We start from the raw sequence: 72089 nt of genomic DNA on the forward strand, positions 1-72089 counted from the left end.
ACTCCAGTATGGACCTCCTTCTCAGAATTTTCACCCTCTCTCTTCACCTTTTCCAAATCACATCCTTTCTCTCCTTTAGTTTCAGCTCAAAACTCGCCTCCTCCTGGAGACATTCCCTGATCAATTGACCAATCAATCATATTACTTGAGAGTTTACTGTGTGCAGAGCACTGTACTAAGCACCTGGGAGAGTACGACACACAATATAATGGACACATTCCCTGTCCATATAGTCTAGAGAGGGAGACAGGCAGTAATATAAATAATTGAATTATGATTATTTATGTAAGTGCTGTGGGATTAGAGGAGGTGGGTGGGTGGTGAATAAAGGGAGCAATTCAGAGTGTTGCAAAAAGGAGTGGGAAAGGAGGAAATGAGGGCTTAGTTAGGGAAGACCTCTTGGAGGAGTTGTGCCTTCTAGAAGTCTTAATGGGGAGAGTAATTGTCTGTCAGATGTGAAAAGGCAGGGTGTTCCAGGCCAGAGGCATGACATGGGTGAGAGGTGGATGATGAGACAGATGAGATCTAGGTACAGTAAATAGGTCGCCCTTAACAAATTCCCACACCCCTCAGGCAGTCCAGCTCTTGTTGTGTATTTATTCATTTGTTTGCTATGGCTTTATTTCTTCATTTATGTCTATTTCTCTTCTCTATTAGCTCTGCTCAGTTCACATACACTGTTTCCCACATTAGACTGGAAGCTCTTCAATGGCAAGGGTTGTGTCATTTACTTTGTATTTTCCCCAAGTGTCTAGTACAGTACTTGGCCTGCTTTCCAATGGCTGGGTTTCTCGCAAGTAAACAATGACCCTTTGCGTGCTCCCTTTGGCCCTCAGGTACTCAATCAATAGGCTTGATACTGATTGATGGACCATATGTTGCCCAGAAAGGAGGGAGAGCAGAGTCACACACGTTGTCCCAGGCTGCACTCTCTCCTTGGTGTGACTGAGAAGCAGTGTGGTCTAGTGGATAGAGCACAGGCCTGGGAGTCAGAAAGACTTGGGTTCTAATCCCAGCTCTGCCACTGGACTGCTGCGTGACCTTGGGCAAGTCACTTCGCTTCTCTGGGCCTCAGTTCCGTCATCTGTAAAATGGATTAAGACTGTGAACCCTATGTTCATTCATTCATTCAATTCAATAGTATTTATTGAGCGCTTACTATGTGCAGAGCACTGTACTAAGCGCTTGGGATGAACAAGTCGGCAACAGATAGAGACAGTCCCTGCCGTTTGACGGGCTTACCGTCTAATCGGGGGAGACGGACAGACGAGAACAATGGCAATAAACAGAGTCGAGGGGAAGAACATCTGGTAAAAACAATGGCAACTAAATAGAATCAAGGCGATGTACAATTCATTAACAAAATAAATAGGGTAATGAAAATATATACAGTTGAGCGGACGAGTACAGTGCTGTGGGGATGCTGTGTCCAACCTGACAAACTAGTACCTTAGCTCGCACTTAGTACAGTGCCTGGCGCCTAGTATGTGTTTAACAAATACCATAAAAGAAAAATGCCTGGAACGGTTCCCCAGAGGGAGTTATAGTGATAGCTAAGAAGTGTTTCTTTGCTCTTCATTTACATCGGCACTTCCTTAATAGTCTGCGAGAAACTCTTAAACACGCAAAGAGGTATGGTCTGGCAGAAAGAGCACCTAAATCTAATTTTGATTTTGCCACTGACTCCTGTGTCACCTGAAGGATCGTGGTCAGTGTCGAACTCTCACCTGCATATTTTTTTCGCAGTGATCTACTGATCACAGTACTCAGTGCTACAGCGCTAGTCTGTGCTTTGTTTTCTGATCTGTAAAAATGAGGATACCATCTGTGACTCTTGCTATCACTGCCTGCTTCTCAGGGATCAGTCCAATCAGTCAATCAATCTTGAGTGCAGTCAGTCTATCAGTGATTTTTATTGAGTGCAGTCAATCAATCAATGATATTTATTGATTACAGTCAATATTATTTCTTGAGTGCAGTCAATGGTATTTATTGAGTGCAGTCAATCAGTGGTATTTATTGAGTGCAGTCAATCAATCAGTGGCATTTATCGCGGGTCTACCGAGTGCAAAACAATAGACTATGTGTTTGGCGGAGTGTATTAGAAGCAAGACACATATGCAGCACTTAGAACAGTGCCAGCACTTAGAACAGTGCTTGACACATAGTAAACGCTTAACAAATTCAGTATTATTATTACTATTATATGCTCTGCCCTCAAGGAGCTTACAGCCTTTTTGGAGTTGCTATGAGCATACACATGAAGCGTATCTAAGTCCATGAAGTCCTTAGGTGGAAGGAGGCTATAGAAATGTCAGGACATGTTATTATTGAGCCTGACTCATTTATCTATGCCTCATGAGGGCAATGATGCAGTAGGTCCGACGGCTAAATCCAGGTTTTCACTCATTTGTGCCATTTGGGGGTTAATTGGCCACGTCATTTTCCACTCACATGTGATGCCATGTGCCACCCATTTCTTCTTGTCCTTGATGTAGCTGTTAAAAACACTGTGATAAAGAGTAGATTCATGAGTTATCCAAGCTCCAGTAGTCAACAGTACTGCCCAGGACACACGCTTCAGGACATAAGATTGCGTGTGGGTGATGACTCACGTTCTTCTTCTGCTTCCATGCACCTTTTAGATTGGGTCAGAGTCTGGCCATGATTCTTCTTTTGCTCCCATGCACCGTTCAGATTGGATCAGAGTCCGGCCATGATATCTACTAAGAAAACCTCCATAACTGTATAGCCTGCTGAATTGGAGTGTTGTTTCCACTCAAGGATCAAGCAGAATATCAGAAGAAGTTCAGAGAAATAAGGAAAATACAGGAAAGGAAATATTTGGGAGAATAGGAGAAGGAAAAGGAAAGTAGGGCCCACAGAATGAAGGAAGGGAAGACAAAAAAGGCATTAGATTTCAAGTACCTCAGGGGTAGGGATTACTTCTTTTTCTCCTTTTGCAAGATCTCCAAATGCCTAGTCCAGTGTTCTGCATGCATAATGGCACTGATGAGTGAGGAGCCAGAGAAAGCAAGGAAAAGATCAGGGAGAGAATGTGTGGATTGGTTAACCCAAGGCATGCTCAGTGGGAGAAAGAGGAGGGCGGTTGGAGTTGGGAGGTAGGAAGATGAGAGAAAGGGAGGATTGGTAATAACGGGTGGGTCACAGTGAGTGGATGGGTAATAGAGGGGAATATCAGTGAATGCAAGAGGGCAGCCTAGGCAGTGAGGTCTAGTGGGAAGAGCACAAGCCTGGGAGTCAGTTGACTGCTGTGTGATCCTGGGCGTATCACTTAACTTGTTTATGCCTCAGTTTCCTCTTCTATAAAATGGGGATTGTTATACTTCAGTTTAGACGCTGAACCCCATGTGGGACAGGGACTGGGTCCGTCCTGGTTATCTTGTATCTATCCCAGCACTTAATACAGAGCTTGGAACATAGTAAGCACATAACAGGTACCATAATTTATTAATATTAGGTGGACCGAGATTTAACCATAAGTGCTAATAACTGAGGAGTTACAACTCTCTCAACTTATGATATTAGCGACACTTGCTCTAGACTGTAAACTCTTTTTGGGAAGGGAATGTGACTACCAGCTCCGTTATATTGTTCTCTCCCAAGTGGTTAGTACAGTGCTCTGCAACCAGCAGCACTTAATTAATATGAACGATTGCTATGATGGAGGAAATGGTTCTTTAAAATCCATGTGAATAAGGGCTGTCCATCTTGAATCCTCACTGTTTTAAATTTCATTTGTACTTTTTTAGAATCTTTCATTCAAAATAATTTGATATTATCCTTTCTCCACCCAGCAGCCTGATTTTGGGGAGGAGAGAGTGCTTGGGAGGTAGGGGAAGAAGGCCAGGGTGTAAGGCCTTGTCTTCCCTAGATCACTCAGAAAGACTCCTTAACCTTGTGAATGGAAGAGCGCTGGGCTGTGGGGCTACCCGATGGGCAGTAGCCATCTCTACCCAACTATACGACGAGGCCCACCGCCTTGGCCTCTGGCAAATCCAAGCCTTTGATTTTTTTCTCAACCCAACTCCATTCGGCAGTAGAGCCATTCGCTATTAATTTTGTTAAGTTACTGGGAAAAATCCGCAGCGCTCCGATCATATTTCTCAGCCTTTTAGTGGGTACCATTGTTTCTTCTCCCGAGGGATTTGGTTTGTAAGGACAAAAGAAGAAAGAAACCTTGAAACAGTCTGCTCCTCTCTCCCGATTTGACCGAGTGTGTTGTCAAACTCTTCCCCAGCCCAGGACAATAGCTCACGGTGTGGGGCCTCAGTTTATTTCCATACAAATGGGATTTTTAAGTCTTTATCTGGGTAACATGGAAAAGAATTGTCTTGCACATACATTTTGGGCAGCCTAGTTAATTCCTTCCTCTCTTGGAACAACTACATTATCAAGATTATGCTCCGATGCCTGTTAAACTCGCTTCTACTGGGAAACAGATGAATTGATTTTGAACCTCTTCTGTGATACGCTTAGTGCTTTGTCAGTAAAATCACTGTAATATCTTATGCCATCTGTCATATTCCCTTCTCTCAGCAGGAGTCATCTTCAACTCTGAGGTTCTGAAACTGAATTTAAATCTTTAAAACGGTTAGTATGCAAGGACTCCTTCCATGCTCACTCCAAATTTGACTAGGGGAGTTAAGTTGCCTGAGTTTCTTATAGATCCTGGGCCAAAACTGAAACTTTCTGAGCAGGGAGTGTTGGTCAGTGGTGACATAGAGAAGCAGTGTTGCTTAGGGGATAGACCCCGGGCCTGGGAGTTAGAAGATCTAGGTTCTAATCCCCCATCTCCCACTTGTCTTCTGTGTGATCCTGGGCAAGTTACTTATCTTCTCTGCACCTCAGTTACCTCATTTGTAAAATGGGGATTAAAACATGTGGGACTGGGGCTGTGATCAAACCAACTTGCTCGTATTCACCCCAGCGCTTAGTACAGTACCTGGCACTAGTAAGCACTTGACAAATACCACAATTACTATTATGCGTGTCGGACACAGTCCCTGTCCCACATAAGGCTCACAGTTTAAGATGGAAAATAGGAATTGAATCCCCATTTTATATTTGAGGGAACTGAAGCAAAGAGAAGTTAAGTTGCCCAAGGTCTCACAGCAGGCAAGTGGCAGAGTCAGGTTTAGAACCCAGGACCTCTGACTCCAAGGTCCATCGTCTTTCCACTAGGTGACACTGCTTCTTTATCGTACCTGTTTTCCCTCCTTCTCAGACTGTGAGCCCTACTGGACTGTGTCCGATTTGTCTTTCATGTAGTTCAGTGCTTAGGACGACGTTTGACACATACTAAGCACTTAATAAAGACCAGAATTAAATTCTATAATTAATGGGGAGGGAATGGGCTTCAAGAATATGATCCACCCATTTTCCAACCTCATATTATTGGAGTGGAACAGAACGGGGAGGGGGATCCCCTCTCATTGCCTTTCTTCTTCCTCTGGAGGCTAGTCAGGTTAAATGATGGGAGATTGTAAGGTCCTTGAGGGTAGGGTACATATGGTATGGGCAGGGATTGTCTCTCTTCATTGCTGAATTGTACTTTCCAAGCGCTTATTACAGTGCTTTGTACACAGGAAACACTCAGTAAATATGATTGAAAGAATATCTTTTGCTTCTGTCATTGTCTCTCAAGCTTCACACGCAATTGGAGCTAATAGTTACCACTGATTGACTGATTGATTTGGAAGAGCAGGACATGATGTTGTCAATGTTTAATTATGGATCCATGGAAGAAGGGAACAAAGAGTGAAACTGAGAAGAACCCAGTACATCTAAGTTCCATTGCTTTACTTAGAGTTGAAAGTATCCAGGTCAAAGACTCTTTGTTTTCTTAGAGGGAAACTTCACAGATTGGGTTGCACTATGGATGAAATTATATTAGACCTCCTCCAAAAAAAAAATGTATTTCCGGAGCCATATCTCAGATCCAGCTTTACTGCTACCGGATGTAGTTGGAAAGGGGCAGAGGATGCTTGAGTGGCTCAGATGAAGGTGTCTTCACATTTGCTGCCCAGCTACATTATCAGTCCACCTTATTTATTTTCTTGTACTCAGTGCTGTTGAATGAGTAATGAAAATAGGAGGATTTATGGTTGGTTTACGGAAGAACTTCCGGATGGAGATGGGAATCCAGTCAAAAGTGCTTCCCTTTGATAAGAACCCTAGAGTCCTTTGGTCTCAAGAGGCATTCTAATCCTCTAAACGATTTCATACAGATGCGAATGGGAAAAGTTGCACGCTGAGCATTTCAGCTTGCCTAGGAGGTGAAAGATTTGTGACTTTTGGGCATTTAATAGTTGCCCCCCACCCCTTTCATCCCCACAGCTCTTATGTTTAAATCTGTAAATCACTTATTAAAAATCAGCAGGGTGACCTCGGTCAAGTCACTTCATTTCTCTGGGTTTCAATTCCCTCATCTGCGAAATGTAGATTCAATTCCTCTTCTGCCTTCTACTTCAACTGTGGGCTCTATGTGTAACCTGATGATTTTGTGTCTCCCCCAGCACTTAGTACAATGTTTGGCACATAATAAGTGCTTAACCAATACAGCAATCATCATTATTATTATTAGACTCTAAGCTCCTTGTGGGTAGGGAACGTATCTATGAACTCTATTACATTATACTCCCCTAAGCACTTAGGACAGTGTTCTGTACTCAGTAAGCTCTCAACAAATACCAATCATGATGATGACTAATGATTAATATAAATGAATAGAATTAAAGAGATGAAGGACGTCTTCAAAGAAACTGCATTCATCCAATCATTCAATCGTATTTATTGAGCACTTACCATGAGCAAAGCGCTGTACTAAGTGCTTGGGAGAGTACATTTAACAACAAGTAGACACATTCCTGTGTACCACGAGCTCACAGTCTAGAGGGGGAGACAGGCATTACTATAAATAGATAAAAAAATGACAGGTATATGCAGACATATACATATGTGCTGTGGGGATGGGAGGGAGGATGAATGAAGGAGCAAGTAAGAGCAGCGCAGAAGGGAGAGGGAGAAGAGGAGAGGAGGAGGCCTAAGTCAGGGAAGGCTTCTTGGAGGAGATGTGCCTTCAGTAAGGCTTTGAAGTCGGGGAGAACAATTACCTGTCCGATAGGAGGAGGGAAGGCTTTCCAAGCCAGAGGTAGGATGTGGGCGAGATGGACGAGATAGAGGTTACAGTGAGAAGATTAGCATTAGAGGAAAGAGTGTACGGGCTGAGTTGTAGTACAGTGCTCTGCACAGAGTAAGTGCAGAGTAAGTGCAGTAAGTAAATACGATTGAATGAATAGTAGGAGAGTAGAGACGTGAGGTAAGAAGGAGCAAGGTGATTAAGTACTGATTAAGCCAATAGTGAGAAGTTTTTGTTTGATGTGGATGTGGATGGGCAACCATGGAGTTTTGTGAGGAGTGGGGAAACGCTGGCTGGACGTTTTTGAAGGAAAATGATTCGGGCAGCAGAAAGGAGTACGGACTGGAGTGGGGAGAGACAGGAGGCAGGGAGGTCAGCAAGGAGGCTGATACAATAATCGAGACAGGATAGGTTAAGTGTTTGCACTAATGTGCTAGCTGTTTGGATGGAGAGGAAGGATTAGCAAGAGGAAGAGTGGCTGAGAACTCCGATTTATTAGGAGCATTAAGATTCAGATAAGACATTATTGGCTGGGACGGCCTCTTCACTTAGCAAATGTAAATTCTTGGTCAACCTAACTGGTTTTAGATGTAGCCATCACAAATGCCCAAGTACCTCCAGCGGTTGCCTATCCATCTCCCTAGCGAACGAAAACCCTTAGCAGGGGCTTTAAAGCACTCAATCACTTTGTCCCCTCCTACCTAACCTCACTGCTTCCCTACTACAACCAGCATACAGACTTTGCTCCTCTAATGCCAACCTCCTCACTGTACCTTAATCTTATCTATCTCGTCGCTGACCTCTTGCCCACATTTGGCACTGGTCTGGAAGCCGTCCCTCTTCATATCCGACAGACAATCATTCTCCCCTCCTTCAAAGCCTTACTGAAGGCACATCTACTCCAAGAGGTCTTGGTTGACTAAACCCTCATCCCATTCCTTTCAACACCACCCTTGCACTCAGATTTGCATCCTTTATTCACCCCTCCCTCAGTCCCAAAGCACTTATGTACGTATCCCTAGTTTATTTATATTAATGTCTGTCTTCCCCTCTAGACAGTAAGTGCAAAGAGGGCAGGGAATGTGCCTACCAATTCTGTTATAGTGTACTCTCCCAAGCGCATAGTACAGTGCTCTCAAGTAAGCACTCAAAAAATGTGACCGATTGATCCTCTTTCTGGGCACATGCCTTCACAGCTTGGCTTTTTAAGAGTGCCAAAGACATTACATAGGGAATGATAGTGTTGTTTCATTGGACTGGGTCTCAGGAGAGACTTGGAATCTCCAGCCTTGGCGATCACCAAGAAAACAATGGGCAGCCATCTGTTCTGAATGGTTTAGATGCTCACCCACCTGGAGGTGGACTGGAACGGATGACTTCTTGACCTCCCTTCTAGCTCTATATTACTGAACTATCAGGATACCGGATAAAGGAAAATCCTGCTTTGCTTTGTGAGGATTTCTGAAACGATTTGCTCTGGATGGGTTTTGTGCCTCCCTGGATCCAGAAGAATGCAAGATCCATGTCTGTGATGCGGTTCAAAAGCAAAATCTCCCTTGGGGAAAATAGTGCAGAGTTTCAAGCTGTCGGGAGGGAAAATGAAACGACGTCGTTTCGGCTGTTGGGGACCGGGGGCGGGGGCTGGGAGGGAGGGGCACTGCCGTTTCACGCAGTGCTTTCTGCATGGCTTCGAGAGGCTCTGCCAACTGAGGCTATTTACATGAGAAGTGGATGGATGTAAATGACGAAGGGCTCGTGGGGGAGCTCTCGCTGAAATAAACAGTATCCCTGCAGCCAGGAAATTAGCCCCTGCAGAATAGAGTGCATATTGATTAGCATCTCATTAGTTCACCAAACCAAAGCAACAAATGCCTGTGGAATTGTTCCACACTGTTCTGAGGGACCAGGTTTATTGAGTATTTATTAGAGTTAGAGAAGCAGTGTGGCCTAGTGGATAGAGTATGGGCCTGGGAGTCAGAAGGACCTGGGTTCTAATCCTGGCTCTACCACTTGTGTGCTGGGTGACTTTTCGTAAGACACAACTTCTTGGTGCTTCAGTTGGGTCATCTGTAAAATGGGGATTAAGACTGTGAGCCCTATGTGGGACAGGGACTGTGTCCAATCTGATCAATTTGTATCTACCTCAGTGCTTAGTACAGGGTCTGCCACATAGTGTTTAAATGCTATAAAAAATCATCCATGTGGGCTCAACTGGGCTCCTCATTTCTTCCTCATTGATTTGAAATTCTCGAACCTCCTCAACTTAAGAGCCCCCAACCCTCCCTGGCCCTGTACAGGGCCAGATGCCAAGAAAGATGATCCCAGATTCATCTTATCTGTCTTCCTGACATTTCCTGATGGGACAAAGGCAGAAGTATTTGCTTATCACAGAAGGGTATTCGAGGAGTAAATTAAACACCACAGACTCACTAGGAGGATTGACATCTCTCAGAATCTCATCTGTTCCACCATGCTTGCTCTGCAGTGCCTCTTCACAGCATCTCCTTCCTTTCAGGCCTTTCGAAAACCTAGAGAAGCAGCTTTACTGGAAAGAGCCCAGGCTTGAGAGTCAGTGGATGTGAATTCTAATCTCCGGTCTGTCACTTGCCCCCGTGTGACTTGGAGAAAGTCACTTCGCTTTTCTGTGCCTCAGTTTCCTCATCTGTAAGATGGGGATTCATTATCCGTTGACCGTGAGCACCATGTGGAACAGGGACGGTGTCGGGCCTGATTACCATGTATCTACCTCAGTACTTAGTAAGGTGCTTGAAACCTAGAAAGCACTTAATGAATACCTGAATTATCATTATTACTACTATCTTACCCTCATTCTACAGATGAAGAAAGTGAGGATCAGAGAGCTTAAATGACATGCCCAAGGTGGTACAGTAGGTCAGAGGACTAGAAACTGTTTCCTCTGACTCCCAATCCTGTACTTTTTCCTCTGGACCCACTTTTCTAAAATCTCACTTTCCCAAAACAGGACTTCCCTAATTCTCAAGGCCCCAAGCTATACAAACTCACCAGCTATTTCTAGCACCTTTATATTTATGTCTATGCTTAGTATTTGGACACCTCCCCAAATAAATGTATATATTTATTTGCATATATTCATTCAATTGAACATTCAATTGTTCGTTCTGATTATCCTAGCTACAAATATTTTTATTTCTACACCCCCATTAGTGTGTGAATTCCTTTTGGGCAAGGCATATGTCACTTCTTCATTTTTGTGCTTCCCAAGAACTTAGGGTAATGCTTTGCATCCACTGGGCACTCGTTAAACTACTAGCAGCGTGGTCTAGTGGATAGAGCATGGGCTTGGGAGATAGAAGTACATGAGTTCTAATTCCAGCTCCACCACTTGTCTTCCGTGTGACTTTGGGCCTCAATTACCTCAACTGGAAAATGAGGATTAAGACCGTGAGCCCCATGTGGGATGGGACTGTGCCCGATCAGACTCGCTTGGGTCCATCCCAGCGCTTAGTACAGTTCATGGTACATAATAGGTGCTTAACAGATACTCCAATTATTATTATTGTTATTATTACTATTACTGGATATTTGTAGCTACCATGGACCTCAGACCAGTAGTCCTCAAAACCTCTTAACCCACCACCCCTAAGGGTGACCATTACTCCTCTCCCCGACCCCACGTCCCTCATTGAGAAGCAGTGTGGTGTAGTGAGAAGCGATGTTGCGTAGTGGATAGATCACGGGTCTGGTAGCAGAAGGACCTGGGTTCTAATCCCAGCTCTGCCACCTGTCTTCTGGGTGACCTTGATCAAGTAACTTCATTTCTCTGTGCCTCCGTTCCCTCATCTGTAAAATGGGGATTAAGACTGTGAGTCCCATGTGCGATGGGAACTGTGCCAACCTGCTAATCTTTTATTTCCCCCAGTGCTTAGTACAGGGCTGAGCACACAATAAGTGCTAAACAAATACCATTATCTTTGTCTTTCAAAAAAACAACAACAAAACAACCACAACGAGGTCGCAGTTTGACCATCTGTTGGGGTCCCAGCCAGTCCAAAAAGCTGGGAGCAGGAGGGAATGTGGATTGCTCCTTTTTGTTATATACTTTGTCAGTGGTTCCTGCAGAGAGGCCCGACGTCCAGTTTGAGCAACCCAGTTCTGATTCAGGGCTTCTATAACTCATATTTCCCATAGACTTATTTTCCTCAAATGTGCATAGGGAAGATGCTAGATTAGTCCATTGATTAACGGATCGTTTGGAGCGCTGTCTTCCCCACACTGCATTTCAAGTTGCAGAGAGACTGTTAAAGGAATATCAATGAGCTCGTTAATGTAGCAATCAGTATCCTCGGGTAGAACCAGAGCTTTAGGAATCAATAAAACATTAAAAAAGGTTAAACACTTTTATTGGAAAAGTCAGTACATATTCTTTAGTTAATGATAGAGCTTTGGGGAAAATGGAGGAGGATGAAAACAAGGTAATAGTTACCCAACAAAAGGAAAACATAAGATAGAGTGCTTGACTGTAACCTCATTGTGGGCAGGCAACATTTCTGCTAATTCTGTTGTACTCTCGCAAGTGCTTAGAACAGTGCTCTGCACTTAGTAAGTGTGCGATAAATATGATAATAATAATAACGTTGGTATTTGTTAAGCGCTTACTACGTGCAGAGCACTGTTCTAAGCGCTGGGGTAGATACAGGGGAATGAGGTTGTCCCACATAAGGCTCGCAGTCTTCATCCCCATTTTACAGATGAGGGAACTGAGGCCCAGAGAAGTGAAGTGACTTGCCCACAGTCACACAGCTGACAAGGGGCAGACCCGGGATCCGAACCCATGACCTCTGACTCCCAAGCCCGGTTCTTGATTGATTGATTAACTGAAATACCGTGATCCATGCCGGAGAGCAAGCAAAGCCAGAAAAGTCTGAACTTTCATTCATTTATTCATTCAATCATATTTATTGAGTGCTTGCTGTGTGCAGAGCATTGTACTTAATGCTCGGGAGAATGCAATATAACAACAAACGGACACATTTCCCACCCACAGCGAGCTTACAGTCTAAAGGGGGAGACAGGAAATATAAATAAATTTCAGATATGTTCATAAATGCTGTGGGGCTGGGAAGGGGGATGAATCGACACCAGCTAGTTGCAAACGTTTAGGACAAAGCAATGTTGAAATGGTGACAGAGGTGGTAACAGGAATTGACATTGAACAACCTAGCAAAGTAGTCCAATTTATGGTAATCCGAAAGGAGGAAAATAGTCATTCAAAAAATGCTTTATATTTTCAACGCATCGTCCGATGATTGCAGTGAGCAAAATGATGCTGGCGAGCCTGAACCGTTCAGGCTTCACTAAGCATATTAAAAGCCACCTTCGAGATTGGAAAGCAAACAGGAAAATGGAACGGGCCTTGAACTTCACCTTTAACAAAGTGAAAAGGGAAGAAAAAGAGGCAGATTAGAGGTAACCCAGTCCGAAGGAGTGAAATCAAATCAACTACAGAGTTGAAATGCTGGAAATCCGCCTGATAATGAAACTGAATGCAGGGGAAAGATGCTTAGAAGTCTCCTGTTATCTCTATCCAATCGCAGAAGAGGCTTTAAGACTGGTAATACGCTGCAGTTTGCGTAAACCTTTTGTTAGGTGCTAAAAGCTAATCCTGGCTGGGTGAAGTACAAGGCAGCACATCCTTTTTCAGTCCCCCTGGCATGCTGAAGCCTGTAAGTGTTTCCTGGGAGTTTTCTTGTGGGTTTTTATCACTGACTCCTTGGCCAAGCTCACAGGCCCATAGGTGTCATGTTGGGGAGAAGAGTCAGAGACCCTCTGACCAACTTCAGACATTTCACTAAGAATCTCCATCTTCTCTTCTCCAACTTTAGCTTCGCTGCTTCCCAACTGCACTCAACATTTCCGCTTCTTTTTCCTGAAGAAGAAGGAGATTTGGTGATAATTCAGCTCACAGACGACAAGACAGAGACCTGCTCCTATGGCCAAGTTAAGTGCATAGCTCTCCCTCCGTCAAGACCTGTACGTAATATAGGGGAGCAGGCTGGATAGGCCGAGATTATTCCAGTCGGTGTCTAGTTCAGATGAGTGATAGAAGCTTGCCGAGCGGGGAGGGATTAGAACTGAAATTTAAAGAACAGAAAGTGAGGAAACAATACGTTCCATGCTTGTAGGGCAGCCAAACGTTAGTGAGAGGAAGGTTTCCAGTGTATTCTACCTTCCAGTGTCTAGACTGCAGCACTTCCAGGCATTGCAGTTGTAATCTCTTTTTTTTTTAACCAGGACAGGTGGGTCGAGTGGATAGAACCTGAACGGCGAAAGTCAAGGGGTTCCTGTGAAGTTGGTATTTAATCACTTGCCTATTTAACGTGAGCACGATGGAATGAGGCAAGGATACAAATGGAGCCCAAGGTGTGTTGTTTTAATAATAAATCAGAGGTGAGTGTTCACAATTCCTTAATTATGTATATTTTTCTCAGGAAAAGTTTAAGAGGCCCAGCAGGTGTCTGCACTCTGCGGCTCATTACTGTTGACAAAGCTTGAATTTATGTATTCAAAACTGCATGTGGCAAAGTGTGTGCATGGATTTTGAGCTTGTTCATATTTTCCCTTGCTATTAAAATGTCACCCAGGGGTAAATAATATGTGTTAACACACCAGACAAATCTCCCCGGCTTGTTTTCTTTACCGAATTTAGAAATGATTTAGTGGTTCGTAACTGCTTCACGACTAGATAAAGTGAGCTATTCGACTTAAAACATTTTTTTCCAAACACTAATTTCATCACAATTAATTCAATTATTAAACTCACAAATTGTTAAAGTGAGAACATCTCATGTCCTCTGTATAGTGATACATTTTTCCCTTCGTCGTCGCGTGGAACGAATTCTTCTATCTTTAGGCGTCCCTGACTCCGTCTTTTCTGCTAATCCTTATCGGCCCAGTGAAGATTGGGAAAGAGGAGCTTGTCTTGATCACCTCCCGTTGTTTTCTGCCTCAGGTTTTTCAGAGTCATCGGCTCTGAGAAGGACTCAGAGGAAAAAACATACTGATCAATAGATCAATAGCATTGAACACTAGCTGTGCGTAGAGCGCTGTACTGAAAGTTTAAAAGAGTAGAGTACAACAGAGTTGTTCAGACAAGTTCCCTGCCCACAAAGAGCTCACAGTCTAGAGGGGGAGAAAAACATTAAAATAAATTATGGCTATGTACCTAAGTGAGGCCAGAGGGAGAAATGGATAAGGGGTTGATGGTGAGATAGACGAGACTGATTTATGAATTTCTAACCAACCATAAATGATGGGTGGTCATTTACCCAGCTTCCTGTTGGTTGTCACCTGTCTGATAATTATACAGTACCAGATGCTATATGCCTGGCATTAGAGAAGCAGCATGCCCTAGATAGAGGCCAGAGCATGGGACTGGGATTCAGAAGGACCCGGGTTCTAATCCCGGCTCCTCCACTTGACTGCTCTGTGAGCTTGGGCAAGCTACTTCACTCCTCTGGGCCTCAGTTTCCTCTTCTGTAAAAGGAGGATTAAGACTATAAGCCCATGTGGGACAGGGACTGTGTCCAACCTGATTTGTTTGTATCCAACTCAGCGATTAATACAGTGCCTAGCATATAATAAGCACTTAAATGCCACAATTATTATTATTATTGTTATCTGTATTTTCAGCACCCAGCTCCCTCCACTTTGGCTCCTGACACGTGGTTCTGTGGCTCAGAGAAGGCGTCTGTGTTCAAGGGGAACTGGGACGAGATTGCCATGACTCTGGAGCAAATGGGGAGGGAGCTGGGGGGTTCCCTAGAGAGATGTGGGGCTCCAACAAAAACTTCATATGATGTCATTCTGTTACCCTATGTGCCTGGCATAATGGTGCAGTAATAATAATAATAATAACGGAAACAAGAATAAGCACTGTGACATTTATTAAGTACTTACTATGTGCCAAGAACTGTACTAACCGCTGAGATGGATACAAGCAAATTGTGTTGAACAAAATCCTTGTCCCGCCTAGGGCTCACGGACTCAGTTCCCATTTTACAGATGATGTAAGCACAGAGAAGTAAAGTCACTTACCCAAAGTCACACAGCGGACAGTCTTGGCCTTGGGTGTCACAAGGGCCATCCATGGCTAGCCTTACTATTAGCCCTGGTCCAAGGCCACCCAAAGCAGGAGAGGGGAATCCCGAACAGTTCCATTTCCTGAAATGTTTGTCCAGATGTTTGGCTTGGACAGCTTTCATTCTTCCTCCATCTTCCACCAGAAAGGCTTTTTCTGACAGGCTCTTGCAGAAAAATTTAATGCTCTCCCAAAACGTTTTGAATCTTAAGTACAAAGTTTGAAAACTCTTTTTTTAGGGACATCTTGGAAGACAATTTGGTCGTTGCTCTCCATGAGGTTGCCCAAGAACTGGAAAAACACAGATAGCCAGAATGTTGCAATTGGAAGCACTGTGGCCTTAGGGAAAGAGCACAGGCCTTGAACTCAGAGGACCTGGGTTCTAATCCCGGATCTGGCGCTTGATGACCTTAGGCAAGTCATTTAACTTCTCTGTGCCTCAGTTGCCTCATTTGCAAAATGGTGATTAAGATTGTGAACCTCACGTGGGATGGGGACTCTATCCAACCCTCATTATCTTGTATTTACCCCACTGCTTAGTGTAGTGACTGGAACGGAGTAAAATTTTAAAAATACCATTAAAAAATGGGCAAAGGGCAGTTTCGACCTTCATCCTTGCCTTTAAAGAAACATTTGCCTTAGTGACGATTTTAAAAAGGACAACTGGGTAGATGTGAGTGGACGCACATTTACTGATCATTCATCAGGGCACTGGAATTATTTCTGACTTTGTTTTTAGTATTCTCACCACACTGCTGCTTCATGCAGTGAGTTATCCACCTTTTTCCGAAATAAGCAGCAGACTATGTAGTGGAAAGAGCATGGGCCTGGGAGTCAGGGGATCTGGGTTCTAATCCCAGCTTTGCCACTTACCACTTGCCGCTTACCTTGGGCAAGCCATGTAACTTCTCTGTGCCTCAGTTTCCTCATCTATAAAATGGAGATGAAGTATTTGTTCTCCTTGTGTCCAACCTGATTATCTTGTGTCTACCCCAGCACTTAGTACAGTGTTTGGCAAATAGAAAGGATTGAATAAATACCACAATTATTATTATAGCCTCTCTCTCTCTCTGTATATATATATATATATATATATATATATATATATATATATCTGTTGCTGTCCTTAGTATTTGAAGATCTCACAAACTGAGACCTACCTCTGTGTATGTGTGTGCGTACGTATGTGTATCCATATAGATCTAGATATGTAGATATTTCTTTCCTAAGTATATGAAGATGCTATTGACAGTTAATTGGTTGTATGAATATAACTGAAAAGACCAATATGGGATCAACACATCCTCCCTCATGCTTACAAGTAAGCTTCTATATTGACAAGTGCCACCATTATAGTAACTATGGTGTTTAAGTGCTTACTAGGTGCCCTGCACTATATTAAACACTAGGGTAGATGCAGGATAATCAGGTTGGACACAGTCCCCTCCCCACAAGGGGCTCATGTCCTTCTGTTATTCCCTTGCATAGATTCACAAACGTGAATGTTTGACCAGGAATTTTGTGTGGGCTCTATTAAAAAGAGCCCTTTTCTTGATTCTCCTCCCCTCCTTTTTGCTTGGCTCCAGTTCTCTCCCCTTTTTCGCTTCTATTTAATCTCTTGGCTACCCAAGACCTGGTGCACTGTCTGATGTTTCCAAGCACTGTGAGACTCCCAAATGACAAACTGTATGTCCCTGAGCTACCACAGGACAGAGCAGTGAGTCTGGCCCTGGGAGAGGGTTGGCTTCTAATAGCAACTCTCCTTCTGTGGACAATGGTCCTGTGACACCTGTCTGTAACGGATTCACTGAGCTGTTTGACTCCAATATTTTGCATCTTCTTTCTTTGGCTTAGGCCTCACAGAAGGAGAAAAAGACTGACTTTCCATTGGAAATTCACCTGAAGAAGCTGTCCATTCTTCAGGATAAAGGTTTTCCCTTTTTCGCTCCTTTTCTCCATCTCCCTTCAGTCCCACAGCGCTATGAACATCTTGTCTTGTCCTATGCTGCCGAGTCAACTCCGACCCATGGTGATGCCGTGAACACATCTTTCCCGGAATGCCCCGACGTCATCTGCGGTCTTTCTGGTATTGTATCCGTAGAATTTGCTCTGCAAAATTATGGAAGTGGTTTACCACTGTCTCCTTCCGCTCAGTAATTGACTCCCTCCCATGCTGCTGCTGTCCAGCACAGGTGATTTTGACCTTTAGCAGATTGCCTTCCATTCTCTAACCACTGCCCAAGCTAGGAATGGAATGGACAGGCCCCCGCTTGACTCTCCCTCGTGTAGTCGAGACTGGTAGAATACTGGAAACTCTCCAGGTGAGACCCTGAGAGGGGCTTATGTACATATCGGTAATTTATTTATCTTAATGTTTGTCTCCCCCTCATTCATTTATTCATTCATTCAATCATATTTATTGAGCTCTTACTGTGTGCAATTCTAAGCACCTGGGAAAGTCCAATTCTAGACTATAAGCTTGCTGTGGGCAGGAAACATGTCTATCAACTCTGTTATATTATACTGTCCCAAGCGCTTAGCACAGTGCTCTGTATGTAGTAAGTGCTCATTAAATATGATTCATGGTCATTGATTGATACCCTCTACAAGCTGGTGTCATTTTTTACCCAAATCTCACGACTTGGTTCCATTAGGCTCTGATTCCTTTTTAAAGGCTTTAATTAGACAATGCCAGGCCCCTGCAATTCCACTTTAGGATGTTAGTTAATTTTCCAGTTATTATTTTCATTCCATCTTAACCTAAATCTCTAATTGCCTCTGGGAAGACAGCAGCCATTGAAGAGCCCACCTGCAGAAACTCTTCTAGTGTTTTTCAGATCCCAAGATTAAAGAAGATATTTCACTAAAGTGGAAATAATTGTGGTTGGAGGTTTTGGGTTTTTTTTTTTTTCCATTCCAAAGAAAGAGGAGAAAAATCTAATGGGAATATTACAACTCTCTGTTAGCAGGAACTCCAGTGTTTGCAGTACTTTAGATGAAGGAGATTTAATTGTACGTCTTCTTGTAACTTAGATATGCTTTCTCCAGGGAAACAGCAGGCATTTTGGAGGAGTTGGGGAGAGGAAGAGAAAGCCTTGTGGTGGCAGATGAGAGCTTTTTGTAATATTATAACACACATCTTTTCCCATAGTGAGACACAGATGGCATTTTTAAGTGTTTACTATGCGCCAGGCACTGTACTAAGTGCTGGGGTAGTCAGGTTGGATTACTAATCAGGTTGGACACAGTTCGTGTCCCACATGGGGCTCACAGTCTTAATCCCCTGGAGGCAGCTGAGGCACAGAGAAGCGACTCGCTCAAGAACCCACAGATGACAAGTGGCGGTTGAATAAACCGAGCAAAGTTAGGTGTAGTTCAGATTGGAAGCAGAGGGATGGACTAGATGACCTCTCACCTTTCAGCGTCTGTGGATGTATAAACTAGTTCTGACCTCAAGAGTCTCAGCTGAACTAGCTTTCCTTCTCCCTTCTGCGTTGTCCTGACTTGCTCCCTTCACTCATCCCCTCTCCCAGCCCCACAGCACTTGTGTACGTATCTGTGATGGATTTATTTATGTAATGTCTGTCTCCATCTCTGAACTGTAAGTTGTGGGTAGGGACTGTGCCTGTTTATTGCTATATTGTACTCTCCCAAGTGCTTAGTACAGTGGACTGCATACGGTAAGCACTCAGGTGATATGATTGACTGGCTGATCAAGGCAACCACCTTGTTGCTTGACTTGTGAGGTGGACACTGCTGCTTTTAGAGAAGCAGCGTGGCTCAGTGGAAAGAGCACGGGCTTGGGAGTCAGAGGTCATGAGTTCAAATCCCAGCTCTGCCACTTGTCAGCTGTGTGACTGTGGGCAAGTCACTTCACTTCTCCGGGCCTCAGTTACCTCATCTGTAAAATGGGGATTAACCGTGAGCCTCACGTGAGACAACCTGATTACCCTGTATCTACCCCAGCACTTAGAACAGTGCTCTGCACATAGTAAGTGCTTAAATACCAACATTATTATTATGCATTTCTGGGACTTAAAGTCTAAGAGGTAATGATCCACTAGTAATGATCCATTTCCTCAAGTCCTAGGAAAACAATAACCCCTTCACGCTTTGCATCAGGGTCTTCACCTCCTCTGTGACAGTCCTGTCCTGTCAGAATAACATCCTAGAGGGTCTTGAGGCCATCTTATTTAGCCCCTTGTCTTCAGGGAAGTGAATAGCCGAGATGTCCAAGACCCTTAGCTGGCTGCTTCTGATTCAGTGCTCCTGCCTTTCTCCTTCACACATCCCCTTCTGATGGGCTACCTCCTCCAGGAGGCATTTTCTGACTCATCACCTACCTTTCCAGTCATGCCATCTCTGAGCTACCTTGGCACTCCTAAACATTTACCCGGTTTCACTGTTCAACATCACTCTATTATATCTTTTTAATGGTATTTGTTTAGCATTTACTTTGTATCGAACACTGCTCTACCCGCTGGGGTAGATAGAAATGAATTAGGTTGGACACAGTTCCTTTCCTGCATGGAACTCACAGTCTGAGTAGGAGGGAGAACAGAACTAAGGCATAGAAAAGTGGAGTGACTTACCCAAGGTCACACACCAAGCAATTGGCAGAGTTGGGGTTAGAACACAGGCCGTCTGTCTCCAAGGTCTGTGCTCTTTCCACTAGGCTAGGCTGCATCTCGAGAATTTCTGAATCTTTTCCTTCCCCGTAATACTCTGAGGACCTTGAGGGCAAGCATGAAGTTTCCTAATGCTTTTGTGTACCTTCCAATCAACTGTGGATATTTACTGAGCAGCTCCCGTATATAGAGCACTCTACTTACTGCTTGGGGTTAGAAAACATGATCGGCGCCCTCGTGGAGCTTACACTGGAGCCTCCAGATGTCCAGTTCAGTGCTCTGCATGCTGTAGCACTAGATAAATGTTATCGATGAATCTCTTCTCTGTGGCAACACATTTCAATTCCATTAAGCTTTCCTCAGAGACCCTATTGGGAATGGTGGGAATCAGATTTTGTGCTCACATGATGGTGGGAGTTATCAGTCTTCCCTCATCTATGTTATTTTAAATATGTTTATCTGTGGAGAGAAGGGGGCTAGAGGATGTTTAGTCATTGCCACGCATAATAACACAATGATGATGATGATGATATTATTATGGTATTTGTAAAGTTCTTACCATGTGTCATGCACTGTTCTAAGCGCTGGGGTAGATACAAGCTATTCAGGTCTGATACAGTCCCTGCCTCACATGAGGCTCACAGCCTAAGGGGAAGGAAGAATAGGTATTGAATCCCCATTTTCCAGGTGAGGAAACTGAGGCCCAGAGAAGTGAAGTGAAATGCCCAACGTCACACAGAAGGCAAGAGGCAGAGCTGAGATTAGAACCCAGGTCCCCTGTGTCCGGGCCTGCGCTCTTCCCGCTAGGTCTCGCTGTTTTCCAAGATGTTGTTAGACACAGTTTGATCTCTTCTGGGCATGTCCAAGGGTGAGGAACAGTCTGCTACACACTGCATGGGGAGCTGGGAGCAGTTGGGGGAGGGAGGGTCCTCCCTCAGAAAGAAGCTTCCCCCTCCTCACCTCATCTGCAGCATGACATTAATTACCAGAGATACAGCTGAATACGCCGCGTGCGCGGGGGACCGTGAAAGCATGAATACATAATGTCTCCGATGATGAACTGTCAGAATCACAAACATGTTGGCTTCTGTAGGAACAGATGGATTCCCTGCCAGTTGTGATCATTTCTGCAGCAAAGGGGTCAAATGTTTTTTCTGCTCTTTCCTTATCAGCGACAGTCTCCCCACTTCCCTGGAGGAGTACACGGAAAACAAACTGCCAGCCACGGTCTCTTTTCTCTTGTTCGCGCCTTCTGGGGGATGGGAGTTAGATGACAATTCATTATTTCAGGGGGCTGGGGGAAGGTAAATCTGACGAAGAATTTGCTTTTTGTTTTCTGGGGGTTTTTTTGCAGGGAAAGAAAAAGGATGGCAGGAACCTCCTGCTGACACAGAACTGATTTTTCTGAAGGGCCTGGGGGAGGGCTTGGAAATCAAAGTCTTCCCCTTCCTCTGATGACATGATAGAGCAAATTGCTTGGCCTCCAGAGCACCTTAAAACTGGGACATATCAATCAATCAATCAATCAAACAGTTTTTATTGAGCATTTACTGTGTCCAGACTACTGTACTAAGGTCTTAGGAGAGTACAACACAGCAGAGTTGGTAGACAAGATCCATACCATCGAGGAGTTTATAATCTAATGGGGCCGACAGGTGAGGGATGATATCTATGCATTTGAGCCAATGAATAACATCTACCGAGCACCTTCTCTGTGCAGAGCACTGGATAATGTATATGGAGAGTATAATATAGGCAGAAAACAAGACCCTTACCCTCAAGGGGTTTACAGTCCACTGAGATATCTGTTATTCTGGCTTTTGAACTTTTCTACAAATGTGTGGGCTGAGGAAATTCAAAGAATGATTCCAGTAGGTGAGGAGATGAATCCTTTGAATTCCGGGTGAATCTTGAGTGGAGCAATTGTTGGCTTTTTTTCATGGTGTTTGTTAAGCGCTTACTGTGTACCAGGCACTCTAATAGTAATGATGGTATTTGTTAAGCGCTTACCATGTGCAAGACACTGTTCTAAGCATTGGGGGGAATACAAGGTGATGAGTTTGTCCCACATGGTGCTCACAGTCTTAATTCCTATTTTCCAGATGAGGTAACTGAGGCAGAGATAAGTGAAGAGATTTTCCCAAGGTCACACAGCAGACAAGTGACATAATGGGGGGATTAGAACCCAGGTCCTTCTGATTCCCAGGCTCGAGTTCTATACGGTAGGCTGTGCTGCTTCTCATTATTTTCATTATTTTGTTCTGTGCTTTTATCACTTTTTTTTTTGGTTCATGATATTTGTTAAGCACTTCTTATGTGCCAGGCACTATATTGAGCACTGGACTAGATACAAGCTAATCAGCCTGGTCACAGTCCATGTCCCAGTCTTAATCACTATTTTACAGATGGGATAACTGAGGCCCAGAGAAGTGACTTGCCCAAGGTAACACAGCGGACAAGTGGCGGAGCTAAAATCAGAACCCACGTTCTTCTAACTCCTAAGCCTGTGCTCTGTCCGATAGGTAACTTCTCAGGATAGTAGGTGAAGAGTTTTGTTTCCAGATTGGGAAACTGAGGGAATGAGTCAAAAAAGCAGGACTCCGGGAAGAGTTCTGAAGCCCTCTCATCTCTGTTGCTGGAAGGGTGAGGCAGGAAGTAAGGTGTTTTTTGACAGGTTCATCACTGAACCTGACTAAACTTGAGTAAAAATCACTTGACTGCAGATTTTTTTTTACTTGAACCAGAATTAGGTGCCTAAAAGGAGAAAGAAATAAATTGATACATCTTTAGTCTGGAAAGGGACCCTCAAGAGCCATTTTAAGACGTTCAGCCTCCGTCCTCTGTGCATGACTGCACTTAAATCATTCATTCAATAGTATTTATTGAGCGCTTACTATGTGCAGAGCACTGTACTTAGCGCTTGAAATGGACAAATCAGTAACAGATCGAGACAGTCCCTGCCCTTTGACGGGCTTACAGTCTAATCGGGGGAGACAGACAGACAAAAACAATAGCAGTAAATAGAATCAAGGGGAAGAACATCTCATTAAAACAATAGCAAATAAATAGAATCAAGCTGATGTACATCTCATTAACAAAATAATAGAATCAAGGTGATGTAAAACTATGGAACGCTTCACGAATTTGCATGTCAAATCATTCTGGACAGTTAGGTGTCTGCCAATCCTCCTGTTCAATCAAATAATAAATAGCATTATTGAACACTGTATAGTATGCAGAACACTGTACAAAGTGCTGGGAAGAAGTCAGAGTTAGTAGATAGGATCCCTGTCCACAAGTAGCTTATGTCCAGAGCGGGAGATCATTGAGAACTCCAGGGTAGAAGATTCCTCATCTAGGCCAGGAATGGGCTTCTGTGCTCACCAGTCCTTTCCTCTGAGGTTTTTTCTTAATCCCAAATTTAGGTCCCATTTTCCCACCCATTCCACTTGGCCCAACTCTGCCAAGGTGGAAGACAGCTGGCCACTATCCTTGATGCAATAATTCTTCCTAGAGGTGGATATATCCCTTCTTTTTCTTTTTTTTTTAAAATGATATTTGTTAGGGGCTTTCTATTTACCAGGCAGTCTTCTGAGCGTTGGGGTTAGATACAAGATAGTCAGGATGGACAGTCCTTGTCCGCACGTGGCTCGCAGTCTTAATCCCCATTTTGCGGAAGAGGTAACTGAGGCACAGAGAAGTGAAGTGACTTGCTTGAGGTCTCCCAGCATAAGATGTCTTTATGAATGTTACAGCCACTTTGTTACTGCTGTCCCCTGCAGGAATACTATTAATTAGTCACTAAGTACATTTTTGTATCATACCATAGAGAAGTCCTCCCCACTCCATGATCCCAAATTGTGCCAATATAACTTTTTCCCCAACATTTCAATCAAGTAAAAGTGGCAAAGCTGGGATTAGAGCCCAGATCTTATGACACCCAGGCCCATGCTCCTTCCACTAGGCCATGTTGCTTCCCACTTCTCACTCGCCAAGGGCTTCCTTTCTGGGCCTTGGTCTTCTCCAAGGGGGCTTGCAAGACCTCCCTGCCTCTGTAGTCTACTCATGCCATGAAGGCAGCTCTCTGCAAAGATGAGATTGAAACCATTAGACTCAGCTCTGTTATGACTCAAGACAGATTTAATTCCAGGTCTCCAGAGGTGAAAGCAAAGTGCCCCAATTAGCTGTGCCATCTCACCCACGAAGAAGGATGTTGGTTGAAGGGTATGTTAGCGGCTTAATTTTTAGATGTGATTTAAAATAAACATCTTTTTGAATTTTGAAGGTTTAATGAGTCAGAGGATCATGCTAAATTATACGTCAGGGTGAAACACAACTTCTAGATATTTCCCCACTCTCTACATCTCGTTGGCACCTCATTAACTCTTAGTTTGAAAGATATGAATGTCATTTATTGACTACAGCCATTTTGCTGCAACAAATGATTACACTGAATCCCTTTTCAGTTTCTAGCGTGGGGTGTGAGCATGTATTTACATCCTTATGTGGGGGTGCATGACTATAAGTGTTTCTAAGTTTCTCTAACCTTAATAAAAAAATAACAAAGGCAAAATTCTTCTTAGGTATATTTCTGTTTTGGGGAAGTCATGACAATGGGAAACTTTACTTTGCCCACATTCCAATTCAAGGGCTTAAATTAAGCCTGTAATTTAAGGGCCAAATAAAATATTTCGGGACATCTAGGTTGAAGTGATTCATTCTGTCCCCTGACCTCCCTTGGCAGTTGAAATCAGTGTGAGAAGCAGCATGGGTCTGGGAGTCAGAAGGACCTGGGTTCTAATCCAGGCTCAGCCACTTGTTTGCTGTGTGACCTTGGACAAGTCATTTCTCTTCCTCTGGGCCTCAGTTGTAAAATGGGGATTAAGACTGTGAGCCCCATGTCAAAAATGGATGGCGTTCCAACCTGATTAGCTTGTATCTACTCCAGCACCTAGTACAGTGCCTGGCACGTAGTAAGCACTTGAAAAGCAAAAAAAAAAAAAAAAATCACAACGCTGTGGCCATTTTGTATTTGGGGGGGGTGTCCTGATAGACTGTTGTCACTGACTGCCTTTTTTATTCAACTGGGCAATGTAGCCTTGAAAAATAGGATGCTTTAATATTCATAAGAAAGATGTCTTTATGAATATTACAGCCACTTTGTTACTGCTGTCTCCTGCAGGAATACTATTAATTAGTAACTAAGTACATTTTTATATCATACCATAGAGAAGTCCTCCCCTCTCCACGATCCCAAATTGTGCCAATATAACTTTTCCCCAACATTTCAATCAAGTAATTGTAATTTATTGAACATCTACTGCATGCAGAGTTCTGTGCTAAATTCTCGGGTAAGTACAATAGAGGTAGAAGTCAGCGTCCCCGCCCTCAAAGTGTTCTCAGTCAAATGTGGGAGGAACAGATGTAAACTGATTTACAGATAGGAGAAAGAAAATAATAAAATACTAATATTAATAGTTATGGTGTACTGTTAAATGCTTACTAGGTGCCAAGCTTCTAGACTGTAAGCTCATTGTGGGGAGGGAATGTGTATGTTTATTATTGTATGATACTCTTTCAAGTGCTTAGTACAGAGCTCTGCACATAGAAAGCTCTCAATAAATATGATTGAATGAATGAACAAACTGTTCTAAGTGCTGGGGTAGATACAGGTTAATCAGGTTGGACACAGTCCCTGTCCGACGTGACTCTCACAGTTCCAACCCCCATTTTACAGATGAGGTAACTGAGTCCCAGAAAAATGAAATTACCCAAGGTCACCCAGCAGACAAGAGGTGGAGCCGGGATTAGAACCTACGTCCTTCTGACACCCAAGCCCGCGCTCTATCCACTAAGCCACACTGCTTCCTGTGATGCGGATGAGCTAATGTTTAAAGAGTATAGTATGTCGAATAGATAATTTGTCTGTGGTATTTGTTAAGGGCTTACTACGTGCCAACCACAAACTAGGCACTGGAGTAGATACAAGTTAGTCAGGTCAGACTCAGTCCCTGTCCCACCCGGGGCTCTCAGTCTAATAGATAGTTACCGTGGCTCAGCGGAAAGAGCACGGGCTTGGGAGTCAGAGATGGTGGGTTCGAAACCCGGCTCTGCCACTTGTCAGCTGTATGACGGTGGGCAAGTCGCTTAACTTCTCTGTGCCTCAGTTACCTCATCTGTAAAATGAGGATTAAAATTGTGAGCCTCACGTGGGACAACCTGATTCCCCTGTATCTCCCCCAGCGCTTAGAACAGTGCTCTGCACATAGTTAGCGCTTAACAAATACCAACGTTATTATTACTAAAGCTCTTTGGGTAGCTGTGAATGCCTAAATGTTGAGTTGGTAGTAGAACTTGGGAAGAACAAAAACTCTTCGGTAAGAACCTCCTAAAGGAGGGAGGTTTTCAGAAGGGCTTTGAAGATGGAGAGTTTGGGATTTGAAGGGAAGGGTGACCCAATCAGGAGGAAGGGCATGAACTAGGGGCTGGAGGAGGAGGGTGGGTCCAGAACGAGGGATAAAGAGAAGGTGATCTTGGGAGGAACAAAGAGAGTGAGTTGGGATGTAGTGAGAGAAGAGGGTGACTGTTCGAGGACTTGTTCAGGATTCGAAGTCCTTATCTTGCAAGGCTTCATTAACGGTAGATCTAAATGTTCTCTGTGGCCAGAGAATATGTCTAGAAGCAGCGTGGGAGTCCGAAGTTTATTGGTTCACATCTCAGCTCCACCACTTGTCTGCTGTGTGACTTTGGACAAGTCACTTCTCTGGGCCTAAATTACCTCATCTGTAAAATGAGATTGAGATTGTGAACCCCACATAGGACAAGTACTGTGTCCAACCCAATAAACCTGTATCTACCCCAGCACTTAGTTCAGTGTCTGACACACAGTAAGCGCTAAACAAATACCATCATCATTATTATTATTAACACTGGGGAATTGTACTCTCCCCAGAGCTTAATCTACACACTGTAACCGGTCAATACCATTGATTGATATAAAAGGCCGCATACTATTTTCTACTTTCAGATCTTGCAATTACTTTGAGTGGCTATATGGCTGGAAAAATGGGTCAAGTGTGTCAAACAACCAGTGCTATTTATCAAGCGCTTACTTTGTGCAGAGCACTGTATTAAGTAAGCACTTGCATTAAAGGAAGATGCATGGCTTAGTGGATAGAGTATAAGCCTGTGAATCAGAAGGACCTAGGCTCTAATACCGGTTCTGCCACATGTCTGCCGTGTGACCTTGGGTAAGTCACTTCTGTGGGCCTCAGTTAGCTCATCTCTAAAATGGGGATAAAGAGTGTGATCTCACGTGAGACAGGGACTGTGTCCAACCTATTTAACTTGTATCTACCCCAGAGCTTAGAACATTGATTGGCACATCGTAAGCTCGTAACGAGTACCATAATTATTATTATTACTTGGGAGAGTAAAAATACAACAGAGCCGGTAGGCCCGAGCTCTCAATTTGCTTACAATCAAGAGCCGAAGTCAAACTTGCTTGGAACAACGCAATGGGATCAGAGAGAAGAGCTGGACTTTCTAGTTGCGACGAAGGAGCGTGGGAGGGTTCAGAGGATGGAGGCAGCGGAGTGTTCCAAGCTCTAAGCAAGAAAATTAAAAGCAGCGGCATGTAAGATAATGAGATGCATCGCTGGAGCAGCACAACTCTAATACGCAAAGAAGGTGGAAATGGAAAGGGGAGTGTACTGTAATCACTTTCCCCATTAGAGGACAGTACGAGCCTTACGCTTCGGGTTGGAGCGTAGTGGAAAACTTCGCAAGGTTGAATCCTTCAGGGCACTCCTCTGAATACAGCGTATTTCAAAAGCTAGGAAGCACAGGATGGAAACATAGATATTACTTGGGGGTAGAGAAAAAGCAAGGAGACTCTTGTCATTTTGTTTATCATTGTAGTTATCCATTATTGCAGCCTGTTATTGTTACGGTTAGAGCCTTGGTGGCTGAAATTGCAGTTGGCAGGATCTATCATAAACTAGTTAACTTCCTATCTCTGTTCTCAGGCACATTAGCCCGGGTGGCACTGGTACTATAATTCCAATCTTCTTCGAGACTGCCTGCTTATCTGGATGCCTGTCACTTTTCTGGATGCTGCCAGCCACAGCTCGTGAACTTGCAAGTTCTGTGGGATATGGGGGAAAAAGACCCCCTACATCGGTATTTTTTTAATGGTATTTAAGTATTTACTATGTGTCAAGCACTATTCTAAATGTTGGAATGAACACAAGTTAGTCAGGTAATAATTAATAATAATTATGGTATTTGTTCCCCTCTCGGGATAGCACCTGGAGAGTTTCCAGTTCTCTACCAATCTCGGCTACGGGAGGGAGAGTGAAACAGAAGCCTACCCATTCAATTCCTAGCTTGGCAGTGGCTAGCAAGTGGAAGGCAATCCGCTACAATTCTCAAAACCCCTCTGTGCTGGGCAAGCACGGCAATGGGAGAGAGTTGAGGGTGGAGATTTCAAGGTTTACTGAGCAGAAGAAGGCAAGGGTAACCCCACTTTTAGAATTCTTTACCAAGAAAACTCTAGGGATACACTACCGGAATGATTGCGATGGAATTGGGGCGTTCTGGGAGAGATGCGTCCATGGAGTCGCTATGGGTTCGGAGATCACACGACAGGCACAAGACAAAGACAGTGATATTTGTTAAGTACTTACTATGTGTCAAGTACTGTTCTGAGTGCTGGATAGATACAAGGTAATCAGGTTGGACACAGTCCTATCCCCACATGGAGCTCACCCGTCTTAATCCTCATTTTTACAGATGAGGGCATTGAGGACCAGAGAAGTGAAATGATTTGCCCCCAGGTCACACAGCAGACTAGCGTCGAGAGCCAGGATTGGAACCCTTGGCCTTCTGATTCCCAGGCCTCTGCTCTATCCACTACGCTTGCTGCTTCAGACATGGTCCCTGTTCCACATGGTTAAAATAGGAGGGAGAACAGTATTTCATCCCCCTTTTACAGATGAGGCAACCGAGGGCAAAGAGAAGTTAAGTGACTTTGAAAGGTCACACAGCAGCAAGTGGTGGATCAGCAGATTAGAACCTGGGTCCTCTGACTCCCAGGCCTGTGGCTCTTTCCACTAGGTCACGCTGCTTCCCTGGTTTTCTTTCTCCCCTTTCTTCCTGCTCACTCTCATCACTGCCGGCCCCCGCGAAGTAGGAGTCGAGACTGTCTTTGAAATGCTCATCATGCTAATGAAAGGACCCCATCGACTGAAAGCTGCTAATTTAATTCAGAGCAGCACCTAAAAAGAAACTCGCAGTTGTGAGAAATCAAAGCGGCTTTTCAGACAGTCTTAAAAATCAGCTAACTGTGACTTAAACCAGACCCATACAGGGTAAACTTTATGCCCAGTGTGATACGTGGGAGAAGAAAAGCAGTTGAAATTAGGAACATGACTGTGGAGGGTAGCAAAAGTCACCACTAATTGACATGGGCAGAGGTTCCTTTGGACTTATTGCAACTTTCTTGTTGGGGCGATTATTATGCGTTATGCGATTAGAGAGAGCAAATTTTTATCCTTTAACCATACTCACATTTGACAACACTTATATAGCCATCCTTCATATCGAACATGACACTACTGATGGGATTCATGTGGTGTTGATTGTTGCTGAAGAGACCGATGATGACCAACAAGCACCGAGCACACTCAAGAGTTTGCCACTTGCGACGATATCCTAGTTTTCCATTCGGCCTCTCGGTTCTTTCCTTTTCCCTTCTGTCCGTGGAAAGCAACCGCCAGTTGGTTCCTCAGTTGCAATTTTGTCTCTCAACATGTTCAAGGATGAGCTTCGTTTATTGTCTTTTAAACATCTGTCTCCGCCTCCTGAATTTCATCTGGCCATTTCAAGTTCTTCATGGGTTCAGCTTCTCTGCCCCCTGAGGGGAATAGGTGATAAGAAATTTTCTTTCCAGTGCTGTGAGGATAAGCAAGAAGTTGCTCCATGATGTCAATTCCCTGGGGCCTCTAATAAGGGAAATTCTGATGATAGAATCTCAGTGCTTTAACCTCCCTTTGCTGTGTCCCCCCTTTGCCCCTTCATCCACTGGGAACAACGTAGTCCAAACCCAGAAGGCAATCCAAGAGCTGAGTGACATCCGGGACCCAGAAGCTCCCAGAATCAGCCTTTGGGCTGGACATTCATTAGATTTTCTACTTCCTTGTTCTATGTGTGCATCAGAGAGTTGAGTGGAAGGGTGAATGAGGAGGAGGGTGAGTAAAGGGGACGCGATATTTTTTAATGGTATTTCTTAAGCACTTACTATGTGTCAAGCACTATTCTAAGTGCTGGGGCAGATACGACTAATCACATAAATAATGGGATGGGTGACGGGAGGTAACTTGGATCAGCGAATCATTTATGGAGGCAGAAAATTTCGGTGCACTGATGTTTTGCACATTCACTGAGCAGGCTGCACCTTTGCTACTTCACTTTCTAAATACTATCCAGCAGTGCTTTGAAATCCGTTGTGGGACTCCAGCAGCATCAATTCGATCCAGAACTCCTAGAATGTTTCCACTTCTTCTTATTAATAATAATTATAATAATAATGTTGGTAATCTGTTAAGTGCTTATTATGTGCAGAGCACTGTTCTAAGCGCTGGGGGTAGATACAAGGGTAATCAGGTTCGCCCCACGTGAGGCTCACAGTTAATCCCCATTTTACACATAAGGTAAACTGAGGCACGGAGAAGTGAAGTGACTTGCCCACAGTCCACACAGCTATATTATAATGCCAATAATTACACATTATAATTACATATTATAGTCACACATTTTAATATCAATAATTATTCTTAAAATGGTGAGTGCTGAAACCAATAATCACTACTATTAATAACAATAATAAAAATAGCGATCTTTCTTCAGCACTTACTATGCTGCAAAACACTAATAATATAATAATGATAATAATGGTGGTATTTGTTAAGTGCTTACTATGTGCCGAGCACTATTCTAAGCGCTGGGGTAGACACAGGGGAATGAGGTGGTCCACAGTGGGGCTCACAGTCTTCATCCCATTTTACAGATGAGGGAATTGAGGCACCGAGAAGTGAAGTGACTTGCTCAAAGTCACACAGCATCACAAGTGGCCGATCCGGGATTCGAACCCGTGACCTCTGACTCCAAAGCCCGTGCTCTTTCCACTGAGCCACGCTGCTTCACTGGGGTCGGATAGAAGAATAATCATATCAAACACAGCCCCCGTGTGAGACTCATGATCTAGAGTGAGGGGAGAATGGGTATGTCACCCTCATTTTACAGAGGAGGAACCTGAGCCACAGGTTAAGTTAAGCGACTTCCTCAAGGTCATACAGCAAGCGAGTGGCTGAGTCGGGATTAGAACCCCAGGTCCTCTGACTCGTCAAGTCAGCTTGGGAACAACTACGTTAATCACAGTAGCAAAGCCTTTTGGCTGCCCTGATGGACAATTCATAAAGATAGTCTGAGATAAACCCTCTTCTGGGATCTCTCAGGTGTTCACACAACATTCTGGACAGTCCTTGTCTTAGGTCTCCCTAAAATTGGATTCGTCCTCAGAGCCTAACACTTCCCCCAGATTGAATGGAGGGAAATCATCTGGTCAGAGTGTTTTCGGGAAAGAATGAACTTGTTAACACTGAGCATTTCTGCTCTGGTTCCAGCCGAAGGATTATTAAAAGTCAACAGTTTGGGTTGTCTATAGGGGATACAGATGAGGGGAACATGGCAAGTGGACTGAGAAGTGTTCATTCACATCCAATACATTGGTATGCCCCACTGGGTTAATGAGAATTTGGAAATTCATTCAATAGTATTTATTGAGCGCTTACTATGTGCAGAGCACTGTACTAGGCACTTGAAATGTACAAATCGGCAACAGATAGAGACAGTCCCTTCCCTTTGACGGGCTTACAGTCTAATTGGGATAATGTTGGTATTAGTTAAGCACTTATTATGTGCAGAGCACTGTTCTAAGCACTGGGGTAGATACAGGGTAATCAGGTTGTCCCACGTGAGGCTCACAGTTAATCCCCACTTTACAGATGAGGCAACTGAGGCCCAGAGAAGTTAAGTGACTTGCCCACAGCTGACAAGTGGCAGAATCAGGATTCGAACCCATGACCTCTGACTCCCAAGCCCGGACTCTTTCCACTGAGCCATGCTGCTTCTCTATTCCAGGGCACTATAAAGATCAAACAGAAATATTGTAGTTTAGGATTCCTTAAAGGTATATGAGAGAACTCTCAAACCTAGAGTGGAACCCATGATAATGTCCGTCCAGTTTTGCAACATTCCTGTTTCTGCTTCAGATTTCCATATGGGCTACAAACATTTAGCTTAAATTGTATTACAGGCTGAATATGCTTAACTTCATTACTTGTCCTCTGCAAAGGGTGTGTACATGCACACCCCCCCCCCCACACACACAATTTCATCTTCCGTAGCCACCAAATCTCAGAGCTCAATATATCAAAATGCCCCAAAGCCACTTTAAAATAGCATCATCAAAATCTGGATGGAGCAGGGGGGCTTTGACAGTAGAACCCCAGGGCTATAAACACTTAGGCATTTGTGGCTGATTTAAGATGGTTCTAATTGAGCAGCTGTCTGGGCACAGCTGGCTACTCTGGGTTGGCACAAGCCCTCTATAAAAGAAGACACTCAGGAAGATTTATGTAAGAAATGCCACTGAGACTTTCTACCCCAAATATTGAATGTCTATTTCAGAAGCAAGTGCTGGCGGAGTTTCTGGCTCTGCGATCCGGTGTAGGGAAACCTCCCTTGTCCGTTACTTCTGGAAACAATTTTCTGAGCTGTTTCATGACAAGACCCACAGGGGCTGGAGTGGGGTGTGTATATGTGGGTGGGGAGAGGGTATCAATTAATCATATTTTTTGAGCACTTGCGGTGTGTAGATCACTGTACTAAGCACTTGGGAGAGTACACTATAAAAGAGTACACTAAAATAGAGTTGGTAGACATGTTCTCTGCCCACACAAGGAGCATCCAGTCTAGAGGGGGAGACAGACATGAATGCAAGCAAATAAATTACTGATATGGACATAAGAGCCTTAGGGGTGAATAGAGGGGACAAATCCAAGTGCAAGTGTGGTGCAGAAGGCAGTGGGAGAAGACAAAATGAGGGTATTGTCAGGGAAGTCCTCTGGGAGGAGAAGTGCCATCTGTTATTTTAAGGTTGTCAGGCACTCAGTCCTTGTACTGACATCCAGGGTTAACATTCAGCTCCTGGAAGCTCCTTCTCCCACTCTCCCCGTGCCCCCCAATACATACAACACCTGGGGGCAGTCTGCAATGGGTCCCAACTCTGTTTGCTCGAATGGCTTTTGTTGGTTGATTTCTGTAAAAAACAAACCCAAAAAACAAAGTAGAACTTCATTAGGGCCCTAAAAAGAGGCTTCAAAACGTGTTCTCGGGGCCAGATGAATGGCCTACTCTCTTGGCCCAGGCTTTCTCCTAACTCTTGCTTGCTCATTGCAAACCATCGCGGACTTTGCTTACTGCATCTGATGGATTCTTTCCAGTCCTTAGTATAATGCTCTGCATACTGTAGGCACTCAAATGCCACCCAGCGATCCATCGCAAGCCCGGGTTTTTCTTTCTTGACTCTTCTCCTTCACTTGCCCCCTGCCTTGATTCTATCTTTTGACGGTTCTCTTTCTCTACTGCCTGTTCTGGTTTCTCCTCATCTTCTACAGGCCAGCTTCACCTTAACCTACCTGGATCTCTGGCCCTCAGACCACGTTGGTCTATTCCGGACCCCTGCCCAGACTGTCCAGTGCTTAATACGGTGCCGGGCACATAATAAGCGCTTAACAAATGCCGCAATTATTATTATTCTTGTCCAGCATTGCGGACACTGAGCTCCCCTAATGCCTCATTGCCCAAATCCTATCCATCAGTGGTATTTATTTTTCAAATGATGGTATTTATTATTTACTGTCTACTGGGCACAGTCCTAAGCACATTAGAGTACAAAAAACAGAGTTGATAATAATAACAGTGATGATATTTGTTAAGTGCTTACTCTGTGCCAAGCACTGTTCTAAACACTGGGGTATCTATTAGAACAGTGCTTGGCACAGAGTAAGCGCTTAACAAATACTATCATTATCAGTTTGGAAACAGTCTCCGTCCCAATGGGGGGTCACTGTTTATGTAGGAAAGAAGATAATTCATTTAGTTGGCAGACATAAGGAACATTCAGTCTAGAGGGTATTACAGACATTAAAATAAATTATGGAAATGTTTGATAAGTATATAATTACAAAGGCTGCCCTTCTCCTGTTTTCAGGGAAACAGCATGGCCTAACTGATAGAGCACAGGCCTGGGAGTCATAGGACCTAGGTTCTAATCCTGCCTCCACCACATGTCTCCTGTGTGTCCTTGGGCAAGTCATTTCACTTCTCTGTACCTCAATCTTCTAACATAAAATGGGGACTAAATTCTACTCTCTCCTATTTAGACTGTAAGCGCCATGTGGATAAACACTGTGTTTAACTTGATTATCTTGTACCTACCCCAACATTTAGCACAGGGCTTGATACATAATGCATAGTTAAAATAAAACTCTTAAAAATAAAAAAGAACAGTCTTTTATTGACTGAGCAGTCTTTTTTTTGACTGGCTTTCTTTCCTTCCTACCAGTCACTGATGGAGAGGGAAAGCTTAAATGAATTCCAAAAGTATTATTTAGCCCATTAAGAGCTGGACTAAAATAGAAACAGCTTGACCTAGTGGATAGAATATAGGCCTGGGAGAAGGTCCTGGGTTCTAATCCTGATTCTGCCATTTACCTGCTGTGTGAACTTGGACAAGTCACTTCGCTTTTCAGTGTCTTAGTTACCTTATTTGTAAAGTGGGGATTGAGACTCTGAGCCCCATGTGGGACAGGGACTGTGTCCAGTGTGATTTGCTTGTGTCTCCCCCAGTGCTTAGTAAAGTTCCTGGAACACAGTAAGTACTTAATAAATATCACATTATTATTATTGGAAACAGTGTGCTGGATTTTGCCGTATCCCCTTTCATTTGGCTATGAAACCACTGCAGATTACCCAAGCCCAGTGGGAATGCTGGCTCTGCTTTCATGCTTACTGGAGTTAGGAAGATGAACTGATCATTACCTTGGCGAGCACTTGTTTGATTCTGCACTAGTAACTAACCGCTCAGGGGGAGAGAAAGAAGAGGCAAGAGTGAAAAAGTGCAGTGAAACTGAGTAGGAATATGATGTTTGGCAAATATTGATGATCCACTGAGTACACCCTTAATATTCTCCATTTCTTTGCTGCTGAATTTTATACCCTTGGGCACAGTCCCCGTTGAGGGAGTTTTGCCATCTCTCTGCTCTGCTAGGCATTTTCTAGCTGGCTACTTGATCTAAGGGTTTATAATCCACCACCCCGGGTGACCCTCTTAATCATCAACCCTCTTCTCTGGCTTGGTCCAGCTTGGGCTCTCTGCACCTGCCATGGTAACCGGCTTAATGCCCCACACTTGAGTCATTCCACCTCGACTGCTTTTACAAATACGTTGAGCTTCCTCCCGGAATTGTATCCCTCCCTTCTCCTCCTCCTGGCTAAGCCACACCTCTTCCACTCTTAAAACTCTTCTGAGGTTTTACCTGGTCCTCATATCTTTCCCAGGCAATCATACACAACTCCAGTTGGCTGGAGGTGATTTTTAGAATGACAGCTTCCAGAAAGCACATCCTACGTCTGAGTAATGCATTCTGTCCAGTGGAACTCCCTTGGGCATCTTAGTGGGCTCATAGTCTGGCCAGCAGAAAGGCAAGTGGGACTTGGGTCCCTGAAGCCAAATTATGTCTCTCTCCTCCTCAATGTTGGGAGGCATTATGGCACAGTGGAAAGAGCAAAGGGGTGGGAGTTAGAAAGTCCCTGATTCTAGCCCTAGCTCTATCCACTTGCCTTCACTTAACAATAATAGTAGTAATAATTATAGTACTTATTAAGTACTTACTATGTGCGCAAGCACTCTTCTAAGCACTGAGGTAGATACAAGATAACTCGGTTGACGCAGCCCCTGTCCCACATGGGGTTCACAGTCTTAATCCCATTTTACAGATGAGCTGAGGCACAGAGAAGTTAAGTGACTTGTCCAAGGTCACACAGCAGGCATGTGATGGAGCCAGGCTTAGAATCCAGATCCTTCTGACTCCCAGGACCATGCTCTATACATTAAGCCACACTGCTTCTAATAACCAAACAGAGCTTGTTTCCTCATACCATAAAATGGAGATAAAATACCTTTCCTCCCTCCAAACCTGTGAGCCCTTGTGGGACTGGGGCTATTGGCTGATTTAATTCTCATCAATTAATTCATTTATTAAATACTATATACGGAGCACTGGTATTAAGTGCTTAGGAGAAGTACAGTAATAACCGGGTTGATAGACATGTTTAACCTGTCCACCGGGAGCTTATACTCTAGAGGGGAAGGCAGAGTTTAAAATAATTATGGCTAAATACATAATTGGTATGGGACTGAGGTGGGCTGAATAAAGAGTGAAAATCCAAATTCAAGGGCACAGAAGGGAGAGTAAGGGAAAATAAGGGCTTATTAGGGGAAAGCCTTCTAGGAGGGGATATGATTTTAATAAGTCTTTGAAGGTGGGGAGAGTGATTGTCTGTTTGGATATGAAAAGGGAGGGAGGCCCAGGCCAGAGTGAGGATGTGGTATGATTGGATCAATTAATCAATCAGTGGTATTTATTGAGCATTAACGAGTGCAGAGGACTGTACTAAGCCACTCGAGAGAGTACAATAAACAGAGTTGATAGACACTTTCCTGTTCCACACTGAGCTTACAGTTTAAAAGGGGATGGCAGCAAGATAGATGGTTACCGATTGCTTATTGTGTACTAAGCGTTGGGAGAGTACGATGCAATAGAATCGGTACGCCACGATCCCTGTCCGCAAAAGAGGTTGACCATTTGCCTGCTGGGATTACAAGTCAAACAGATATGAAACATCACATATTCACTCCTCCTGTCTGAAAGTTGGATTGGTCCAACTAGACCCAACAGAAAGAGCGGTGAATCTCACTCTTGTCAGGACTCCATTCTCCTTGGGGGCAGTTCAGATCCTGGAATTAATATGCCAGGCGGGAGTCCTGCCTAGCTCTCCTGTCAAAGGCTGGCGCCGCACCAGATCCAAGTTAAGAACATTTTACTTGTGCATTTTATTTTGACAGCGAGACCTGCTGACACGACTTTTGTCCTCCTTGTAGTCGAATTAAGAATGAAGGACCTTACGAGCAGGCACAAACGATGAGACGTTTATGGAAAGGAAGAAGAGTGATGTTTAAGTCACTTGAAAGTATTATTAAAAGGAGAAATTTCGCCCCGGGCTTACCCTGCTGGCTTTGCTCAGATCCGGCAAGGTAGGGAGCCTCAGAGCTGTCGTTTTCAAGTGCAAGACTCACGTCGTTGGTAGATAGATGCTATTGGCTCTTGCAGCTATTTGAGGTGAAAAAAATTGCATTAGAAACACGGAGGGACTGGGGAGAAGTGATTCCTCCTCCGTGCACACATGGAAGCTTGGGTGTCACCTTTCCGGCTAGGCTATACGGGGATTTCTCTTCTTAGCCGCTCCTTGATCCAATAGAGCAGGTTGAATTCAGCATGCAGTAAATTCCTTGAGAATGAGACCATTCAACAGATATCTGGGCTACTACACATTGCTGATACAGAAAAGCAACCAAGACATAATTCTGGCTCCGCCCCTTGCCGGTGTATGACCTTAGGCAAGTCACTTGACTTCTCTGGACCTGAATTTCTCAATAGTAAAAGAGGGATGCAATACCTGTTTACCCCTCTTTAGCAGTGAGCCCCATGTGGGACAGGAACTGTGTCTGACCTGATTAACTCAAGCATCTACCTCAATGCTTAGAAGCAGTGCTTGACACATTGTGAATGTTTAACAAATACCCTTGACATTAAATAATTGAAAGAATATGTTCTAGGCCTCTGGAGCCCTCTGTGGATCCAGACTTGCTTCACATCTTTTGGGAGATGAGGAGCGAATATACATTCTTCCTTGCAGAATGTACGTGTGTACTTAATAATAATGGATTTGTTTAAGCACTTAACGGTGTGCCAGATTACCTGTATCTACCCCCAGCGCTTAGAACAGTGCTTGGCCCCATACTAAGTGTTTAAACAAATACCATAATAATAATAATAATTTTTATTATTATATCTAAGCACTGGGGTAGATACAAGGTAATTGAGTTGGACACATCTCCTGTCCCACATGGAGCTCACAGCCTTAATCCCCATTTTACAGATGAGGTAACTGAGGCACAGAGAAGCTGAGTGACTTGCCCAAGGTGACACAGCGGACAAATGGCAGAGCCAGGATTAGAACCCACATCCTCTGACTCCCAGGCCCATACTCTATCCACTAGGCCACTGCTTTCCTCGTAGATTAATATACTTGACTAGATTAACCTAACACTCAGCTCTGGCTGAATCATCTATTCTAAGATCCCGGAGGGCAGGGATGGTTTTTAACTCAATTTTTACAGTACCCAATAGTGGACCATAGATGATCTAGAAATGCTTTTTGATATTGATGATATTCCCACATTCCAATAGCCCTCCTTATTCCATCCTTGAGTTATAAGCTTTGCAGTTTCCGCAACATTATACTAAGAACTGGTAGTTCATTCTTGATCAAAATCCCAAGAGAACAGTATTGGTAATGACCATAATGGAATTGGTCTTTGGGAATATCGGTGAAAGGAGGGAACAGTGGTGGCAGCTGATAGAAAGCAGGAAAGGATGGTTTTGGCCTTCGTGTATGTAAGAGAGAGTGGCTTAGATCCAGCAAGGGCTATCCAAGAAAATAACCCTCCGTCAGTGGAGTGTGGTGAAAGCCACTGTTGTGCATTGAACATGCTGAGCAGAAGCAGAATGGCGTAGTGAATAGAGCACAGGCCTGGGAGTCAGAAGGTCATGGATTCAATCCCGCGTCCACCACCTATCTGCTTGGTTACCTTGGGCAAGCCATTTCACTTCTCTGGGCCTCAGTTACCTCATCTGTAAAATGGGGATTGAAACTATGAGCCCCACCTGGGTTAGGGACTGTGTCCAACTTGGTTTGCTTGTATACGCCCGTGTGCTTAATACAGTGCCTGGCATGTAGTAAGTGATTAACAAATACCAGAATTATTATTATTATGGAAGCAGGTTGGCTCATGATTAAAAGGCTAGAGGATATTGGAAAGATGACTCCATTTGTGTTGAATTAACCACTTTCTCCTAAGGGATTTTTTACTGTTTTATTTCTTTGCAAATCATCCCATCCCCCTTGAGGTAATAATAGCAGTTACCATCATACAGTGCTTCAGGGGCTCCATCCTTGGATTGAACCAGATTTCTGTCCTGGGATCTACTGGGTCTCTGTCCCAGGATTGACCAGGTCTCTGTCCCAGGATTGACCAGATCTCCATCTTGAGATTGACCAGAACTCTGCCCTGGGATCTGCTGGGTCTCCTTGCCGGGATTGACCAGATGTATGTTCCGGGATCTGCTGGGATCTCTGTTTGGGATCGACCCAATCTCCATCCTGGGGTCTGCTGAATTTTTTAGCAGAACCCTGGGTTCTGACTGAACTGCTACCTTTAGGGAGAGTCTAAGACCTTAGTCCAGATCAGGGTCTGAGGGGAATCGGCTGCATGTGAAGCACTAGCTTTTGAGCAATTAAGGAGCCCCGAAGTCATGCGGGACCAGAGGAGGCCAAAGTGTCAAAGCTCCCATTCCCCAAACCCGCTCTCTCCTCCCCGCAACCCTTAAGCCCTGTCCAGTCCATACTTCACTCCGCTTTCTGGATCATTTTTCTAAATCATCATTCTTTGTGCATCTCCTCACTCCTCAAAAACCTCCAACCGCCACCTAGCCCTCTCTGCATCAAACAGAAACTCTTGACAGTTGGCTTTAAGACACTCCATCAGCTCACTCCCCTAATGATCCTTGCTCTCCTCTCCCTACAACCCAGTCCACACATTTTGTTCCTCTTATACCTCTCTCTCATCTCTCTTGCTGTCAACCTCTTGCTAATGTCCTCCCAGCTGCCTAGAATTCCTCTCGTTTTCCATGTGGCAGACCAGACCACCGCTGCCCACATCTTCGAAGCCCTACTGAAATCACACCTTTTCCTGGAAGCCTTCCTTGACTAATCTCTCATCTCCCCACGCTACTTTCCTCCCTACTGTATCACCTATGCACTTGAGTCCTTACCCACTTTCACCGGAGTATTCTCTCTGCTTTCTCCCCCCTCCACATTTATGTACATCTCTTTGAACTTGATTCCTTCTTCCTGTTTCTATTTTATTTTATTTTTTCTCTCCTGTTGGACTGAAAGCTCCTTGAGGGCAGGGATCATCTGTATTAACTCTGTTGTACTCTTGTACTAACTCTATTGCATTCTTTTTTTCAATAGTATATGTAAAGTGCTTACTATGTTCCATGCACTGTACTAAGCACTGGAATAGATACAAGAAAATCAGGTTGGACATAGTCCATGTCCTGCATGGGGCTCACAGTCTTATTGCCCATTTTACATATGACATAACTGAGTTCCACAGAAGTGAACTGACTTGCTCGAGGTCACATAGCAGACCCGTTGCAGAGTCAGGATTAGAACACATATCCTTCTGATTCCCAGGCCCGTGCTCCATCCACTAGACCAAGCTGCTTCTCAAGCATTTAGTACACTGCTCTGCATTCAGTAAATGCCCATTGAATGCTATCGATCGATAGATTGAGATAGAGATGGGTCACTAGGAGGCGTGTTGGTTTAATAATGTTGGTATTTGTTAAGCGCTTACTATGTGCAGAGCACTGTTCTAAATGCTGGGGTAGATACAGGGTAATCAGGTTGTCCCACTTGAGGCTCACAGTTAATCCCCATTTTACAGATGAGGTAACTGAGGCACAGATAAGTTGTGATTCGCCCACAGTCACACAGCTGACAAGTGGCAGAGCCGGGAGTCGAACTCATGACCTCTGACTCCGAAGCCCAGGCTCGTTCCACTGAGCCACACTGTTGGTTTGCTGGACTGGTTACTCAAGCCTTGAAATTTCTCCTTCAACATCCCAGAATTAGACCACTTTACCAAGACAGAGTGGACCCTAGACCCACAAAATTTATGTACATGTCCTTACACTCTGCCATATCCCCTAACTGTAATTTATTTTAATTTCTGTCACCACCCCTAGACTGTAAGGTCCTTTGGGCAAGGAACATGTCTACCAACTCTGTTTGATGGTACACTCTCAAGCCCTTAATCTAGTGCTTTGCACACAGTAAGTGCTCAGTGAATACCATAGATTGATGGTATCTACTAGGTGGCTGTTATTTCTAAACCTACGAGCAATCAGTCATTGAACTGAAGTGAACTAGACCTGTTGTGGTTTCTGAGAAACTTAGACCAGACTTCGACAACTGGAAGAGATAAACTCATTGGCTTGTCAAATGCTACTAACATTTCCCCATGGATCCAATTGCTTGAACTTTCCCTCTAGACACTTGGTTGCGAAACACTCTTGGTTTTTGGCTCATTGACCTAATATCTCTTTTTCCACATGAAATCTGCAGCCCAGAAATCGAAGTGGCAGACGGGAGCCAACAGGGACATTGTCAGCCGAGTTGCAAATCAAAATAATTTGATGTGTTCATTTTTTTTTGTTTTTTATGTGAATCAAGATGTTCCCCAAAAGGAAACGAACTGAATCTATAAAAGGTGGTGGGGAAAGAGTTTTGGTTTAGAAGATCCACCTATGGTATAAATTATAAAGGAATTAGTATTTCCACACAGTACCACAGGTTTGAGCAGTCAAGAGAAAGAAATGAATCTTACACAATCAATAGGCACTAAATTTAAGAAAGGGACCGTTCAGATGCATGAGGAAAGTTATTGTAGAGAAAAGTCTCAGTCTAGCAGTCAGCCTACTGGGAGAACGTTACTGTACTAACTGGAACATTCTGGAAGGGATTCTAGAAATTATGGAAATGGAGGGAAAACACGTGAACCTTTGAAGCACTTTACGTCACTTAATCACGCTTTGGGGATGGAGCTATAAATAATGCTAACAATGGATGCTGGGCGATTAGCTTCATCTGGGGCCTGCTTGGGTTCACGGGCTTTGAAGAAAGCCCATCTGGAGCTTAGCCAGTAGATTTTAAAACCAGGTTGTGGGTCGAGATTGCAGAGATGGGCCTGGTTTCGGACTCTGAGTTGGTAAAGTAGAAGGAAGCTGAGGAGGCTAACCAACAGCGAAACGTATGCTGGTGGGAATATGGCTAACCTCTCACCCACTTCAAGTCTGTAAAAGTTGCAGTTGATTCCAGGTTTCTCTCTTCTTTCAGGATTTATTGTTTTTGGAAGGCTAAAGGGAAGAACTGGGCTTGGGTTTAGTTAGTCAATTGGAGAAGCAGCATGGTATAGTTGATAGAGCACAGGTCTGGGAGGCAGAAGATCATAGGTTCTAATCCCGGCTTTGCCATTTGTCTGCTGTGTGACCTTGGGCATGGCACTTCACTTCCCCGTGCCTCAGTTACCTCATCTGTAAAATGGGGATTGAGACTGTGAGCCCTACGTGGGACAGGGACTGGTTCTAAGCCAACTTGCTTGTATGCACCTCAGTGCCTGGCCCATAGGAAGAACTTAACACATACCACAGTTATTATTATCAGTCATTCATATTTCCTGAGCACTCATTTTGTGCCGGGCACTGTACTAAGTGCTGGGGAGAATACAATATAACAAAATAGACACATGCTCTGGCCACAATGAGAGGGGGAGACAGGCATCAATATAAATAAATTACAGATATGTACATAAGTGTTGTGAGGCTGGGGGGCAGGGATGAATAAAGAGAGCAAGTCAGGGCGATGCCAAAGGGCATGGGAAGATGAAAGGAGGGCTTAGTCAGGGAAGGCCTCTTGGGGGAGATGTGCCTTCAATAGGCTTTGAAGCAGGGGAGAGTAATTGTCTGTTGGATATGAGGAGAGAGGGCATTCCAGGCCAGAGGCAGGACGTGGGCGAGAAGCTGGCGGCAAGATAGATGAGATGGTGGTACAGTGAGAAGGTTAGCACAAGAGGAGCATTAGTTACTTCTCTCCTTTTTTCCCATTCCAGACTCAAAGGGTTGGGGAAGCCAACAAGTAGGCAAATGCCCTGGGTGTTTGCTTTCATTCTTTCCAGTTCATTTTTGGTTATGAGTTGTGCTTGGGGAGGAGACCCCAACCTGTCCCACTTTTCCTGCTGCTTGATGTCCTTGACTGATTGACTGTGCAGTTCTTAAGTTCTTCAGGAACCACCCAGTCCCAAGTCCTCATTCTCACAGACCAGAGGGACCAGAGTTCCTAATTTCAGCCCCAAGAATCAATCAATCAATCATATTTATTGACTACTTACTGTGTGCTAAGCGTTTGGGTGAGTATAATACAAAAATATAACAGTCGGTAGACACGTTCCCTCCCCACAACGAGCTTGTCTAGAGGGAAAGACAGTCAACGATTATAATAAATACATTACAGATATATACATAAGTGCTGTGGGGCTAAGGTAGGGGTGAATAAAGCTGGCAAATCCAAAGGCAAGGACGATGCAAAAAGGAGTGGGAGATGAGGAAATTTACTGTCATGAGAAGAGGCACAGATCCACCCACTGGAGTTTAAGGAGAGGAAGCAGCAGCAACACAGTTGAAGGAGATGTGCTAAGTGGCTCTGCAGGAGTTTGGAGAGCTGCTCAGATGGATTTATTCATCAGTTTCAGAAAAGCAGAGGTTTCCTTCTATGCCTGAGTCTACCAGCAGGCATTGTGACCGCCAATTAAGTTTTCCCTCTGTGCCTCTGCTCCCCACTTGGGGGTCTTCTCAGCCTCTATTTTGCTGGCGCACTGATCCTTCCTGCGAGATAATTAGCCACAAATTGCTTCCTTTCTAATAATTCAGGTGTGACACATCTTTGGGATAATTCCTCCCCAGTTGGCTGCCCCACCTATTCAGGTCCTAGGCTGACTTGAGAAGTGACTATTATTTAGAAGAATAAATCCCTTCACTCCAGAAGTGCCTCTGCACATATCTCTAGATGTTGTATCTGCCCCAGCACTTAGAACAGCATTTGACAGATAGTAAGTGCCTTAACAAATGCAGTGGGAAAGTTATGTTGCTACAGTTCTATCATCTATATGCTTCTCTGTCTTGTGATTCTTCTGATTTTTAAAAATTTCATATTTTTGTAGAGTGTTTTACAGTGCCTGGTTAAGGATGTTGATTCCAGTGGGCTTTCTCTCGATAATTATGACCCCCCAAACACTGGACTCATGGTTGCCAAAGAACAAGTAATTCAGGGGACAGCAGCTTGAAGGGATGGAAAGGTTTGATCTTAGGACTTTTAATTGTCAGTGAATAACAATAATAATAATTAAACTGCTTGTCTGAAGCCATCCTCCCTCAGTGGTTTTTTCTCCTCAACGAAAGCCACAGGCAATCAAAGAATCCTGGATTTGTAATGAGTAGGAAGAAATGGGTTTTTGGGGGTGGTTTGAAATAGGGTCTTATCTATGTCTTGATTAGGGTGGCTTTCACAGATTCCGGTCCACAGACCCATGTGATGTCATGTGCATTACAATAGAAAGGTCCTCAGTGTAACACAACAGTGCCAGTAGGCACCATTTTGTGGAAATCTGTCCCTTAACTAGAGTATTTTTCCAGTGGGACCATGGTCTCTCCCTGTTTGCTCTTGAGCCACTGTATTCCCTTCCCAGATCCCTGTAAACCTGAACATCGCTTAGGAGCCTTGGGACCTGGTAGCAGGAGACAATGCAGAGGGAGACTGGGTGCTTAAATGAAAAAAACACCAAAGGTAAAGGCGTCCAGTTTCCTATCGGTACCGAGCAGGGGTATGACCAGTTAGACTGTCCAGGGTAAAACTGGATGCTGGATGAATGATCGCCTTAATCTTGAGTATTGTTTGCTTCCGGAAATAGATGATAGAGCTCAAGGGGAAGGAGATAAACAAGGGCCAGTTTGAGTTTTAAAAAGGAGAGAAAGCCAGACAGAGCTGTTAAGCGACGCATGATTGCCCACTGTCAAGGCCTTAGAATTAACAATCAGTTCTGGGAGCTGAGGAGTGGAAGAATAAAAATGAGCATTAGGCTTTGGGGAGGTATAAAGTTACTCTGTGCTTTTTGGTTTCTTAATTGCATTCCTTCCAGTTGATATCTCTAAATTACACCGTGTGAGGCACAAGACTATCATACCGTTTTAGGGAAATCCTGGAAGCAAGGACTGGCTTGGGTTTGGGTTTGATCACCAGATCACCATTTCAAATAGAAAGGAATGGAGAACTTAATCGATTTGGGAAAGAGAAAAGTAGGGCTTAATTCAGAATTGAGTTACAATGCCCGTTCTTCTGCAAGGATCAGTTGCAAATTGTTGAAAAAAATCGAAACTATCAGTGCCTCAACATCTGTTAGTTGATAAAGAAGCAGCTTGTCTTGTTGAAAGAAGAGCATGGGCCTGGGAGTCAGAGGATTTGGGTTCTAATCCCAGCTCTGCGACTTGTCTTGTGCAAGTCACTTATCTCCGTACCTCAGTTTCCTCATCCGCAAAATATATACTCATTATCTGTTCTCTCTTCTACTTAGAGTGTGAACCCCATTTGGGACTCGGTTATCTTGTATCTACTCCAAAGCTTAGTATAGTGCTTAGCACATAGTAAGTGCTTAACAAAAATCACTATTATAATTATTGTTATTATCATAATACGTTAAAAATCAAAGCTCAGTTGACCAAAAATAATCACTGAAAAACTCATTAGCCATGATTTCGGCATGATTAAGGAGTGGTTTAAGGACGAGGGTCAGAAATGTGTGGTTGACTTAAAATTTACTGCTGAGTCCATGTTTGAGCATTAATATTTTGATTATGGATTTGTTTTAATGTCTATTGACCCTGCCTGGAGTGATACAAGAGATGACTAAGAGTTTATGATCATCAATTACCTATTCACTGAAAGAAGTAATAAAAATGAAAACTGATAAATGGAACTTTCACATTTTGGGGGTTGGCGTTTTCTGGGCAAGCTGCATGAGGTCTCCAACCACGGCAAGTATTGAATAAAATTAATTACATCGGAGCAGACAATAAATCTAGGATAGAAAAAAAACCAACCTTCTTTATCGACTCTTTGGCCTGCCTGTTCCTAAAAAATTGAGGGTGTACTTTTAAGGTCACACTGTGCCTCTGTGTCATTCTCCTTTTTTAAGTCCTTGACATTTAATCATTCAAAAATAGCTTTCATTATCCCATCTATACTACCACCAGGAACATAATATTATCATGCAATTAAATGACATAATATACTGCTAAATCAGATAATGCCTTAATAGGTCTTAGGTACAGTATTAGTTAAAACAGGTAAATTGGCAATCAGTAGAACATAAAGTACTTTAATGGGGATTACAAAATGGCAAGGTCTTTTGAATTTCAATTATCGTGTCGAGAATCCTCCGGCTTGGGGTTTATCAGACCAATACACTTCTCCATTCTGAAGTATCTTCCCAGAAGTGAAGATCTGAGGAGAGTCTTGAATTGAAATGTGTCAGCCATTTTCAATCTGGCTGAGTGGAAGAACCAGTTGGAAAGAGCTGGGGAGGTAAGGTGGCATGAGGTAGGTGGTCAGTCAGGGTCTGCGACCAGGGGAGAATTCTGGTGGCAACAGGACCCTTGGAAGGAAGAAATCTTTTCTCCAAACCTACACTGATCCAAGGCAACTTCGATGTCTACGTGGTTGTCCTCACTATTGGCTTTAAAGCACTCAGTCACCTTGTCTCCACTTATTTCACTGTGCTACTTTCCTACTACAACCCAGCCGGCACATTTGCTCCTTAATGTATCTAACCTTCTCGCTGTACCTTCATCTCGTCTATTTTGCCACTGACCTCTCGCCTCTGTCCTGCCCCTGGCCTGGAAAGCTGTCCCCGCTTATGTCTGACAGACAATTACTGTCCCCTCTTTCAAAGCCTTATTGAAGGCACATCTTTTTCAAGAGGCCTTCCCTAAGCCCTCCTTTCATCTTCCCCCACTCCTTTCTGCATCACCCTGACTTGCTCCCTTTATTCATCCCCCTGCCCAGCCCCCAAACACTTATGTATATATCCGTGAATTATTTATTTATATTAATGTCTGTCTCTCCCCCTCTAGACTGCTGTAGAAAGGGAATGGGTCTGATAATTGTTATATTGCCCTCTCCCAGTTAGTAGAGTGCTGTGCACACAGTAAGCGCCTAATAAATGCTACTGACTGACTGGTTACTTGCCCGCTTCCTCTCACACTTCAACTCCATTGACCTCCCTTCTCATGCACTCACCAACTTAGACACAGTCTGATACCGTAGACCACTCTTTTCTCCTGGAAACATTATCTAACCTTGGCTTCGCTGACACTGTCCTTTCCTGGTTCTCCTCTGGCCATGCATTCTTAGTCTCATTTCCTGGCTTCTCCTCTGCTTCCCACTCTCTAACTATGGAAAGCCCTCAAAGCTTACTTTGGGGTCCACTTCTATTTTTCATCGACATCCACTTCCTTGGAGAACTTATTCATTCCCACAGCTTCAACCACTACCTCTCTGCAGATGATTCCAAAATCAACTTCTCCAGTCCTGACCTCTTTCCTTCTCTGCAATCTTGCATTTATTTATTCCTGCCTTCAGGTCATCTTTACTTGGGTGATTCACTGACACCTCAAACTTAGCATGTCCAAAACAGAACTCCTCATCTTCCCTTCTAAACCCTGCCCTCCCTGTGTCTTTCCCATCACCGTAGACCACACCAGGATCCTCCCTGTCTCACAAGCCCATAACTGTGGCGTTAACCTTGACTCATCTCCCTCATTCGACCTCGACATTCATTTTATCACCAAATCCTTGTCGGGTCTACTTTCACAGCATCGCTAAAATCTGCCCTTTCCTCTCTCTCCAAACGGCTACCATGCTGACCCAACCGCTTATCGTATCCTGCCTTGACTACCGCATCAGCCTCCTTGTTGACCTCTCTGCCTCCTATCTATCCCCACTCCAGTCTTTACTTCACTTTGCTGCCCGGATTATTTTTCTCAAAAAACATTCAATTCACACCTCCCCATTTCTCAAAAACCTCCGGTGGCTTCTCATCCATCTCCGTATCAAACCCCTTATCATCAGCTTTGAGAAACTCAATAAGCTCTACCCCTCCTATCTTATCTCACTGATTCCTACTCTAACACACCCCAAATGCTTTCATCCATCCAACCTATTGTGTACCATGATCCCATCTCTCTGCCAACCCCTTTCCCACATCCTCCCTCTGGCCTGGAACTCCCTCTCCCTTCATATAGAACAAACCACCACTCTCCCTGCCTTCAAAGCCACTTTAATATCACATCTCCTCCAAGCGGCCTTCCCCAACTAAACCCTCAACTCCCCTATTCCCTCTCCCTTCTGCATTGCCTATGAACTTGGGTCTGTATCCTTTCAGCACTTGATATTCACCTCCACCCTCAGCCTCAAAACATTTCTGTACAAATTCCTCTCTAGACTGTAAACTTGTTATGGGCAGGGAACACGTCTACTAACTCTGTTGAATTGTACTCTGATAAATACTTAGCATAGTGCTCTGCACACCGTAAGCACTCCGTAAATGCCATAGACTGAATGATTGATTGAGATCCAGAGTTAGATCTGAGGAGGAGGTTTAAGGAGAATGCTGCTTCATCCTCCTTCTCCCTCTTCTATGTCACCAGGAAGCATCCCCAGTATCAACCCCTGAGCCACCAGTCAGTCACTTAGTCAATCGTATTTAATGAGTGCCTACTGCGTGCAGAGCACTGTACTAAACACTTGGGAGAGTACAATATAACTACGTATTATATCACATAACTATATACAACACTATAACACAACCAGAGTTGTTTTTGTGTGGGACTGGAGGATGTGCCTCGTGGCTTTGTGAGTGGAAGACTCAAATCAATCTGGACGGACCAGAAATGGAAATAGCAAAAGAGCTGAAAAAATATACCACCTAATTAAAATAAGAATGTTATTCCCAAATGAGGAAGCCCTAAAAAGATTCTTTAAAAATCTAAGCCATTTTTTTCTTGGGAAAGATACAATACTGTCCCATGTTCAGGTCTTACAAGGAAACACACACGTTAATATTAATGTCTGTCTCCCCTTCTAGACTGTAAGCTTGTTGTGGGCAGAGAATGTGTCAGTTATATTGTTGGGTTGTGCTCTCCCAATCGTTTAGCACAGGGCTCTGCACTCAGTAAGTGCTCAAAAAATACAATTGACTGTCTGACAAGTAATTGGCTGGTGTCTAGAACTGGGCACAGCTGGCTACATGTGTGGAGATGCCCAAGCCTGCTTTATCCATTAGTCCCCCCTCTCTTTTGAGGCACATAATAATAATAATTGTGGTATTTGTTGAGCGCTTACTACATGCCAGGTACTGTACTAAAGTCTGGGGTAGGTACGAGGTATTTGGGTTAGAACAGCCCCTTTCCCACATACAGCTCCCGGTCTTAATCTCCATCTTACAGATGAGCTAAACGAGGCCCAGAGAAGTGAAGTGATTTCTCCAAGGTCACACAGTCGACAAATGAGAAGCAGCATGGTTCAGTGGAAAGAGCTCGGGCTTGGGAGTCAGAGGTCATGGGTTCTAATCCCACCTCCGCCACTTGTCAGCTGTGTGGCCTTGGGCAAGTCGCTTCACTTCTCCATGCCTCAGTGACCTCAACTGGAAAATGGGGATGAAGACTGTGAGCCCCACTTGGGGCAACCCGATTACCTTGTATCTACCCCAGTGCTTAGAACAGTGCTTGGCACATAGTAAGTGCTTAATAATTGCCAACATTAGTATTATTAAGTGGGGGAGCCGGGATTACAGCCCAGGTACTTCTGACGCCTGAGCTCTATCCACCGCTGCAGTGTTGCTGGTGACTGAAAGTTGCACCTCAGAAGTCTTGGGGCAATTAATTCTGCCTGTAGGAAAGAGGCATTAAGCGGGATCAGTTTGTGGAAATGAAAGTCTTCATCGGGGACTGCCAGGCTGACACCAAGGGTTGCAGGCAAGGCTTGAAATAATAATCAGGATTAATAATTATTTCATAACTGAGTTGCAGGCCAGCATATTGATTTTTTTTTGAGGGGGAAAGCCAATGTAATCTGTTTTGCACAGAAGGAGAGGGAATACCGAGAGCAGGTGCAATTTGAATTGAATTATTTCATTATTCCTTGTGTGGTTGCTGCCAGAACAAAGATGCCTCAGACTTTTTGAGACAGTTAACTTCATTTTGTGAAATGCGAATGAAACCCACATAACTCATTTAGACTCGGCCCAGTACACAGATATCAAATTATGATTTTTCTTGGATGTTTGCTTGGTTTTCTCCAACTTTTTTATATACAGCTCCCTTGAGGTGCTGATAAATAGAGAAGGACCTTTGACGTGATGAGGCGGCCTGGAATTGCTCTGATGGAATGATGGAATGGGCTCTCTGCTTCTGAAATGAATATGAAATAAATTCCTAAATCAATCTAAACAGCCAGCCACCCTGCATACCACTCTCCGGCAGAGTAGTGCAAATTGATTTGTTGTAACACCCCTGAAGTAGTTTTTCATTTGCCCCAGTTCCGAGGGCACGTTCTCGTATAGCCTGAGACCTGTGCTTGAGCCCTTTCCCAAGGCAGCAGTGTTGCCTAGTGGAAAGAGCACGGGCCTGGGTATCAGAGGACCTGGGTTTTAATCCCAGCTCTGCCACTTATCTGCTATATGACCTTGGACAAGTCATTTAGCTTCTCTGTGCCACAGTTACCTCATCTGTAAAATGGGAATCAAGACTGTGAGCCCTATGTGGGAAAGGGACTATGTCCATTCCAGTTATCTTGTATTTAGCCTATTATTTAGTACAGTGTTTGGGGCATAGTAAGTGATTGACAAATATCTCAATGTAATAATCATCATTAGAAAAAAAATCCACCTAAACTGCCTTTCTCAGGACCATCTCCTCTCTGCTCTGCTTCACTTCTGTTGAATTGTTGTATCGTCTGTTGTATCGTTGTATTGTACTCTCCCAAGTGCTAAGTACACTGTGCCGCACAAAGAAAATGATCAATAAATATAATTGACTGACTGATTTCTCCCTAGTTCACAAAGTCCTGCTGGGACACAGACCCTCAAAATGCCCTCCAAGGGAGGTTTATGGATACCGAACCTGAAAGATAATCACTCAATCAATGGTATTTATTAAAAACTTATCATGTGCAGAACAGTTTAATAAGCACTCAGGAGAGAGCAATAGAGTGAGCAGACATGATCCCTGCCCTTATAGCACTTGTGGAAGAGAGGGTCTCTTAATTAGACTTCTTTGGCAGAGAAGCCACGGGGGGCTCAGTAGAAAGAGCCCCGGCTTGGGAGTCAGAGGTCATGTGTTCGAATCCCAGCTCCCCCACTTGTCAGCTGTGTGACCTTGGGCAGGTCACTTAACTGCTCTGTGCCTCAGTTGCCTCATTTGTAAAATGGAGATGAAGACTGTGAGCTCTAAGTGGGACAACCTGCTTACCTTTGTATCTACCCCAGTGCTTAGAACAGTGCTTGGCACATAATAAGTGCTTAACAAATACCAACATTATTATTATTATTTGGCACCCACTTTGCTGATTTCTTGTTGACTCAATGTGAAGTCTCCTCATCTCTGTGCTCTGACTACCTCAGTTTCTTTCATTGGCCCATCCGTAAGAGTATTTCAGGGAACCATTAGCCTCCCCGTGCTGTCTGGAGAAATGATGGCCCTCTCTGGGGACATCCTACAGGCAATTACTCTCCCCTCCAAAGTCTTACTGAAGGTATATCTCCTCCCAGAGGCTTCCCTGACTTAGCCCTCCTTTCCTCTTCTCCCACTCCCTGTGTGTCACCATGACTTGCTCCCTTTATTCACCCCCTCCTCCTAGCCCCATAGCACTTATCTATCATTTATTTATTTATATTAATGTCTGTCCCCACCTTTAGACTGTAAGCTCAATGTGGGCAGGGAACGTGTCTGTTTATTCTTCCAAGCATTTAGTACAGTGCTCTGCACACAGTAAGCACTTAATAAATATGATTGACTGATTGAGTGGCAGAAATCTCCTCTAGCTTTCCTTTACCTACATGGTTCAGTTTGGTCTCATATTTGGGTTTGAGAGTCTCCCTTCCCTTGCCCGGCCAGGAAAATGTCTAGTAACTTGAAGCTGAGAGATGGGAATCAAGATGGAGAATCCACCACTCCTGCCTCCTGCTCTTAACTTGGTCCCTAAATTTTGCTCCTTCTCATACCTCTACAGTGCCCCGTCACCCCATCTGCCGACAGTGCTCCGCTCCACTCATACTCACCACCCCGCTGGCTGCCATGATTTTCTGCTGGTCCAAGCCATTTTTAAAAAGTATAGGAGTGAAAGAGAAGCAGTGTGGTCTTAGCGTATCGAGCACACGCCCCACTCTCCATCTGCAATCGTTCTGGTGGTGTATCCATAGAGTTTTCTTGATAAAATGATTCATTCAATAGTATTTATTGAGCGCTTACTATGTGCAGAGCACTGTACTAAGCGCTTGGAATGAACAAGTCGGCAACAGATAGAGACAGTCCCTGCCGTTTGATGGGCTTACAGTCTAATCGGGGGAGACAGACAAGAACAATGGCAATAAATAGAGTCAAGGGGAAGAACATCTCGTAAAAACAATGGCAACTAAATAGAATCAAGGCGATGTACAATTCATTAACAAAATTAATAGGGTAATGGAAGTATATACAGTTGAGAGGACGAGTACAGTGCTGTGGGGATGGGAAGGGAGAGGTGGAGGAGCAGAGGGAAAGGGGGAAAAGAGGGTTTAGCTGCGGAGAGGTGAAGGGGGGGGTGGTAGAGGGAGTAGAGGAAGAAGGGGAGCTCAGTCTGGGAAGGCCTCTTGGAGGAGGTGAGTTTTAAGTAGGGTTTTGAAGAGGGGAAGAGAATCAGTTTGGCAGAGGTGAGGAGGGAGGGCGTTCCGGGACCGCGGGAGGACGTGGCCCGGGGGTTGACGGTGGGATAGGCGAGACCGAGGGATGGTGAGGAGGTGGGCGGCGGAGGAGCGGAGCGTGCGGGGTGGGCGGTGGAAAGAGAGAAGGGAGGAGAGGTAGGAAGGGGCAAGGTGACGTAGAGCTTTGAAGCCTAGAGTGAGGAGTTTTTGTTTGGAGCGGAGGTTGATAGGCAACCATTGGAGGTGTTTAAGAAGGGGAGTGACATGCCCAGATCGTTTCTGCAGGAAGATGAGCCGGGCGGCGGAGTGAAGAATAGACCGGAGTGGGGCAAGAGAGGAGGAAGGGAGATCAGAGAGAAGGCCGACACGATAGTCTAGCCAGGATATAACGAGAGCCCGTAGCAGTAAGGTAGCCGTTTGGGTGAAGAGGAAAGGCGGATCTTGGTGATAATAGTAAAGGTGAGACCGGCAGGTCTCGGTAACGGATCGGATGCGTGGGGTGAACGAGAGAGACGAGTCAAGGATGACACCGAGATTGCGAGCCTGAGAGACGGGAAGGATGGTCGTGCCATCCATGGTGATAGGGAAGTCTGGGAGAGGACCGGGTTTGGGGGGAAGATGAGGAGCTCAGTCTTGCTCATGTTGAGTTTTAGGTGGCGGGCCGACATCCAGGTGGAGACATCCTGGAGGCAGGAGGAGATGCGAGCCTGAAGGGAGGGGGAGAGGACAGGGGCAGAGATGTAGATCTGCGTGTCATCTGCGTAGAGATGGTAGTCAAAGCCATGAGAGTGAATGAGTTCACCGAGGGAGTGAGTGTAAACGGAGAACAGAAGAGGGCCAAGAACTGACCCTTGAGGAACTCCAACAGTTAAAGGATGGGAGGGGGAGGAGGCGCCGGCGAAGGAGAGCGAGAATGACCGGCCAGAGAGGTAAGAGGAGAACCGGGAGAGGATGGAGTCCGTGAAGCCAAGGTGAGATAAGGTATGGAGGAGGAGGGGATGGTCGACAGTGTCAAAGGCAGCAGAGAGGTCAAGGAGGATCAGAATGGAGTAGGAGCCATTGGATTTGGCAAGAAGGAGGTCACGGGTGACCTTAGAGAGAGCAGTCTCGGTAGAGCGGAGGGGACGGAAGCCAGATCGGAGGGGGTCCAGGAGAGAATGGGAGTTAAGGAATTCTAAGCAGCGATCGTAGACGACTCGTTCTAGGATTTTGGAAAGGAAGGGTAGTAGGGAGATAGGGCGATAACTGGAGGGGGAAGTGGGGTCGAGAGCGGGTTTTTTTAGGGTGGGGGAGACGTGGGCATGTTTGAAGGCAGAGGGGAAGGAGCCATTGGAGATCAAGTGGTTAAAAATAGAAGTTAAGGAAGGGAGGAGGGCAGGGGCGATGGTTTGAATAAGGTGAGAGGGAATGGGGTCCGAGGCGCAGGTGGAGGGGGTGGCACTTGCGAGGAGGGAGGAGATCTCCTCTGAGGATACTGCAGGGAAGGATGTGAAAGTAGGGGAGAGGGTTGGTGGGGGGGAGGGGAGAGGGGGAGGGGTGACTTTGGGGAGCTCAGACCTGATCGTGTTGATTTTTGTGAGGAAATAGGTGGCCAGATGATTGGGGGTGAGAGATGGGGGAGGGGGAGGAACAGGGGGCCTAAGGAGAGAGTTAAAGGTCCGGAACAATCGGCGGGGGTGACGGGCATGAGTGTCGATGAGGGAGGAGAAGAAGTTTTGCCTGGCGGAGGAGAGGGCAGAGTTAAGGCAGGAAAGGATAAATTTGAAGTGTGTGAGGTCGGCTTGGTGCTTGGACTTTCGCCAGCAGTGCTCAGCAGCTAGTGGTTTACCACTGCTGCTTTCTGCTCAGCAAATTTGAGTCTCCACCCTTGACCCTCTCCCATGCCGCTGCTGCCCAACGTGGGTGAGTTTTGACTTGTAGCAGATGGCCTTCCGCTCGCTAGCCACTGGCCAAGCTAGGAGTGGAATGGACAGGCCTCTGCTTGACTCTCCCTCCCATAGCCGACGCTGGTAGAGGACTGGAAACTCTCCAGGTGCAACCGTGAGAGGGGAAACATATATCTACCCCAGGGTTGAGTACAGTGCCAGGCGTATAGGAAGCACTTAACAAAATCCTTTAAAAAAAGGAAAAACAAGGATAAGGGGGGAAAGAGGTTGGCAGGCGAGGGCAGGCATTCAGGAAAGGATGAGGGAGGGAACCCAGGACTCCCCCCCACCCCACCCTCCTTGCTCTCAGAGTCATGTCCTATATTCACAGTGTGGCTGAGAAGCAGCGTGGCTTAGTGGAAAGAGCCTGGGCTTGGGAGTCAGAGGTCATGAGTTCGAATCCCAGCTCTGCCACTTGTCAGCTGTGTGACTTAACTTCTCTGTGCCTCAGTTACCTCATCTGTAAAATGGGGATTAACTGTGAGCCTCATGTGGGACAACCTGATGAGCCCGTATCTCCCCCAGAGCTTAGAACAGTGCTCTGCACATAGTAAGCGCTTAACAAATACCAACATTATTATTATTCACACTGCTGGGCCCCAGAAGAGGTAAGTCAAGGGAGTCTCTGTTTCTGTTTTGCAGGAGCGAGTTCTGGTCCTTGTTCTAGTTGGAGCTTTTATATTTTATCCACTAGACGGCCCTCTGGTATCGTACTTCCTCTAGCTAGACATCTCACAAACGTTGCATAGAAATTAGGAGCAGGAGGGTGAGGTGGGGGAGGAGAGCTACCAAATAAACAAAACCCGACCGGCTTTAAATGGACTCTCTTCAAAGATAACCACGTTCACTTGTGTTTAACTGTAAGTCAGGAGGGCTCTCTCATCTTTAATAATGATAATTTATAAGGCACTTAGAGGACCTCAAACAATGCTAACCTCTCAGTGTTTGGAACTTGTCCAACACTCCGTTTGGATCTCTGTCTGAGAAGAGGCAGGATTTAAAAGCCCGAGAGCCTGGTGGACACAAATAGGAGAGGTCAGTAGTAGGGCCGGTGTCTTCATGGACCAGTAGACCAGCAGAATGTATCATATCTCCTGTGGAAAGTAAATAACAATCTGAACAACTTTATCAGTTTGCTTATGCCTTGGTGACCCTGAGGAATTGATTCACTGCACTTCTTGTTTGTAGTTCAGTTGCGTATTGATTGAGAGACCATTGTGGGCAGAGCACTATACTAGATGCTTGGAAACACTAAGACAGGAGTAAAAGACAGTTAGTTGATGGTATTTATTGATCACTTACTGTATGCAGAGCACTGTACGAAGTGCTTGGGAGAGTACAGTATAACAATAAACAGATGCATTCCCTGCCCACAATGAGCTTGCCTATTAGAGAGCCTGGCAGACATTAGCATTAATAAATAAATTACAGATATGTACTGTGGGCCTGGGAGGAGTTCTGGCTCTTGGGAAGCTTATAAGCAAAAGGGAAGACAAGCAGATTCAAACTGCTGAACATCTACTAGGTAAAGGGTAAGAATGTAGGTGCAAAAGATGAAAAAACAAAAGGAAACAATGAAATGGAAGGAATATACCTTAATGCTAAGAGGAACTGATGGGGTGGCATAACTAGGAAAGTGAGGGATCAGCCAAGAAATGCCTGATAAAGGGAGTGGATTTTAAGGAGGGCTCTGAAGTTGAGGAGGTCGTGGTTGGCAGACTTGAGTTCCAGGCAGAGGGAAAGGTGTGAGCAATTTGTTGGAGACGGGAGAATTACGAGTGAAATGCTGTTGGCTTGGGCAGGGCAAGGAGTGTGAACTGGCAGGGCAACAGAGAAAAGAGCAGATAGGTCAGAGGGAGACAACTGGAAGACAGTTTTGAAGCCAATGGCTAGATTTTTGCTTTAGACAAGAAGGTATGGGGAGCCAGTTAGAGTTTTAGGGGAAAGGAGTGGCATGCCTGAATGAGGTTTAAAGAAGGTGATCCTAATTAATTAATTCATTAATGTTGATACTTGTTAAGTACTTACTATGTGCCGAGCACTGTTCTAAGCGCTGGGGTAGATACAGGGTAATCAGGTTGTCCCACGTGAGGCTCACAGTCTTCATCCCCATTTTACAGATGAGGTCACTGAGGCACCGAGAGGTCAAATGACTTGCCCAAAGTCACACAGCTGACAAGTGGTGGAGCCGGGATTAGAACCCATAACCTCTGACTCCCAAGCTCATGCTCTTTCCACTGAGCCACGCTGTTTCTCTATCCTATCAGTTATAAGTAGGATAGAGGGAAAAGGAGAGAGACTTAAGGTTGTTGTGCTAATTCAGTTGGAAGCCGATGAGAACATGTTCTTGATAGAGTCAGGAGAAGGGCTTAAAGGCAGGAGGAAGGGGTGATGCTTGAAATAATAATGTTGGTATTTGTTAAGCGCTTACTATGTGCAGAGCACTGTTCTAAGCGCTGGAGTAGACACAGGGAAATCAGGTTGTCCCACGAGGGGCTCACAGTCTTAATCCCCATTTTACAGATGAGGTAACTGAGGCACAGAGAAGTGAAGTGACTTGCACACAGTCACAGAGCTGACAAGTGGCAGAGCCGGGATTCGAACCCATGACCTCTGACTCCAAAGCCCGTGCTCTTTCCACTGAGCCACGCTGTTTCTATATACATTATGAAATACATATAATGGTGCTCTTTAAATGTTTACTATGGGTCGAGCACTGTTCTAAGTGCTAGGTTAGATACAAGTTAATCAGGTCAGACACAGCGCCTGTACCACATGGGGCTCAGAGTCTAAGAGGGAGGAGACTGGACATTGAAACCCCATTTTACAGTTGAGGAAACTGAGTCTCACAGAGAAGCTAAGTGACTTGCCCAAGATTACACAACAGTCAAGTGGCAGAGCTGGGATTAAGACCCAGGTCCTCTGACTCTCAGGCCCATGTTCTTTCCACTACGCCGACATAGAGCTAGCAGAATTCAGGGGCTCTTTCAATGTGGGAAGTAAAAAGCTGGAGTCAAGATGGCACTGAGCTGTGAGGTTCCGGGACAGAAAAGATAATGGTGCACCTGAACCTAACCAGCATGTATGATCCAGGGATTGGGCTCCCAGTTGTCCCCTTGTGACATTGCCAGACCAGAAAGATTTGGGTGGGTTTTTGCACATTTTTCTTAAGCCCTAAAAATCCAAAGTCCAGAAACGGGATCCTCTTCTTTGGATGCTCACTGAGGTTGTGAAATGTTGAGGTGCTCCCTTTTTTTTAATGGTATTCATTTAATGTTTACTATATGCTAGGAACTGTACTAAGTACTGGCTAGGACACAGTCTTTACCAGGTCGGACACAGTCCCTGTCCCACATGGGCTCACAGCCTTAACCCCCATTTTACAGATGATGGAACTGAGGCAAAGAGAAGTTAAATGACTTGCCCAAGGTCACACAGCCGATTGGAGGTGGAGCTGGGATTAGAACTCAGATCCTTCTAACTCATGGCCATGCTCTATCGACTAAACATCCGTTCAGTCGTATTTATTGAGCACTTACTGAGTGCAGAGCGCTGTATTAAGTGCTTGGGAGAGTACAGTAAAACAATAAACGGGTACATTCCCTGCCCACAGCGAGCTTACAGTCTAAAGGGAGAGTCTACAAGGTCATACTGCTTATTTGGTTGCCCTACGCTGGTCGCACGGTTGAATTCTTGGGCTCACGGAGTGGGTCGTCAAAGATACTTTCATGTACAAGAAGCAGTGCTGCTCAGTTTCCCCTTGGAGACCTTAGAATCACACTTGAGTTTCAAAACCCTACTAGACTCTTCTTTTTTTCCTTTCCTCAGAACTGGACCTGCCACATCTCGTCTCCCAATGCAGACATCCATTAATTAAACCAACTACCACTTTACATAATCTCTTTCCAAACGTATTATCTTCACCTAACTCAGATGCTGTCACTTTTGTTTAATTCTTGGGGAATGCTTAGTGAGTGTCTGGATGAAGTTGAAATCGAAGGCCTGCCCCAAAGCAGAGTGCGCAGACATTTGAAATTAAACCTCCCCGGGAAATCCTCTTTTTATGAACCTCCAACAAGCAAAGTGTAGTTGATCCCGCAAACTGCAGCAGACAATAAAACCATCTGACAAAAACTGTGCACTGGATACTTCAAACTCAAGCCCACTAGAGGCCCGTAAATGGGGAGATACTAGAGGAAAGGCCAGAGAGTCATCCGGGGGCTTCGCAAAGCCTCAAGTCATTCCTTATGCATGGGAAAAGACAACATTTTATTCTTGGGTTGCAGCTGTTGAATTCAAAAAATGGGAAAATACTGTAATAGTGGTAATAATGTGAAAATACTGTGATTTGTGCATCTTGACTGGAATTACGCTCTTTACTTTTTGGCAAGCACTGTGGCTTTTGCCAAGATGTGGGATCCTCTTAGCTTGCTCCTGATTTACTGGTTCTGAATTCAGAGCAAGACAGAGGGCTTACAGGTCAGGGACCTGATCAAAGATTCTCCTTAATAGGTGGTCTTTTTAGACCCTTTGTCATTACTGGTGCTTGATAAATGGAAAATGATTATCCTTATATCTTCAGGTGCAGGTTTTACTGCTCTGCACATGAAACATAGAGATCAGAAAAATAGATTTCCGGCCACAACGCTTCCTATAAGATTGCTTTTAGTGCTTTTCAGTTCTGCCTTGAGATTTTCCAAGAGATGTCCCCAACTTTTCCTTTGGAAGACTATTTGTTAGGTTTATAATTTTCACAGTGATGTAAATTTTTCTCAAGATTCAGGTTCTTTTTTCTTCGTTCCTTATTTCAACTTAGGGAGAACTTAAACAGAGTTACCGGGACATTTGGTGTCTCTTTTTCTTCTTCTTCCTTTCCTTTCCCTTTCCCTTTCCCTTTCCCTTTCCCTTTCCCTTTCCTTTCCCTTTCCTTTCCCCTCCCCTCCCCTCCCCTCCCCTCCCCTCCCCTCCCCTCCCCTCCCCTCCCCTCCCCTCCCCTCCCCTCCCCTCCCCTCCCTTTCCTTTCCTTTCCTTTCCTTTCCTTTCCTTTCCTTTCCTTTCCTTTCCTTTCCTTTCCTTTCCTTTCCTTTCCTTTCCTTTCCTTTCCTTTCCTTTCCTTTCCTTTCCTTTCCTTTCCTTTCCTTTCCTTTCCTCTCCTTTCCTTTCCCTTTCCTTTCCCCTCCCTTCCCCTTTCCCTTCCCCTTTCCCCTCCCCTTCCCCTTCCCCTTCCCCTTCCCCTTCCTTTCCTTTCCTTTCCTTTCCTTTCCTTTCCTTTCCTTTCCTTTCCTTTCCTTTCCTTTCCTTTCCTTTCCTTTCCTTTCCCTTTCCTTTCCTTTCCCCTCCTCCCTTCCCCTTCCCCTTCCCCTTCCCCTTCCCCTTCCCCTTCCCCTTCCCCTTCCTTCCTTCCTTTCCTTTCCTTTCCTTTCCTTTCCTTTCCTTTCCTTTCCTTTCCTTTCCTTTCCTTTCCTTTCCTTTCCTTTCCTTCCCTTTCCTTTCCTTTCCTTTCCTTTCCTTTCCTTTCCTTCCCTTCCCTTCCCTTCCCTTCCCTTCCCTTCCCTTCCCTTCCCTTCCCTTCCCTTCCCTTCCCTTCCCTTCCCTTCCCTTCCCTTCCCTTCCCTTCCCTTTCCTATCCCTTCCCTTCCCTTTCCTCTCCTTAACAAATACCACTATTATTGTTATTATTATTATTATTATTATTATTATTATTATTAGATGTCCCCAACTCTTTACCATAAGGTTGCTCTGATTTTGGGGTATTGGTCCCCTGGAAACAGGGTACCTACTTCATCAGGGGGTATCTCACAGAGAAGCAGCGTGGGGTAGTGGATATATCCCAGGCCTGGAAGTCAGAAGGTCGGGGATTCTAATCCTGGATCTGCCACTTGACTGATGTGTGACCTTAGACAAGTCACTTCACTTCTCTGTACCTCAGTTATCTCACTGGTAAAATGGGGATTAAGACTGTGAGCCCCAGGTGGGACAGGGACTGTATCTAACCCCATTTGCTTGTATCCACCCCAGTGCTCAGTACAGTGCCTGTCACACAGAAAGCGTTGAACAAATACCACTATTATTATTAGTATTACCATTCATTCCCCAGTAGAGTTCTGGGTTGGGGTCCTTGCTGACACAAAAATAGACCAACATCTGAGACTTTTTAAGATCTTACATTATTTTATCTCACATTTATTAGGAATCCATACTAGGCTGAGTGCTGTGCATGTCCAATAAATAGTATTTGCTCCGTTGAATAACTGGGAGTGACAAGAGGAGATGTCAGACAATTTTAGAAAGAGGAGAGAGGTAGTCCAGAAGTATTGAAAAAAATATCTTGCATAGTAGCTTCATTTCCTCTCTTTACAAAGGAGCAGATTGTAGTGATTAATAAATATAAGAATAATGAAACCATGTCCATGCTCAGCCCCTGAGGTTGAATTTGGTAGTGAAAGATCATTGACACCCTTTGGAGGAAAATAGGCTAGATCAGATTTCTGACTTGTTCCTTTTTGTGTACTGTTTCCTTTTGTCCCCAAGGAGTCAACATATTTTGGAGAAATGAGGGCCCTGACATGGCTAGGGAGTGATGGGGCTTTATCCTGAGCTTGTTAGAGTCCATACTTTTTGACTTTGGATTTTGGTTTGTCTGAAAGGAAGCAGCTTAATAAAATGGAAAGGATTGCATTAGGGAGGACTAAGTTGGCATAAGCTTTTTTAAGGGGTGAGGCAACTTTTTGGATGTGGGGATTTTTTAAAAATAAGTAGTCACCAGAGATAGGAGCAACAATGAGTCTACCATGTTTTCCTTTCTCCAACTTAATTTTCTGAGTATATTACTTCTTTCTCTCGCTCTCTCTCTCTCTGGCAGTCCATGTGCATAAACTTCAGTGCTTGAAAGAAGTAGCCCATGTGGAAGCCTTTGTCCTTTGAGTTCTGCATCTCATTTTCTATTTTCTTCTGTTTTTGAAATTTCCATTTTACAAGCTGGTCTCTCAAAGTCTGAGTTAGATTATTAAGGGGCAGGGATTTTCCATTTGGGTTCAGTGTAAACAGACCGCAGATTTGGATCAACCATCTTGGAGCAACTTGAGCAGGAAATGATTTCCTCGGGAAGACTGAAAGAGGGTCTGGGTCATGTACCAAGCTCCATACCCAAACGGAGGACGACGGAGCTGTTAAAAGTGTCTGTCATTCTATGTAACTATAAGACCTGTACCAAGCACAGGCTCCAGAACAAAAATGTAGAAAAATTTCATCACTGACACCCACATATACTCAAAATCAAGTGGCCATAAGATCACCAGTAATGAGGTCTTGAAATTTAAGTGCTCCAGGATTGAAGTGAGGAGAACTGGGACTCCAGAACTCCTTGGGGGTGTTTACATCCTGTTGAGCTAGAGCAGCTACAAGTCAAAATTCCCCTGTACTGGACGGCAGCATCATGAGAGAGAGTTGAGGGAGGAGATTCAGGTTTACTGCGTGGAGGAGGCAGTGGTAAACCACTTCCAGATTTTTACCAAGGAAACTTTCTGGATATACTACCAGAATAAATGTAGGTAGAGATGGGGCGTTCTGGGAGAGATGTGTCCATGGTGTCGCTAAGGGTCGGAGACGACTCGGTGGCATAAGACAAGAGATAGAGCAGCGGGGAGAAGAAGAGTTTTAAACAGGGATAAGAAGAGTCTTAAACAGCCAGTCAAGCAAAGAGGGGAGAAGAAAAGTTTTAAACAGGCAGTAAAGCACATATTCTGATTGGAACAGGACTTGGACAGCTCCAGGGAAATAGTAGCAGGCAGATCGGTCTGGTGGGCAGCAGTCAGAAATTGGATATTTCTCTAAGGGCAAGGACTTTGGGAAGGCCCTGATATTCAGAGGCAGAATCAAAAAGAGGAACTGCCAACAGCAAATGCATCAAAAATTGTTCGGCAAAGGACGCTCTGTGCACACATTTAGTGAGGAAGGGCATATTTTGTTATTTTGTTACATTGGGGTTTTCAGCCGTACTGTTATGGGTTTAAAATTTCACCGTAGTGTTATATTTGAAACCAAAATTGCCATTCCCAAAGAAATACCCACTGGTGGTTAAATTCACCGGTGGGTGCACGTATGTTTGAGAAGGCCAATGCAGAAGTTACGGCCCCAACCGCATAGTGCACATACAAAGATTGTCTCATGTTGGGCTGTCATGTTTGGTTGTATGCTGCACTTGGTGCTGTTTTGACTTTTGCCTTCGTGTCTCTTTATCCTTATAAAACTGCTGCTCACAGCGAGCTGCTCCTCGCTTTTTTTTTAAAATGGTATTTGTTAAGCACTTACTGTGTATGAGGTAACGTACTTAGCGCCGGGGTAAATACTAGCACATCAGGTAGGATGTAGTCCATGTCCCACATGGGGCTCGCGGTGTTTATCCCCATTTTACAGGCAAAGGAGCTGAAACACAGAGAAGTGAAGCGATTTGTGCGAGGTCACACAGCAGAGAAGTGTTGGAGTTAGGATTAGAAACCAGGTCCTTCTCAGTCCCAGGCCTGTCCTCTATCCACTAAGTCACCTTCCTTCCCCTCAATTGCAATGTGCCATACTGGTCTATCTGAGGCAGTTTGCAGTTGAGATGTAGCATTGTCTGAGACTTTGTTTTTCTGTATCCTTAAAATGTTTCCTTTGTCCTCCTTGCTTTCGGTTTTCCAGTTTCAGCTCATCGTATTGCAGGTGTGTGTCTGTGTGTGTGTAATATATGCATCAAGTATCTGTAATGAAATATTGCAATTAAAATGCCAGTGAAGGATTATTGCAAACAGCAAAAATGAAGGAGCTGATGTTTTCATGGTAATTTTCATCATCTTTCTACCATTTATAGAGGGCAGGACACTTTCAAAACACTATATAGCAAGAAAGAACAGTCTACTTTTTTTATAGCAAGTTCCCAATTGATTTAAGTGGCTTTTGGTTAAAGTGGAAATCAATAAAAATAGAACAGGCAATGTACACTAAACAGCAAGCAACTTGGTTGCATTTCATCTGGAAATGTGCTCCTCGAGTCTCTGATGTTTGGAGCATAAATCAAAAGAGAGGAACTTAGGGCCACGTCTTTAAAGCCACACTTGTCTCTTTTTGGACATTTTATTGAGAGTTTTGTTTATTTATCGACTGTCAAAACCAAAGCATAGTTGGTGTATGTAATGCCTGGGTGCTCACTTCAGAGTGAACAGCAGAAAGCAGGAGGAAAAAAAGCAAAAACTCAGTGTCTTGGAGAAATAGCTAGAGGTCTTGAAGCAACAGTGTGAAATATTTTGACTCCTGTCAAGTTTCCCCTAGTCCTACCTCCACCACCTTAGTTGGGTGAGCTGTGGAACAAAGAGTAAGGAAAAATCCACATTTTCAAGGGGCTTTTACGTGCCGGAGGCTCTGGGAGCTTATGTTAGCCAGCCCCAACTCCCAGGGTTCTGAGGTTACTCTGGCAATTTAGCTCATTATGGGCAGGGAACGTGACTGCTAATTCGGTCGTATTGTACACTCCCAGTTCTGCCACTTGTCTGCTCTGTGACCTTGGCCAAGTCACTTAACTTTTCTCTGCCTCAGTTCCCTCATTTGAAAAATGGGGATTGAGACTGTGTCCAACCTGATCTTCTATCTACCCCAGTGCTCAGTAGAGTTCTCTGAACATAGTAAGCACTCAGTATATATCACTGATCGATTGATAGAGGGAGTTTTTATCTGAGCTTGAAACCAGGCTGAGACCTTGCTAGTCAATCTGCGTCATGAGGCGTGGCATTTTGAGGGCAAATTCAGGGCTTTTCTTCATCCTGGGCCGCTTATAAAATCAAAAGTAATAATAATAATATCTGTGGTATTTGCCAAATAACACAGACCACATCTTTTTATGGTATTTAAGCGCTTACTATGTGCCAGGTACTCAACTAAGCACTTGGGTAGATGCAAAATAATCTGGCTGGACACAGGTTTACTCCCTATTTTTCAGATGAGGGGAGTTGAGGCCCGGAGAAGTTAAGTGACTTGCCTAAGGTCACGCAGCAGAGAAGTGGCAGAGCTGGGATTAGAACCCAGGTCCTCTGACTCTCAGGCCTGTAGTCTTTCCATTAGGCCACGCTGCTTCTCCCAAATCAATTATTAATAACAGTAATAACAATAATTGTGATTCTTATTAAATAACAAATACCACAGTAACTATTATTACTATTATATGCCAGGAACTGGTATAAAATAGTACAATCAAATCAGGCACAGTCCCTGTCCAATACGGAGTTCAGAAACTAAAGCTGAGGGCAAACAGGTATTGAATCCCCACTTTACAGGTGAGGAAACTTGAGGCACAGAGGCATTCGGTGATTTGCCCAAGGTCACACAGCAGGCAAGTAGAAGAGCTAGGATCAGAACCCAGTTCCAAGAAGCATTGTGGCCTAGTAGAAAGAGCATGTGCCTGGGAGTCAGATGACAGGAGTTCTAATTCCAGCTCTGCCACTTGCTCCTAGGTGACCTTCGACAAGTCTTTTTCTGTGCCTCAGTTTCCTCATTTGTAAAATGAGGATTCAATACCTTGATTCTATTTATTGCTATCCTTGATTCTATTTATTGCTATTGTTCTTGTCTGTCCGCCTCCCCCGATTAGACTGTAAGCCCGTCAGAGGGCAGGGACTGTTTCTATCTGTTACAGATTGTCCATTCCAAGTGCTTAGTACAGTGCTCTGCACATAGTAAGCGCTCAATAAATACTATTGAATGAATGAATGAATACTTAGACTGTGAAGCCCGTGTGGGACAGGGATTATGTTCAACTTGATTATCTTATATCCACCCCAGTTCTTGACATACAGTAAGGGCTTAACAAATATAATTATTATTATTATTAGATCCTCCTGTCTCCCAGTCCTGAGTTGTTTCTCCTCACATTTTGTTTCCTACTGGGTTGTTGTCTTCGGAGGAAACCCATCTGATGATTCATTCCAGGTTAACTGCTGTTATTTTAGAGTTTTGACCTCATGTCTCAGATATTTAGCAGGTCGTATTAGTGGCCAGAACTGTCAGGACAAAAATGAATTGTTAGTGTAGGAGTGCAAACCACCATTGCCTTGCCCTGAGGGAAAGAATTCCTGATGGACAACTAAGGGATCTCTCTCTTGGGTCCCCTCACCCTCCCCAGACTCAGGCTGATTGGATCTCCATCACCTGGGTGAGAAGTTTAGCAGTCAATAAAGCAGAAGACCTCCCACCTGCAGAGCCCTGAAGAATCTTCTGAAAGATAAGACAAGAGCCATTTTAGATGGAGTCTTACTTAGGAGGTAGAGTGTACACTTTCTCTAGATAGGTAAATTTTTATTTGTCTCCTGGGATTTGAAGCTGACAGGACATAATTGTTTTCTTAAACCTGAAGGGAACATGCTGAGAAGCAGCATGGTCTAGTAGATGGAGCCCAGGACTGGGAGTTAGAGGGTTTGGGTTTTAATTTGTGCTCTATCTCTTGTCTGCAGTGTGACCTGGAGCAAATCCCATAATTTCCCTGTGCCTCAGTTATCTCATCAGTAAAATAGGCATTAAAGCTGCGAGCCCCATGTGCGATATGGACTGTGTCCATCCTGACTAGTTTGGATCTACCTCAGTGTTTAGCATATTGTCTAGCACAAAGTAAGTGTTTATCAAAAAAGTAAAAAAAAATGGCCCAAAAGGGCTTCCTGGGGAATGTAGTTAATAATAATAACTATGGTATTTAAGCACTTACTTTGTGCCAGGCTCTGTATTAAGCACTGGGATGGTTACAGACCAGTAACCATCGGAGAAGCAGCGTGGCTCAGTGGAAAGAGCACGGGCTTGGGAGTCAGAGCTCGTGAGTTCGAATCCCAGCTCTGCCACTTGTCGGCTGTGTGACTGTGGGCAAGTCACTTAACTTCTCTGTGCCTCAGTTCCCTCATCTGTAAAATGGGGATTAAGACTGTGAGCCCCATGTGGGACAACCTGATTCCCCTGTGTCTACCCCAGCGCTTAGAACAGTGCTTGGCACATAGTAAGCGCTTAACAAATACCAACATTATTATTATTACAGACAAATCAGACACAAATTGGAAGTTGGATACAAGATAGTCTGGGTCTTCCTCATAACTGGTGTGAATCTCCTGCTCAGAACTCCATTTGCATCGGTTTCTTATAAATAGTCCAATGGGTGTGGGCTTGGGGGACTCTCTGTTTGCAAGGGTAAGGTGCAGTGAGGTAAACATACTCCTGAGGAGGGCAGAGGATGGGGGGAGTTAAATGTCAGAGCCGGGAAGGTTTGCCCTTTACTTGGGAAGGCTTAAAGAGCGCAAGCTCTTTCCCGGAGTGCAGAGTTGAAAGGAAGCTGGAACCTAGAGGCTCTGTCACACTCACCCAAGTGCTTAGGGCAGCGCTCTGCACATAGTAAGTGCTCAATAAATACCAATGATGGTAGAATGCTGCACTGGTAAAACAAGTGCTGTTGTGCTCATTTTAAAAAAAATGGTATTAAATGCTTACACTCTAAGAAGTGGGGTAGATACAGGCTAATCAGGTTGGACCTGTCCATGTCCCACATGGGGTTTACGGTATTAATCCCCATTTTACAGATGAAGTAACAGGGGCACAGAAAAGTGTGAGACTTGTCCAAAGTCAAACAGCAGGCAAACGGCAGGGAGGGGGTCAGAGACAAGGTCTTCTAACTTCCAGGTCTTCTAACTTCCAGGCCCTTCCTCCTTCCACTAGATCATGCTGCTTCTCAGTTCTTTTCCGGGGATAAATGCTTTCAAAGCAGGGTTTCTTTTTAGGTTTTTTCTGGCTTTGGAACCTGGCTTCTCCCTCCATTTGGACAGGGTGGCTGGGATTGGTATGTCTGAGTACTCCATGGTGGTAGGGGAAGAGCTGGCTGCCCTTCCCTGGTTTGGGGGCGCCTGGAGTTGTGCGCACATGAAAAGGAAGCAGTGCTTGTCCTAGTCATTTTTGTTTCTGTTTTTATGGTATTTAAGTTCTTACTATGTACCTGGCACTGCACTGTACTAAGCACTGGTGATCAGGTTGGACCCAGTGCCTATTCCATGTCTTAATCACAATCTTAATTCCAATTTTACAGTTTAGGTAAATGAGATTCAGAGCAGCCAAGTGACTTGCCCAAAGTCAAACAGCACACAAATGGCAGAGCCCAAATTAGAACCCAGGTCCTTCTGCCTTTCATGCAGGTGTTCTATCTATTGGACCACGCTGCTTCTCATCCTGCCTTGGGTTGCTGGTTGGGCTGCAGTGGTCCAGCCTGCTCATCAGCTCCCAGGATCACCATCTGCTCCTACAGCCAGCCAAAGGAGCTCCCGTTGGGGCACAAAAGCTATTCCAGGTTGAGCACGGGGGGTAAGTTGAGATCCATCTCTTGCAGCTGGGAGGACATAACCCCCTCATCCCAGGCTGGAGGACTCCCACCATCCTCAGCAGACTGCAGGACAGATTCTTGCCAGTCAATCATTTATTGAGCACTTATTATGTGCAGAGCACTGTGCTAAGCTCTTGGGAGAGTACAACAGAGTTGGTAGACCCGTTCCCTGCCACGGTGAGCTTACAGTTTAGAGAGGATGACAGACATTGATATATAGAAATAAATTACAGATATGTACTGTGCTGTGGGGCCGAGCTGTCTTAATCCCCATTATACAGATGAGGTAACTGAGGCGCAGGGATGTGACTTGCCCAAGGTCACGTAGCAGACAATTGGCAGAACTGGGATTAAAACCCATATCCTCCTTCCCAGACTGAGCTTCCCCTTTTCCCTCTGCTCCCTCTGCTCCCCCTCTACCCCCCCTTCTCCTCCCCACTGTTAAGCCCTCTTTTCCCCCCTTTCCCTCTGCTCCTCCCCCCTCCCCTCCCCACTGGGCTTGTTCACTCAATTGTATATATTTTCATTACCCTATTTATTTTGTTAATGAGATGTACATCACCCTGATGCTATTTATTGCTATTGTTTTAATGAGATGCTCATCCCCTCGTTTCTATTTATTGCTATTGTTCTTGTCTGTCCGTCTCCCCCGATTAGACCGTAAGCCCGTCAATGGGCAGGGACTGTCTCTATCTGTTGCCAATTTGTACATTCCAAGCACTTAGTACAGTGCTCTGCACATAGTAAGTGCTCAATAAATACTATTGAATTGAATGAAGGGAACAAATCCAAGGGCAAGGGTGACACAGAAGGGAGTGGGAAAAGAGGAAATGAGGACTTAATCAGCCTAACCCCCTCCTCATTCAGGGCCTTGGTGGTCACGACTTCAATTGCCCGGCTGTTCCAGAAAGCAATACTTTCGACTTTCAGCCCGGGCTGAAGGGGCGGAGCTGTGCCTGGTGAATTCACGAAAGTGGAAATCTGTGAGAGTGGCTATTGCTCCCAGAGAAAGCGATTCATATGGGGCTGATGGGGGGGGGATAAAGAGGAAATGGGAGTCTGCCAGGCTGACTGGCTGGTTCAGGGCCTACCCTGGAGTTGTGACCATGAACCGTTCTGATCTTGCACCTCTCAGCTCCCGATCTACCGCGACACTTGAGGTTTTTCAGCTGGGGAAGGGAGAAGCCCCAGCCCAGGGACCTGGGTGGAGGAGGGAGTGAAGGAGCGCTTTGAAAAAGTAAAGCTATAATGCAGGAGGTCAACTTCAGCTCTAGCTCTTGGAGGGAGAGGACTACTCCGTTTGCGAAACGGTGGTGAGGGGAGTCTTGCAAATCTTCATGGACCCCACTGGAGAGCCATTTCATTGGGAGCTTAGACTGCCTTAAATGTTTATAGAGTCTTCTCTGAACCATACGGCAAGGCAGACTTTATGCCAAAGTCAGTGTGCTTGTCGAGCATCTGAGAGCATTGTTCGTGGAAGTGCTTAGTCTAGCTTCTTGTGCAGGTGGTCGTGACAGGCACCTGAAGCAGAAACTCACCAAGACCTTAGGTCAGGAAATCGTTCCCTTGTGTAAGCTAGTTGAGTGCAGGGAATGTGTCTGTTTATTATTATATTGTACTTTCCCTACAGTGCTCTGCACACAGTAAGTGTTCAATAAGTACAATGGAATGAATTCTGATAGGAGCAGGTTTATTCATTTATTCAATCACATTTATTGAGTGCTTACTGGGTGCAAAGCATTGTAATAAGTGCTTGGGAGAAGATAATATAACAATAAAAAGATAGATTCCCTGCCCACAGTAAGCTTACAGTCTAGAGGGGGAGAACCATTCCTCTATCTCTATGCACGTGATGGATCTCAGCAGCTGGCGATTTGTTCACAGACCATTTTTCAAAAAGCGGGGGAAACTTGTACGTGCAAAGGAAACCGATGAAAACAAGTGCAGGGTCACTGGGAGGGAAGGGAGACAGTTTTTTAATGACTGGAAGGAAAAATGGTGATATTTATTGCAAGAAAATTACTCGAGGCAGACAGTGACTCAGGCTTTGTTTTTTCTCATCTCTGGATCTGGCCAAAGCACGGTTCAGAACCTTGCCTGTGTGTTGGCATCTATGACACTTCCTCCCGTCCCCCCCAACCCCTTGTCCCGACCTCACCTGTGCAGCAGTGGAAAGTTCGGGCTGATTGTCTGTCACTTGTCAGCCAGCTCAGCAAGAAGCAGAGAAGACGGCTTTGCTCTTGGAGGCACATTTGGACAGGCCCTATTGATATGTAAAATTCATCATGGCTCCTGGAGACAATTAGAACTAATCAACTCGATCTGACAGCTCCTGGCTCTGGAATTCTCCCATCGTTCTGACCCTGTGCAACCCAATTTGAATCTGCACTTTCCGAGAGACGTTTCATATAAGATATGCAAACCCACTTGGATGCGCCGGGGAGGTTTGTTTCGTACCGGCAGGCCTTCGTTTTGTAGTGGCATTCAGCTAGGGAGCTCCAAAAATCTGGGGGGACCGAGGTGTTGTTCATAATAATCTACGGGAATGATACTTTGGATTCATGTAACACCTTTTCTCCAAAGGATTCAAATCACTAGTCTACCGGCGATATTCCGGCTTACTGACTCCCAGACAATCTTCCTGATCAAGTGGTGGCTATATTCTGCAACCCAATCTCTCCCCCTAAACTCTCTGGGGGCAGGGAACATGTCCACCAACTCTGTGTTGTATTCTCACTAGTGCTTAGTACAGTGTTCTGCACACAGAAAGCGCTCAGATACCATTAACGATGCATGCTTCACCAAGAGGCTAATGTACGAATTTCTTAATGGGACCTATCTGTTGGCTTGGGTTCTCTGTGTTAAGCACTGTTCTAAACTCTGGGGTAGCTCTGAGTTATTCAGGTTGGACCCAGCCCCTGTCCCACATGGGCTCACGGGCTAGGAGGGGGAACAGATATGGAATCCCTCTTTTGCAGTTGAGGAAACTGAGGCACAGAGAAAAGACTTGCCCAGGGTCACCCGGCAGGAAAGTGGTGGAGCCGGGATTAGAACTCAGGTCTTCTGGCTCCCAGGCCTGTGCCTTATCCACTAAACCATGTTGTTTCCCTTCCTTTTGGGGACAATCTGTGCCTTTTCAGAGTCACTGGGGAAAGCAAGATTTGATGCGTAGGCTATTGATGGAATTCATTCAGCATTTAGGGTGCAGAGCACTATACTAAGTAAGCTCTATGAGTTGATAGATGATCTCTCTGTCCACAGCGAGTTTACAGTCACTGGGCTACTCTGTTTACTGATATATTTTACAAAGCAAGCTGATGGTCTTTCAGACGGGGTCACCGTTATGTCCAATGGAAGCTGATTGGCAAATTCGCCCAAGTGAAAGAGCAAACACAGCCTGGAGCCCAGTTTAAACCTGCCCCGTGTTTCCATTATATAGACACCACTCTTAATGAAAAGAACGAAGAGGCTGGCCACAAAATCCGTACAGAGTTTAGGACCGGATCTACCGTAAGTTATCCTCTGGGAGAAAAGCTGATAGCTCCGTTGATGGGGAGAGGCTTTGTTAAGCCAAATGGCTTGTCCTTGGATGGAAACGCACTGAGGGTTTTTCAAACACAGATGGTATCTTAGATCCCACTTGAATTTTGATACCTAACTTGCAATTTCTGAATTTCTAGATGACATGGGTTTGGAGAAAAAAGTAAAGTGACTTGCCCAAAGTCTCATAGCAGCCAAGTTTGGGAACTGAAATCAGAACCCAGATCTTTCTAACTTTCAGGC

The 72089-nt window shown here is 44.7% G+C and overlaps 2 non-coding genes across 2 annotated transcripts; both read right to left on the reverse strand.

Annotated features, from left to right (window-relative positions):
• Positions 1-17482: 17482 nt before the first annotated feature.
• On the reverse strand, positions 17483-17620 carry LOC114815343. The gene has a single exon (XR_003763106.1). It is a non-coding gene; the product is annotated as a small nucleolar RNA SNORA7 (small nucleolar RNA).
• A 37301-nt stretch (positions 17621-54921) lies between these two features.
• On the reverse strand, positions 54922-55059 carry LOC114815303. The gene has a single exon (XR_003763067.1). It is a non-coding gene; the product is annotated as a small nucleolar RNA SNORA7 (small nucleolar RNA).
• Between the last annotated feature and the right edge of the window lie 17030 nt (positions 55060-72089).

This window comes from Ornithorhynchus anatinus, chromosome 11 (genome assembly GCF_004115215.2).
Source record: "Ornithorhynchus anatinus isolate Pmale09 chromosome 11, mOrnAna1.pri.v4, whole genome shotgun sequence".
Taxonomy (NCBI): Eukaryota; Metazoa; Chordata; class Mammalia; order Monotremata; family Ornithorhynchidae; genus Ornithorhynchus; species Ornithorhynchus anatinus.